The 72,089-nt window shown below is 44.9% G+C and overlaps 1 protein-coding gene and 1 long non-coding RNA gene across 3 annotated transcripts; one reads left to right on the top strand and one right to left on the bottom strand.

Annotated features, from left to right (window-relative positions):
• Positions 1 to 31,709: 31,709 nt before the first annotated feature.
• Positions 31,710 to 37,695, bottom strand: LOC141073925 (uncharacterized). 2 transcript variants are annotated; one of them, XM_073561457.1, is made up of 4 exons: positions 37,572 to 37,695; positions 37,391 to 37,488; positions 37,102 to 37,192; positions 31,710 to 32,703 (listed from the first exon to the last, which is right to left on the bottom strand). In XM_073561457.1, exon 4 carries the CDS (start codon positions 32,549 to 32,551, stop codon positions 31,763 to 31,765), a length of 789 nt encoding a protein of 262 aa, XP_073417558.1. In that variant the 5' UTR covers positions 32,552 to 32,703; positions 37,102 to 37,192; positions 37,391 to 37,488; positions 37,572 to 37,695; the 3' UTR covers positions 31,710 to 31,762. The 2 variants fall into 2 exon arrangements, with proteins under 2 accessions (XP_073417558.1, XP_073417559.1); XM_073561458.1 differs by having other exon boundaries at positions 31,710 to 32,700.
• An 11,291-nt stretch (positions 37,696 to 48,986) lies between these two features.
• On the top strand, positions 48,987 to 54,468 carry LOC141073946 (uncharacterized). The gene is made up of 2 exons (XR_012227099.1): positions 48,987 to 52,415; positions 53,007 to 54,468. It is a non-coding gene; the product is annotated as an uncharacterized lncRNA (long non-coding RNA).
• The last annotated feature ends 17,621 nt before the right edge of the window (positions 54,469 to 72,089 follow it).

Below are 72,089 nucleotides of genomic sequence, written 5' to 3'. Positions count from 1 at the left end.
GCTGTTTTCTGGCCGCTCGTTTATCAGCTAGAAATAAAATAAAACTATTACACGGTCTAGAAATGATTTTCTTCACGATACTGATTATTGTTTTCAAGCTCACAGTACCTTTTTGAATCAGCTGCACCATATTTTTTGGTTTCCCGCTAGGCCTGATAGAAACCCTGGGATCCCTAATCTTGAGTGATGTGTTTCGTGGTTTCCGCGGCTTTTTAGGATTGTTAGAAACCATGGGCCCATCAACATTATAGAATTCTTTCATGTGTTGGTTACCTGTATAAGAAATTAGGGGAAATGTCATCCCTGCATACATATGGACTCTTTTTTCAAAGAGATGCTACTTTTTTCCACATGTTCTTACCTTTTTCATATGTTTATCGCCTCCGCAGTGGATTCGCCAGATTTACAGGTTCAGTAACATGGACGTTTTCTTGTTTATCGGCCGCTTGCAGCATCTCAGCATCTGTATGAGAAATTGTATTTAGTTTCACGTCTACATATGATTAAAGCAGTTATTATACAAATATACAACTCACCAGTGAGAGGATAATGTGAAATTGCAGCTCTGGTTTCTCCGCCAGCATTAAAAGGCGCTAAAGGGCCTTCATTTATGGAAGCCAAATCCAAAGTCTGAGACACCTCAGAATAGTCGGGCCCTATAGACTCTTCTTAAAAAGAACGAAATATTATATAATTAATATACAAAACAAAACTTTAATCAGATTGTCTAACACTCCGTTCATTATATTCAATATAAGACCTACCTAGTTGTTGGCATTGTGTGCTCGTAAGAAGAGGCTCAGGATGTTCAAAATCGTCGGCTTCCATCTTAACTAAAATGATTAAAAGTGTGAATACTATTATACTTTTAAAATTATTAACTATAACTATGCGGCGGAAAGTACTATCATATAAAATTATAATCTAAGTCTATGCCGAAGAAATACATTTTATATACTATATGATAAATGATGCAAAAGGCAAATAAAATTATAGGCGAACATCAATTAAATAATTATACATCAAATAAATATTGTATTAAATATCTAAATTTCTTCTAAATGAGTAAATCTATTCTTAGGAAAATACATTTTTTTTAAATTATTAACTATAACTAGAGTTGAGGGACTTTTGGTTTTTTAGGGTCGCGTTTCGTTTCGTGAAACCCGACTTTTGCAAAAGTCGGGTCGAGCAAGATCGTCCGATTATAGGGAAAAGTCGGGGTCGTCCCGAAACACGAAACCCAATGTAAGTCAATGGGGAATAAAAGTCGGCAGTGAGAGGAGGACAGGAAACACACCTACAATGCCCATTTGAATGCCAAAAGCATCAATTCTTCTTACTTAAGCTTGTCAACCTTAATTAACTTCATAATACAAGTTACGCACTGAAAAATGGGGGTTATTTGGCTACAGTTGTGGGGGGAGGGCTGGCTCCAGGTTTTCATGTGCCCTGGGCGAAAGATCGCCCCTTTAACACATACCACAACTCATCATGCTCCGATACGGCAGAGAAATAGCGGTATAGTACAATGAAAAATACTTCACTTTTTACATCTCATGACGAGGCCCATCTATTTCTCCATACAGAATCATTGGTCCCATATAATGTTTGAAACAGTATATGATGAGCTCCACATAATGCTACAGTATATGTTGGTCCCCATGCATGAAGCTCCACTGTCTTATGGGCCCAAATAATGCTCCAAACATAATGGGCCCCATTTCTAATGCTCTAGTGTATAATGGGCCCTGTAAATGCTGCTCCAGTGTCTGATGTCCACCTTTGGAATGTTCCAGTGTATGGTGGGCCCCATCTATCATTCTCCAGAGTATAGTGCTCCCCAAAAATTGCTGTCCCAACATTGAAAACAATCAAATAAGTCTCCTCGCTAGGGAATCCCTGTACTTGTCTGGACTCCTCGTCGTCCCCATCTTCCATCTCACTGCACAGTATTTCAACTTTGCAAGTGCTGTGATCCTGAGCAAGCAGGGGGGGCCCACTCATTGGCGATGGCACTGGCACAGGGCCCCTGATAGTACGGTGGTGTGTCTGATGGCGGGTGGGCCGAACCTGCACTTTCATCTGCAGCTTCCTCTTTGTCACCGTGTATGATGGAACTGTATATGGGAAGGGTAACCTGAGTTTCATCAGGGTCAGATTCAGGCCGTGTAGCGTGCGAGGGGAATGTAGTGGTCTGGGTCAATGTACCAGCAGATTCATCGAGCAGTGGCTGGGCATCAGTGCACTTGTGTCGTCCCCAGGAGTACGGTCGCCACAGTGGCATTACCTTCTTCCTAGGGAGTGTGATGTCATGCTTGGGAGCAACGAACGATCTCTCTAGCAGGTTAACTGATTGGGCGGCGTTATTCCCACGAGTCATGACCCTCCAAACAGCGTTCATGAAGGCAAAGTGTTTGTTTTACGTGGGCAGTATGGTTGCAAAGCTGAACCTTAAAGGAATGTCCAGAAGGGCACCACCAGGAGTGGAGCCTACGGTTAAATTCGACTCCACCTGGGAAACCTCAACCATGCCAGCTACAGAACAGATGCACACATTGCAAGCTTAATTCCGTTAACGAACGAGACTCCGTCATGCCCCGCGGTCCGAGTCCGGCTTACTAGAGGGACACGTGAGGCTCTGACACATGAGATTGGCCAATAACTGGTGTGTCATGCCCTTACATGTCCGTGGCTGCATGTGCGCTACACTGAAAAGGCCAGTGTTTGTCGCTTACAGGTGCAGATAACCCGCTGAACAACGTTAGTGATGGGGATCACTGATTACAATTATTACCCGCGAACAATGATTTCCCAGTAAGTGCAGGTCAACTGCAGTTCCGGAATTAGGCCTAACCGTCATTCCTGAAAAAATGAAAAACTTACGTGTGCAAACCACAGGTGCTGTAGCTTGCTTAACAGCTCGCCAGCCGTTCTCACGCCCAGTATGGATTACACGTGATTGCACAAAGGTGAGAAAGGGTACCGTATCCCCAGATAACATGTATGGATAGCGTACACATTCAAAATATATGTCTATACATCAGGAGGCAGGCTCAAACGGTGTCAGGCCCAGTATGGATTGCACGTGATTGCACAAAGGTTAGAAAGGGTACCGTATCCCCAGATAACATGTATGGATAGCGTACACATTCAAAATATATGTCTATACATCAGGAGGCAGGCTCAGACGGTGTTAGGCCCAGTATGGATTGCACGTGATTGCACAAAGGTTAGAAAGGGTACCGTATCCCCGGATAACATGTATGGATAGCGTACACATTCAAAATATATGTCTGTACATCAGGAGGCAGGCTCAGACGGTGTTAGGCCCAGTATGGATTGCACGTGATTGCACAAAGGTTAGAAAGGGTACCGTATCCCCGGATAACATGTATGGATAGCGTACACATTCAAAATATATGTCTATACATCAGGAGGCAGGCTCAGATGGTGTTAGGCCCAGTATGGATTGCACGTGATTGCACAAAGGTTAGAAAGGGTACCGTATCCCCGGATAACATGTATGGATAGCGTACACATTCAAAATATATGTCTATACATCAGGAGGCAGGCTCAGACGGTGTTAGGCCCAGTATGGATTGCAAGTGATTGCACAAAGGTTAGAAAGGGTACCGTATCCCCGGAAAACATGTATGGATAGCGTACACATTCAAAATATATGTCTGTACATCAGGAGGCAGGCTCAGACAGTGTCAGGCACAGTATGGATTTGACGGCCCAGATTACACAGCGGAGGAGCAGGGAGAGGTAAAGATTGCAAATGCTGGGGCCCTGCCCGAGCAAGGGGGGCCCACTCATGGGCGTCGGTACTGGCACTGGGCCCCTCATAGTACAGCGGTGTGTCTGACGGCGGGTGTGCACCACCACCATCAGAGACAATTGATTGCACTATGAGGGACCCTGTGCCAGTGCCCGCGCCCAAGAGTCGGCCTACCCACCTGTCCAGGGCAACGGCACTTGCACGGTGTCGTGCGCTAGGTGGTGACCCCGGCCATGGGGGGGGAGGCAGCACAGTTAGGGAGTTTTAGAAAGTGGCATATGTTGATGTTGGACATTCAGCTGATGCAAAAGGCGAAATAGGTGAAGTCCCAGGAAGAGGTGGACCAAAGCAAGCCATTTTTCTGTCACCCTATGTGTCATCAGGGGAAGGTGGGACAAAATCCTTGGAAACCCATGCATGGTTCATTTCAATGAAGGTTAGATCATCCACATTTTGGGTTGACAGACGGGTCCTTTTTTCTGTCAGGATTGATCCAGCTGCACTGAAGACTCTTTCCGATAGCACACTTGCAGCTGGGCAAGCGAGCTCCTGTAAGGCATATTGGGCCAATTCAGGCCAGGTGTCCAGTTTAGCGGCCCAATAGTCAAAGGGGAATGACCTGTGTGGGAGAACATCGATATGGGAGGAAAAGTAGTTTGTAACCATAGTTGACAACTGCTGTCTCCTGTCACTTTCCATCGATGCAGTATTACCAGTTGTGTGAGCGGTATTTGAAAAATCAGTCCACAACATTGTCATGAAACCCCTGTTTCCAACGCCACTTCTGCTGTGTGCACCACGAACACCTCTGCCAAGCTGCCCCCGGCCCGTACGGCTCGTGTGAGAACCATCACCGCTGCTGTGTGCTGGGAATGCCTCAAGCAACTGATTTACCAGAGTTGCTTGTTTATTAGCCAATATTAGGTCAAGGTTCTCCTGTGGCATGATGTTTTGTAATTTGCCTTTATAGCATGGATCCAGGATGCTGGCAAACCAGTAGTCGTCATCGCTCATCATTTTGGCAATGCGGGGGTCCCTTTTTAGGATCTGCAAGGCATAATCTGACATGTGGGCCAATGTTCCCGGTGTCAATGATGCACTGTGAGTGCTGGTTGGAGGAGCACTTTCTGGCAAATCCACATCCCTTCAGTCACGCACAAACCCTGTACCAGACCTTGCCACGCCAACATTTTCACTTGCCCCACGAGATGCATCCTCCTCCCCTAAGTAATCATCCCCATCATCCTCCTCCTCTTCTTCCTCCACCTCGTCCAGGAGAGGTCCCTGAGCAGACAATGGCTGAATGTCTTCAAGGATTCCCTCCTCCTCTTCCTCCTCATCAACATTGGCTGCAGACGCCTGCTCCTTAAGGTGCGTCAAAGTTTGCATGAGCAGACGCATAAGTGGGATGCTCATGCTTAGGATGGCGTCGTCTGCGCTTACCAGCCGTGTGCATTCCTCAAAACACTGAAGGACTTTACAGAGGTCTTTCAGCTTCGACCACTGCACACCTGTCAACTCCATGTCTGCTCTCAAAGTGCCTGGCCGTGTATCCTCCCACAAATGCATTATGGCCTGCCTCTGCTCGCACAGCCGCTCCACCATGTGCAGGGTGGAGTTCCACCTTGTTGCAATGTCGATAATGAGGCGGTGGTTGGGAAGGTGGAGCAATCGCTGCAGCTTCTGCATACGAACGGAGTGTACAGGCGACCGACGGATGTGCGCGCACAGTCTTCGCACCTTCTGGAGCAGGGCTGTTAACTCCGGATAATTTTTGAGGAAGCACTGCACCACCAGGTTCAAGGTGTGAGCCAAGCAAGGTATATGGCTGAGTTTTGAAAGGGCTATGGCTGCCACAAAATTACGGCCGTTATCACTAACTACCTTGCCTGCCTCAAGATGTACACTGCCCAGCCATGACTCAGTTTGTCGCTTCAAGTACTCGGCCAGCACCTCGGCGGTGTGTCTGTTGCCCAAACACATCATCTGCAACACAGCCTGCTGACGCTTTCCACTAGCTGCTCGATAGGGGGACACATCGTGTGCAACAGTGGCAGCTGCAGATGGAGTGCTCGTACGACTGCGCTCTGTGGACGAGTTTTCGCTTCTGGAGGAGGAGGAGGAGGAGGGTCGAACGCCTACAGCCAACTGTTTCCTATACCGTGGGCTAGGCAGCACTGTCCCACCACCGCTGTCCCCTGTGGACCCTGCATCCACCACATTAACCCAGTGCGCAGTGATGGAAACGTAACGGCCCTGGCCATGCCGACTGGACCATGCATCAGTTGTGAGGTGCACCTTTCCGCTCACTGACTGCTTGAGTGCATGGACAATGCGGTCTTTCACATGATGGCGGAGGGCTGGGATGGCTTTGCGAGAGAAGAAGTGGCGACTGGGTAGGTCATAGCGTGGTACTGCATAGGCCATGAGTTCGCGGAAAGCTGTGCTTTCCACCAACCGAAAGGGCATCATCTCAAACGAGATTAGTTTGGCAATGTGGGCGTTCAAACCCAGTGTACACGGATGAGAGACTGAGTACTTTCTTGACCTACTCATAGTGTCTGGGAGGGTGAGCTGGACTTGAGAGCTGCATATGGTGGAAGTAGCGGTGGACAGGGCGGACTGAGAGAGGGTTGATGATGGTGATGGAGTTGGTGTTCTTTCTGATGGCCTAGAATCAGTCTTTCGTTGATATAACAGTGGGATTCCCTGACTGCTGTGGCCTTGCAACGACACCTCAACATTTGCTGCTGTGCTAACCGGTGGGCTTACAGTGGGGGAAACAATGTAGCGTTGCTGACTACCTTCGTTGTGATCAGTTGCACATGTGGCACTTGAGGTTTGGTGTTGTGTCCACGCTTGCAAGTGCATGCTGGTTAAATGTCTAAGCATGCAACTGGTATTCAAATTTTTCAGATTTTTCCCTCGGCTAAAGGTCTTTGCGCACTTCTTACAGATAACCTTGGCCTGATCATGAGGATTTTGTTCAAAAAAGTGCCACACTGCACTCTTCCTACTTTGGCAGACATTTTGCGGCCTAGCACGCTGTGATCTTTTGACCCTCTGGACAAGCTGTCCAGCAACTCTTTTGATGTTTGGAACCTGTCTTTGGAGTGCTCCGGGCCTGCCAGATAACAGCTGTTGCGATGTCGATGTCTGCTGTGGATGCTCCTCATCTGAGCTATTGGAAGCAGCACCCTCTTCCCCCAATGGATGCCAACCTGGGTCAACAACTGGGTCATCCATCACCTCCTCTTCTATGTCATGTGCACCTTCCTCTGTGTCACCGTGTATGGTGGTATAGTGTGCGGGAAGGGGCACCTGAGTCTCATCAGGGTCAGAATCTGGCTCTGTACACTGCGAGGACAATGTAGTGCTCTGAGTGAATGTACCAGCAGAATCATCCATCAGCGGCTGTGCATCAGTGCACTCCATGTCAGATTCATCTTGGCCTGGGTAATTCACCATTTCACTTGATAATCCAGGCATGGTATGTGAAAACAGCTCCATGGAGTAATCAGTAGTATGGCCTGCGTCATCCTTCAATCTTGGTTGGGGTGAAGGACACAAGGAAAGGTGTGGTTCATGAACATGAGCCTCCAATGACGACTCAGTGCTTTTACTTTTTACAACTGAAGAAGAGGAGGCGATAGAGCTGGAGGCTGAGTCAGCAATGTAAGACAAAACTTTTTCCTGATGCTCTGGCTTTAAAAGCGGTTTGCCAACTCCTAGAAAACTAAGCGTTCGAGGCCTTATGTAGCCAGACGATGACGCAGGCTCAACACCTCCTGCATTCGGTCCTATTTTGCTCTTGCCACTACCATCAGATCCACCACCAACACCATCATTACCAGCTGCCAACCCCCGCCCAATTCCACGGCCTCTTCCACCAGCCTTCCTCATTTTTGGTAGAAATGTAGACAAAATCCAACAAACTATATAGTAATGTAAAACAAGGTACAAGGTGTCTATAGGACAGGGGAGATTTTGAATTTCTGCACACACTTGTGGACACTGGACACTTTTGGATTGTGTGAGGCCCAATGAATATCTGAGCGCTATGTGACAGGCTCGATGGCACAGCTGTGACCAAATTGACTAGAGGATAAGGGAGATTTTGAATTTCTGCACACACTTGTGGACACTGGCACTTATGGATTGTGTGAGGCCCAATGAATATCTGAGCGCTATGTGACAGGCTCGATGGCACAGCTGTGACCAAAGTGACTAGAGGATAAGGGAGATTTTGAATTTCTGCACACACTTGTGGACACTGGACACTTTTGGATTGTGTGAGGCCCACTGATATCTGAGCGCTATGTGACAGGCTCGATGGCACAGCTGTGACAAAAGTGACGAGAGGATAAGGGAGATTTTGAATTTCTGCACACACTTGTGGACACTGGACACTTTTGGATTGTGTGAGGCCCACTGATATCCGAGCGCTATGTCACAGGCTCGATGGCACAGCTGTGACAAAAGTGACGAGAGGATAAGGGAGATTTTGAATTTCTGCAGACACTTGTGGACACTGGACACTTTTGGATTGTGTGAGGCCCAATGAATATCTGAGCGCTATGTGACAGGCTCGATGGCACAGCTGTGACTAAAGTGACTAGAGGATAAGGGAGATTTTGAATTTCTGCACACACTTGTGGACACTGGACACTTTTGGATTGTGTGAGGCCCAATGAATATCTGAGCGCTATGTGACAGGCTCGATGGCACAGCTGTGACCAAAGTGACTAGAGGATAAGGGAGATTTTGAATTTCTGCACACACTTGTGGACACTGGACACTTTTGGATTGTGTGAGGCCCAATGAATATCTGAGCGCTATGTGACAGGCTCGAAGGCACAGCTGTGACCAAAGTGACTAGAGGATAGGGAGATTTTGAATTTCTGCACACACTTGTGGACACTGGACATTTTTGGATTGTGTGAGGCCCAATGATATCTGAGCGCTATGTGACAGGCTCGATGGCACAGCTGTGACAAAAGTGACGAGAGGATAAGGGAGATTTTGAATTTCTGCAGACACTTGTGGACACTGGACACTTTTGGATTGTGTGAGGCCCACTGATATCTGAGCGCTATGTCACAGGCTCGATGGCACAGCTGTGACAAAAGTGACGAGAAGATAAGGGAGATTTTGAATTTCTGCAGACACTTGTGGACACTGGACACTTTTGGATTGTGTGAGGCCCACTGAATATCACAGCGCTATGTCACAGGCTCGATGGCACAGCTGTGACAAAAGTGACTAGAGGATAAGGGAGATTTTGAATTTCTGCACACACTTGTGGACACTGGACACTTTTGGATTGTGTGAGGCCCACTGATATCTGAGCGCTATGTCACAGGTTCGATGGCACAGCTGTGACAAAAGTGACGAGAGGATAAGGGAGATTTTGAATTTCTGCAGACACTTGTGGACACTGGACACTTTTGGATTGTGTGAGGCCCACTGATATCTGAGCGCTATGTCACAGGCTCGATGGCACAGCTGTGACAAAAGTGACGAGAGGATAAGGGAGATTTTGAATTTCTGCAGACACTTGTGGACACTGGACACTTTTGGATTGTGTGAGGCCCACTGATATCTGAGCGCTATGTCACAGGCTCGATGGCACAGCTGTGACAAAAGTGACTAGAGGATAAGGGAGATTGGATTGCTTTTAAAAAAGCATTTTGCAGAGCAGTGGGTAAACAGCAATGCCAGCCTGTCAGGAAGCCTTAAAAGGCAGCCCAACAGCCAACACCACTGATACACCACAATATAGCCTCCCCTTGCACTGCACACACAGTGACTGGTGTGTTGTGCAGGCCAAATCGCTAGCAGCAGAAGCAGTTTTTTTGTGTGCTTCCCTGCCTAACGCTCTCCCTACAGAATCAGCAGCAACCTCTCCCTATACTGAGATCGGCAGAAGTAAGATGGCGGTCGGCGTGCACGCCCTTTTATACCCCCTGTGACGCCCACCAAATCAAGCCAATCACTTGCATGCCCTTCTGAAAGATGGTGGTGACCCGTGCCTATGTCATCACGTTGCCCACAGTGTCCGTGGATCCTGATTGGCTGAAAAAGAGCGCAAAACAAACTTTTGAAACGCGACTTTGGCGCGTAAGTCGCCGACCTCGTGGCCGACCTCATCCAAGGGTCGGGTTTCGTTTCATGAAACCCGACTTTGCCAAAAGTCGGCGACTTTTGAAATTTTTCGACCCGTTTCGCTCAACTCTAACTATAACTATGCAGTGGAAAGCAATTGACAATAATATTAATTAAATAATGTGTTAATACTTACTATTTTAAAGAGTAGAAGTTGCTGCCCAGTATAAAAGGAAAGCTGTCTCTATTGCTGAATGTGTAAGGACATCACCTAAAGGCCTGTTTTAAAGCCAGACAGCAGGATCGCTCCACCTAGATTCACAGCCCAGTTACGCCTCACCAAAAGGTCTCAAGCAATCAGCAGAAAGTCCACACCTCCAGTTAACACCCACAAGAGCCTCCCAGTTACATCCCACCATGCTGACCCAAGCAATCATGGTATACTCATATTATACTGATATCAAGCATGATATATTTGTATTACATTCCACATTTTATTTCATTTTATATATTTTGATTTTCTGATGAAGACGGCATTGGTTCATGAGACGATGTCTTCTAGACACGATGAAAAAATATTAGAGAACCATTATTTTACTCCTAAAGCATCAGGTTAATACTGCGGCATTGATAAATTATATAGAGAAACTAGAGCTTACAATTGTGCGTGATTGGTTAAATAACCAGGATAGCTATTTGTTGCACAAACCCGTGAGAAAGATTTCTGACAAATAAGATCATGGTCTCAAACATGGATGCATTGTGGCAAGGAGATTTAGTGAGTTTAATTGACTATTCGAATGAAAATGATAATGTTAAATATATCCTTACTGTGATTGATTGCCTATCAAAATTTTCGTGGTGCGTAGCCTTATCAAACAAGACTGGAGCCGCTGTAGCCTGTTCATTTGAGCTGATATTTCAAAATGATAAGCGCATACCGAAGAAATTACAGACGGATCGGGGCAAAGAATTTATTAATTTGTCGATGAAGCGTCTTTGTAAAACGTATGATATTCTGCATTATCTTACGAATAATGCAGTTAAGGCCTCTATTGTGGAGCGGTTTAATCGTACATTAAAAACTCGAATGTGGCGGTATTTTACAAAAAATAACACTAATAGGTATATTGATATTTTACCAGATTTGGTTGATGGCTACAATCGAACCTATCATTCTACCATTCGATGTAGACCAATTGATGTTACAAGCAAAAATGTGATTTTACAGATGTTACAAGCAAAAACAAGATTGCTTCGGAAGGCATTAAACTCCGCTATGACGAAGTGAAGAGAAGTGTTACTCTATCGGATTCCCCCACGATACATTTTGCTCCAGGCCCAAAATTGGCGCATATTTTAGGGCTACCGCCTTATATTGAGGCCTATGATAATAGTGTGATTAGCCCCAAGAAGAAGAGCTATGCAGATATCATGAACGGATTTTATACCTTATTTGTTTACTCGGACATTATTAACCATTAACTAGTCGGAGATTCTTACGTCCAGCTTCTGAGAACTGCGCAGGTGACTGGTAAAAGTGGGGAGATCATCACACTTCAATACACAAGACCTGATTATGTTCCTCTATGCAAACAGCACTTTGGTTCTGTAAGCATCTCTATCTTGACTGATCAGGGTACACCTGTTAAATTCAAGTAGGGAAAAACTATTTTGCGATTACATTTCAGACCGCGTCGTGATTGACACGTCAAAATGGTGTCGCAACGTGTTTACGGAGATCCGACCATTTATGCCCGCTACTATATTGCTCAGACGGGCCATGGTTTAGAGGGATTTCGCAGTGATGAGTACATGTATGGGGCTGGGCTTGCAGGAATATTTAGAGGCTTATTTAGAAAAGCGGTTCCTCTATTGAGAAAAGGACTCGAATTAGTAAAGCCCCATGTAAAGACCGCTGTTTCAAATATTGCTAAGGACGCCATTGCCTCTTTCTCAGCAGCTGCTATGAATTGGCTAAACACACCTCCTCAGGAAGGCTCCGGTATTGTTTATGTTGCTAAAAAACAGAAAAAAAGAAAAAGGCGTGTTCGCTATTCGCCCCCACCAATGCTCATGAATAAAATCACACCCGCAAGACGCAAACGCCAGAAAAGAGTAAGACGCAGTGTTGAAGACATCTTTTAGGAAAATATATTAAATAAATATATTATATATAACATGGCCTTCATACATGATGCTTCGGTGGAGTGCATGAAATCAGAACTGGATATTTTTCAAATACCTCCTACGCAGGTTTCTGTCGAGAAATCAATATTCATAGACGTTCAGCCTATTGCGGCTCTGGCGGACAATGCACCACTTGAATTTTTCATATCGGGAAGTGGTGAATATTATTATGATTTAAATAATACCCTACTTTACATAAGTTGCCGGGTCGTAAAACAAGATAATTCTGCCATCACGGATGGAGCCCGTGTAGCTCTCATTAACTATCCATTAGCGACTCTTTTTAATCAAGTTGATGTCACCCTGGGTGATCGCCTCATCTCACAGTCAGACAATCTATATAGCTATAGGGCCTGCATTGAAACTCTGCTAAATTACAGCGCACAGACTTTAGCCTCCCAATTCACATCAGGATTATTCTATAAAGATACCGCTGGACATCATGATGTACGAATCATGGATGGTGCGAATGTGGGTTTCAACAAGCGGGCCCATGCAGTCGCCCACTCCAAGCCCGTCGATTTGCTCGGACAAATTTTTAGCGATATTTTTAATCAGCCGAAGCTTATATTGAATGGACTTGACCTTAAAATCAAGCAGACGCAAAATAAAGACACTTTCTGTTTATCCCCTTCACGACCCATGACGCCTACGTAGGCGTCATGAAAAGTCATGCCCAAATGACCTTTGACGCCTAAGTAGGCGTCATGCTATAAATAGCCCCCCTGCGGGTCGGGTGACCGGGGTCACTGAAAGGTCACCCAACCCGCACACAAAGGACCCTTCAGAGTTAACACCTGGGGGTGTGGCTTAGCCCCACGTGCCTACGATCGCTCTGATTCACTTTTAACAGCCAATCAGAGCGATTGTAATATTTCACCAATGAAAATTGGTGAAATACTACAATCCAGCCATGGCAGATGCTGAAATAGCATCGGACATGGCTGGACACCGAGACCCGACCCCCCCACACCGACTGACGGCACCGATCGGCTGCCACCACCGTCTGACAGCACCGATCGGCAGCTGCCGTCATAATCTGCCCCCCCGCCTTCCCTCCCCCCAGCCCTCCGATCACCCCCTCTCACCCTCCTTTGTGCCTCCGACCTCCCGCTATCCGTCCTGGTGTCCCGCCATCCAACGTCATGGGCGCCGCCATCTTGGAAGATGGCGGGCGCATGCGCAGTGTGCCGAATCGAATCTGCAACGCTGCAGATTCATTCATTTATTTTGATCACTATGATAAACTTTCATAGTGATCAAAATAAAAAAAAAAGTAAATCACCGCCCCCCTTATCACCCCCATAGGTAGGGACAAATAATAAAATAAAAAATGTATATTTTTTTTATTTTTCCATTAGGGCTAGGGCTATGGCTAGGGTTAGAAATAGGGTTAGGGTTAGAAATAGGGTTAGGGTTGGACTAAGGGTTAGGGTTGGAATTAGGGTTAGGGTTGGAATTAGGGTTAGGGTTGGAATTAGGGTTAGGGTTGGAATTAGGGTTAGGGTTAGAGTTGGGATTTCATTAGGGGTGTGTTGGAATTAGGGTTGTGGTTAGGGTTATGATTAGGGTTGGGATTAGGGGTGTGTTGGGGTTAGGTTGGAGATAGAATTGAGGGGTTTCCACTGTTTAGGCACATCACGGGGTCTCCAAACGCGACATGGAGCCACCATTTATTCCAGCCAATTTTGCGTTCAAAGTGTCAAACGGTGCTCCCTCCATTTCGAGCCCCAACGTGTGCCCAAACAGTGGTGTACCGCCACTTATGGGGTATCAGGGTACTCAGGAAAAATTGCACAACAACTTTGGGGGTCTAATTTCTCCTGTTACCCTTGGGAAAATAAAAAAATGGGGGCTAAAATAATTATTTTTGTGGAAAAAAAAGATTTTTTATTTTCACGGTTCTGCGTTATAAACTTCTGTGAAGCACTTGGGGGTTCAACGTGCTCACCACACATCTAGATAAGTTCCTTGGGGGGTCTAGTTTCAAAAATGGGGTCACTTGTGAGGGGTTTCTACTGTTTAGGTACATCAGGGGCTCTGCAAACGTAACATGACGCCCACAGACCATTCCATCAAGTTGGCATTTCAAAACGTCACTACTTCCCTTCCGAGCCCCAACGTGTGCCCAAACAGTGGTCCCCCCCACATAAGGGGTACCAGTGTACTCAGGACAAGCTGGACAACAACTTTTGGGGTCCAATTTATCCTGTTACCCTTGGGAAAATAAAAAATAGCAGGCTAAAAATTTATTTTTTGAGGAAAAAAAATTTTTTTATTTTAACAGCTCTGCGTTATAAACTTCTGTGTAGCACCTGGGGGTTCAAAGTGCTCACTATGCATCTAGATAAGTTCCTTAGGGGGTCTAGTTTCCAAAATGGGGTCATTTGTGGGGGAGCTCCAAAGTTTATGCACACAGGGGCTCTGCAAACATGACATGGTGTCCGCTAACGATTGGAGCTAATTTTCCATTCAAAAAGTCAAATGACGCTCCTTCCCTTCTGAGCCATGCCGTGTGCTCAAACAGTGGTTTCCCCCCACATATGGGGTACCAGTGTACTCAGGACAAACTGGACAACAACTTTGGGGGTCTAATTTCTCCTGTTACCCTTGGGAAAATAAAAAAATGGGGGCTAAAATAATTATTTTTGTGGAAAAAAAAGATTTTTTATTTTCACGGTTCTGCGTTATAAACTTCTGTGAAGCACTTGGGGGTTCAACGTGCTCACCACACATCTAGATAAGTTCCTTGGGGGGTCTAGTTTCAAAAATGGGGTCACTTGTGGGGGGTTTCTACTGTTTAGGTACATCAGGGGCTCTGCAAACGTAACATGACGCCCACAGACCATTCCATCAAGTTGGCATTTCAAAACGTCACTACTTCCCTTCCGAGCCCCAACGTGTGCCCAAACAGTGGTCCCCCCCACATATGGGGTACCAGTGTACTCAGGACAAGCTGGACAACAACTTTTGGGGTCCAATTTATCCTGTTACCCTTGGGAAAATAAAAAATAGCAGGCTAAAAATTTATTTTTTGAGGAAAAAAAAAATTTTTTATTTTAACAGCTCTGCGTTATAAACTTCTGTGTAGCACCTGGGGGTTCAAAGTGCTCACTATGCATCTAGATAAGTTCCTTAGGGGGTCTAGTTTCCAAAATGGGGTCATTTGTGGGGGAGCTCCAAAGTTTATGCACACAGGGGCTCTGCAAACATGACATGGTGTCCGCTAACGATTGGAGCTAATTTTCCATTCAAAAAGTCAAATGACGCTCCTTCCCTTCTGAGCCATGCCGTGCGCTCAAACAGTGGTTTCCCCCCACATATGGGGTACCAGTGTACTCAGGACAAACTGGACAACAACTTTTGGGGTCCAATTTATCCTGTTACCCTTGGGAAAATAAAAAATAGCGGGCTAAAAAATTATTTTTGAGGAAAAAAAAAATATTTTTTTATTTTCATGGCTCTGCATTTATAAACTTCTGTGAAGCACTTGGGGATTCAGAGTGCTCACTACACATCTAGATAAGCTCCTTGGGGGTTCTAGTTTCCAAAATGGGGTCACTTGTGGGGGTTTCTACTGTTTAGACACACAGGGGCTCTGCAAACGCAACATGACGCCCGCAGAACATTCCATCAAAGTCTGCATTCCAAAATGGCGCTCCTTCCCTTCTGAGCTCTCCCGTGCTCCCAAACAGTGGTTCCCCCCCACATATGGGGTATCAGTGTACTCAGGACAAATTGCACTACAACTTTTGTGGTTCAATTTCTCCTGTTAGCCTTGTGAAAATAAAAAATAGCGGGCTAAAAAATCATTTTGGAGCAAAAAAAATTTTTTGATTTTCACTGCTCTGTGTTATAAACTTCTGTGAAGCACTTGGGGGTTCAAAGTGCTCACCACACATCTAGATAAGTTCCTTCGGGGGTCTAGTTTCCAATATGTGGTCATTTGTGGGGGAGCTCCAATGTTTAGACACACAGGGGCTCTCCAAATGCGACATGGTGTCCGCTAACAATTGGAGCTAATTTTCCAATCAAAAAGTCACATGGTGCTCCTTCCCTGCCGGGCCCTGCTGTGCGCCCAAACAGTGGTTTATGACCACATATGAGATATTGATATACTCAGGAGAAATTGCCCAACAAATTTTAGGATCCATTTTATCCTGTTGCCCATGTGAAAATGAAAAAAACTGAGGCTAAATTAAATTTTTGTGAAAAAAAAGTACTTTTTTTACGGATCAATTTGTGAAGCACCTGGGGGTACAAAGTGCTCACTATGCATCTAGATAAGTTCCTTGGAGGGTCTAGTTTCCAAAATGGGGTCACTTGTGGGGGAGCTCCAATGTTTAGGCACACAGGTGCTCTACAAACGAGACATGGCAACCGCTAAATATTCAAGCATATTTTCCATTCAAAAAGTAAAATGGCACTCCTTGCCTTCTGAGCCCTGCCGTGCGCCCAAACAGTGGTTTATGACCACATATGAGGTATCGGTGTACTCAGGAGAAATTGCCCAACAAATTTTAGGATACATTTTATCCTGTTACCCATGTGAAAATGAAAAAACTGATGCTAAAAGAAAATTTTGGTTGGAAAAATTAAAATGTCCATTTTTTCATTCCATGTTGCTTTAGTTCCTGTGAAGCACCTGAAGGGTTAATAATCTTCTTGAATGTGGTTTTGAGTAGCTTGAGGGGTGCAGTTTTTAGAATGGTGTCACATTTGGGTATTTTCTGCCATATAGACCCCTCAAAGTGACTTCAAATGTGAGGTGGTCCCTAAAAAAGATGGTTTTGTAAATTTTGTTGTAAAAATGAGAAATTGCTGGTCAACTTTTAACCCTTATAACTTCCTAACGAAAAAAAAAATGTTGTTTCCAAAATTCTGCTGACGTAAAGTAGACATGTGGGAAATGTTATTTATTAACTATTTTGTGTCACATAACTCTCTGGTTTAACAGAATAAAAATTCAAAAATTGCAACATTTTCACCAAATTTCCATTTTTTTCACAAATAAGCGCAAAAATTATCGACCTAAATTTACCACTAACATGAAGCCCAATATGTCACGAAAAAACAATCTCAGAATTGCTAGGATGCGTTCCTGAGTTATTACCTCATAAAGGGACATTGGTCAGAATTGCAAAAAATGGCCAGGTCATTAAGGTCAAAATAGGCTGGGTCATGAAGGGGTTAATGTCCGCTGAGGCTGACCCACTCAAAGTAGATTCTATATGCGTGTCTCTATGTAAAAAGAGTCCAGGTGGCTCCCGCTGTGAGGATTGGTCACTCTCAGGCCTTACTATCTGCTACAGCAAAATATGCTATTGATAGGGCCTGTATGAAAGTGGACAGCATCCCTGGGGGCACCCGAATTTCTAATATAGAGAACCTATTTTTAGGAGCTATTCCGCGAGTAATTATATTGGGTTTTGTAGATAATGAGGCCTTTAGCGGTACGTATAATAAAAACCCACTGTACTTTCATCATTATAATGTAAACCATGCGGCTTTATATTTGGATGGTCAGCAGATCCCCTCCCAGCCATTCCAACCTAATTTCAATACTGAATTAGCTGTAAGAGAGTATATGGCTCTCGCCCATATTTCTGGAAAGCAGAAGGCCGATTGTGCACTGGCAATTGACCGAGAAGAATTTATGGAGGGCTATACATTTTTTGCATTTGATTTATCAGCCGACCAAGAACCTGGAGGTCACTTCTCTCTCATAAAAACTGGGAACCTGCGTTCTGAAGTCCGATTTGCGCTAGCCACCCCTCATACGATAAATATGGTGGTATACGGCGTGAATTCGTCTATTCTAGAAATTAATAACCGCCGTGAAGTATTGTATGATTTCTACTGATGATGGATTCCCTGCAGCTCACTACGTTATTGAAAGCCGATCACTATACAGAGGCCATATTTTATGGGGTGTATCCGTGTGACTTGCTACCGTCACATAGAGTAACTGAGAGGCCAGCGGCGTACATCGTGAATACAGACCGCTCCAATCAGAGCGGCAAACATTGGATATTAACTTTACTTTGCAATGAAAAGAATGTGATATTCTTTGACAGTTATGGACTCTCTCCAGACAGCGAACTTTCTCCGGATGAATTTATAATCTTCCTAAAGAGAAATAGCGAATTATTCGTCTATCAAGACAGGCAAATTCAGAATAATTATAGCACGGTGTGCGGCCATTATTGCGTGTATATCCTAAAGGAACTGGCAAGTGGTCTTTTATTCCGTGAGATTTTGCAACATTTTACTGATGACTTAAATCATAAAGATAATTTAGTTTATAAATCTGTAAAGAAAGATTTACTTGAATCAAACTATTCCCCCTGCAAACATTCTTTTATATTTAAGCAGCGTTGCTTATCACTGTGTAATATGTAGGATATTACACATATTACAATGAGTGTATGATTCCTTTATTATTATAAAAGCCAAAGAATCAATACTAATTGAAGTTACCACGGGAAAGTGTCTAGGATGCAGCGACATCTGCTTATCAGTGGTTTTTGTTGAGTTAGGTGTAAATAGTGACCTCTGTTTTGCTCAAGTGAAATGATAGTATCTATTGTATTGTAATGATATACTCTGACATCTTTTTCCTTTCTACTATATCCTATTTCCTAGAATCTATTGTATTGTAATGATATACTCTGACATCTTTTTCCTCTCTGCTATTTCCTAGAATCTATTGTATTGTAATGATATACTCTGACATCTTTTTCCTCTCTGCTATTTCCTAGTATCTATTGTATTGTAATGATATACTCTGACATCTTTTTCCTTTCTACTATTTCCTAGAATCTATTGTATTGTAATGATATACTCTGACATCTTTTTCCTTTCTACTATTTCCTAGAATCTATTGTATTGTAATGATATACTCTGACATCTTTTTCCTCTCTGCTATTTCCTAGAATCTATTGTATTGTAATGATATACTCTGACATCTTTTTCCTTTCTACTATTTCCTAGAATCTATTGTATTGTAATGATATACTCTGACATCTTTTTCCTATCTGCTATTTCCTAGAATCTATTGTATTGTAATGATATACTCTGACATCTTTTTCCTCTCTGCTATTTCCTAGAATCTATTGTATTGTAATGATATACTCTGACATCTTTTTCCTTTCTGCTATTTCCTAGAATCTATTGTATTGTAATGATATACTCTGACATCTTTTTCCTCTCTGCTATTTCCTAGAATCTATTGTATTGTAATGATATACTCTGACATCTTTTTCCTTTCTACTATTTCCTAGAATCTATTGTATTGTAATGTTATACTCTGACATCTTTTTCCTATCTGCTATTTCCTAGAATCTATTGTATTGTAATGATATACTCTGACATCTTTTTCCTCTCTGCTATTTCCTAGAATCTATTGTATTGTAATGATATACTCTGACATCTTTTTCCTTTCTACTATTTCCTAGAATCTATTGTATTGTAATGATATACTCTGACATCTTTTTCCTTTCTACTATATCCTATTTCCTAGAATCTATTGTATTGTAATGATATACTCTGACATCTTTTTCCTCTCTGCTATTTCCTAGTATCTATTGTATTGTAATGATATACTCTGACATCTTTTTCCTTTCTACTATTTCCTAGAATCTATTGTATTGTAATGATATACTCTGACATCTTTTTCCTCTCTGCTATTTCCTAGAATCTATTGTATTGTAATGATATACTCTGACATCTTTTTCCTTTCTACTATATCCTATTTCCTAGAATCTATTGTATTGTAATGATATACTCTGACATCTTTTTCCTCTCTGCTATTTCCTAGTATCTATTGTATTGTAATGATATACTCTGACATCTTTTTCCTTTCTACTATTTCCTAGAATCTATTGTATTGTAATGTTATACTCTGACATCTTTTTCCTCTCTGCTATTTCCTAGAATCTATTGTATTGTAATGATATACTCTGACATCTTTTTCCTCTCTGCTATTTCCTAGAATCTATTGTATTGTAATGTTATACTCTGACATCTTTTTCCTATCTGCTATTTCCTAGAATCTATTGTATTGTAATGATATACTCTGACATCTTTTTCCTCTCTGCTATTTCCTAGAATCTATTGTATTGTAATGTTATACTCTGACATCTTTTTCCTCTCTGCTATTTCCTAGAATCTATTGTATTGTAATGTTATACTCTGACATCTTTTTCCTTTCTACTATATCCTATTTCCTAGAATCTATTGTATTGTAATGATATATTCTATCCTCTGTATTCGATTTTTTGCATTCTTGAAATCCTACGGGAAAGCTCCCAGGATGCAGTAACATCTGCCCTAGTCCCTTCTGCATTCCTGAAGTGCAAGCAATCCAGAAAATACACACAGGCTTTATATTGCCCTGTACTATATATATATATATATATATATATATATATATATATATATGTATATATTGATTTGATTAACTGCAGCGCTGTGTGATAAATACAATGTAATTGAATGTACTTCTAACATGACAGTATAAATGCCAAATGTAATGCTTTATAAAATGTATTTGATTGTTGTTCAATAAACACTATTATCTTTTTTATAAAAATGGCGTCTCTCATTTTTATTTACAATTCAAATAAAATGTTTCCTTTATTAAAATAATGGTCAAATAAATAAAATACCCAATGGCTATAAAAGTGCCCCTTTATTGGTCATATAAAAGCGTATCAAACACATCCTTTTATATCAAACAATAGCGATTGATATAAAAGTGATTCAATCACGACCCTTTTATTCTACTTTTATTCTACTTTATTAAAAGGCCTATAAAAGAGAAAATAATTGGACATATAAATATTTTGGCCTATGATACATCTTTTATATCAAAATTATATCAAATTGATATAAAAGTGTATCAAACACGACCCTTTTATAACAATTTGATATCAAATTGTATAAAAGGGGCGTGTTTGATACACTTTGATAGGGGCGTGGTACCTGTCAGATTTCTTTTTGACGAGTAATACAGCCCCCTTACTACTGTTGATTTTTGCTCTTGTACTGCCAGACCCATAGAGCAACCTATGATATGTTATACATTTTACAAGGGCCTATCCTTTTCATTTCTTTCCTTCACTATATTGTTTTCCCACCTATATTGATAGGGTTACATCAGGGGAGAGAGGGACAGTCCACGTTGAGTGGGGGCGCCAAACTATTGTTTCTTGGGGTGCCTACCTCCACAGCAAGGAAGGAGAAAGACTAGGCTTATTGTAGGGTTTTGGCAGGCAGGTGTTTCGGTCATTTATGGCTTTTGCATCTTTTGGTGTATGTGCCTTTCTACACTGCGTTAGGTGTTTTTTAAAGGAAAAACTAAAATATTTGTTTTTAAAGGAGAGTACTGGTGTGAGGTTGATACTGGTTGGAGGGGAGGCGAGATAGGCCGCTGGGTTGGCTGAGTGAGGCGGCTTGGGGGAGGTTCCCCCCTTTCCTTCCCGATCCCTTTCTGTTTTTGTTGTTTATTTATGATACTGTTGTTAGTGCTGTTAACACTGTTACACGGGAAGCAAAGTATTACAAGGTCATCTCTTCTACTTCTAGAGAGAGACATTCTTAATCTAGGCCTTCAGCCTATAAATACTGTGACAGTAGTAAATGTAATACATGGTCGTCATGAATAATGCTTTCTATGTTACCACCCATTGTTGTTACCGAAAAGGTTTCAATAAAAATTAATATTAAAAAAACGCTCATCTGCTCGGCTTTGTTTTATTGTTTTATTTGCTGTGTGAAACAATGTTTAAATTTTGGAATATTGGGTATATTTTGATATTCCAATTTATTGATCCACTACATGTGTTTGCATATAATTAATTCTAGTGATGTCACTGCGGGGGGAGTGCGTTAATGTTTGTAACATGCGAGGAACAGGTTACTATTGGGATTTGAGCTTCCTGGGTCGTCTTGCATGCACTGATATTTTGAGGTCTAACCACAGATTTACAATGATGTTCACATCAGGGGACTGTGAGGCTGAGTTCACACGTAGCGTTTTTTTCACGTATTCGCGGCGGTTTTAAATGCGCGATTTTGCCGCAAAAACGTGAAAAATAAGCATCCCATGCATTCCTATGGGATTCCGCAATGCTGTGCTAATGCTGCGGTTTTTACCGCGGCGGAATCGCTTTGCGGTAAAAGACGCAGCATGCTCATTAATTTAGCGGATTCGCGGCGATCCCGCACCCATAGGAATGCATTGTTCTGCTTACTTTCCGCATGTGGCCGTGCACACCATGCGAAAAGTAAGCAGAACATTTGCGGATGGTACCCACGGTCCAGAGAAGAGGAGACTGTCCTCCAGGCTCTGGGTACCATATCCCTGTAAAAAATAGAATTAAAATAAAAAATATTGTTATTCTCACCTTCCGGCGTCCCGCGCAGCCTTCCCTCCTCTCTCCACACTCCTGGTCCCAGTAATCCTTTGCGAGAATTACCGCGATGGCGTCCGTTCTCGCGGGATCGTGACAGGTCGCTTGGAAAATGCTAGCATTCTGCAAGCTAATTACACTTGCAAAATTCCCGCGGAATGGAATCCGGAATTCTCGTGGTAATATCCGCGAGAGTTCCGCTACGTGAACATAGCCTGAGGGCCATTGTAAAACCTTCAGAGGCGTCCGACCGCTGTCTCCTATACCCAGGACTGCCATATTTGAGGACAGAAAGTGGTAAACTAGCAGCGCCCAGTGGCTGCACTAAAACAGTAAAAAAAATAAATGAACATAACAGAGTCAAGTTTAGGTGAAAACATCTTTTTACATATTTTCATTTTTACAATAAATTATCAAAAATCACAGCACCTTCCATTTAATCTCATCTCTGCCTTGATAGTGACGCTCTCTTAGGATACATGTTACTCTATGATGGCACTTCTGCACATGGCCACTAGGTGGAGCTACATTTGACATTTGCCTGAATTTTTATCTCTACACATGGTTTACACAAATTATATTTTCTTGTTGTAACTCTATACTATTTACCATTAGAAGCTGTGTATTTCTGTAATTATCTGTATGTATACATGATTGATTACCACTTCTGTCTCTATAAAAACAATCCCCATTAACCCCTTTCTGACATCGAGTGTAAATGTATGCCGATGTCGGACTCCCTCCCTTTGATGTGAGCCCCGGCGCTGAGCCTACATTTATTCTGGCGGATGTCAGCAACTGCGCCGTAAATCCCGCCCATCAGTGACCCTGTCACATGATTATGGGTCACTGATGGGTTGGCATGACAACCAGAGGTCTCCAGCAGAAGTCTGTGGTTGTCACTGCCGGAATGCTATAAGCGCCGCCCACTAGCCGAAAATCCATGGACCAGGGATCGTACCACTGAACTTCCGCTCTCCTTTTAACATGGGCAAAACGCTACTCAGTTAACACAGGGTGAGGGTAACACAGTGTGGGCAATGCTTTACTGTACCACAGAACAGGCAGATAACACATAGAACAGTCCCAGCACAGTACCCAAGATGGGGCACATTACAGAGTCTCACCCTCCACTGACCCACCGGGATAATAGCAGCTGTGACTACAGATCTTCCAGGGGCGCTACCTCACCGATTGCACGTACACAGAGAGGAGGAAACGACAAGTGTAGGAAGGTGACAGTCCATACAAGGCCGGTTGATCTGAGGATGACAACCTGGCTTCTCCAAACGTTTCGATGGTTCAGTGATGAGCAGATGTGTGCTCTTCCAACCGAGGCTGCAAACCCCTAGGTTGTTTCCTATAGAATGATAGATCCGTGTCCCTTGTGATGATGTTGTGGCTGCTGTCCTGTCGCTTGTCCTTTGGATGTGTAGATGTCTTGGCAGAATCTCTCTGGCTGTTTCTCTCTCAGTCTCTTTATACAGAGGCATGTAAAATATTTTTAGACAAGTGTCCCTCACTCAGTATTTACATGAAGGGTAAGAATGGAGATGAAATCAAGTAGTTTTACTTGATTATTTAACCTGTTTGCATAGTTTTTCCCTCTCTGCTTTAGAAGTCAACAAACTGGCTCCATAACACAATGCATAATTAGCATATCAGCAAACATCACCAGTGATCAAGGATAAGCGCACAACAAAAGTCAATATTACCGGCTTACACAAAGAAAAGTCTGTTTTCTTGACCAACCAGAAATCTACACTTAAAATTTGAAAGCCAACATACAGATAACATTCTATTATTCTTCGTTTGCTAAAAATAGTTGTCTGGTTAATTAAGATACAGTGCTGTATGTCTTCACAATGCCAAGCAGAAAAAAATGTTTGTAAAAATATTAAAAAAAATATAAAAGTTCAAATCACCCGCCTTTTCTCCCATTCAAAATAAAACAATAAAAAGAAAACAAAACATACACATATCTGGTATCGCCGCTTTCAGAATCACTTGATTTATGAATATTTAACAGAATTAAATCGATCGCTAAACGACGTAATGAGAAAAAACCAAAATGACAGAATTATGTTTTTTGGTCGCTGCAACATTGCATTAAAATGTAATAACGGGCGATCAAAAGATCGTATCAGCATCCAAAATGGTATCATTAAAATCATCAGCTCGGCACACAAAAAATAATCCCTCACCCAACCCGAGATCACAAAAAATGGAGATGTGACAGGTATCGGAAAATCGAGCATTCTTTTAAACTTTACCTAAAAAAGAGGAGTTATTTTTACTGATAAATGTTTGTTTAGAGTCGTTTATTTTCTGCTGGTATTTGGTTTATCCTATAAAACTCCCATATAATATTCTCACCTTGAATTTATCCTATAAAACTCCCATATAATATTCCATCTTGAATTTATCCTATAAAACTCCCATATAATATTCTCACCTTGAATTTATCCTATAAAGCTCCCGTATAATATTCTCACCTTGAATTTATCCTATAAAACTCCCATATAATATTCTCACCTTGAATTTATCCTATAAAACTGCCGTATAATATTCTCACCCTGAATTTATCCTATAAAACTCCCATATAATATTCTCACCTTGAATTTATCCTATAAAACTCCCATATAATATTCTCACCTTGAATTTATTCTATAAAACTCCCATATAATATTCTCACCTTGAATTTATCCTATAAAACTACCATATAATATTCTCACCTTGAATTTATCCTATAAAACTCCCATATAATATTCTCACCTTGAATTTATTCTATAAAACTCCCATATAATATTCTCACCTTGAATTTATCCTATAAAACTCCCATATAATATTCTCACCTTGAATTTATCCTATAAAACTCCCATATAATATTATCACCTAGAATTTATCCTATAAAACTCCCGTATAATAATTCTCACCTTGAATTTATCCTATAAAACTCCCATATAATATTCTCACCTTTAATTTATCCTATAAAACTCCCATATAATATTCTCACCTTGAATTTATCCTATAAAGCTCCCATATAATATTCTCACCTTGAATTTATCCTATAAAACTCCCATATAATATTCTCACCTTGAATTTATCCTATAAAACTCCCGTATAATATTCTCACCTTGAATTTATCCTATAAAACTCCCATATAATATTCTCACCTTGAATTTATCCTATAAAACTCCCATATAATATTCTCACCTTGAATTTATCCTATAAAACTCCCATATAATATTCTCACCTTGAATTTATCCTATAAATCTCCCATATAATATTCTCACCTTGAATTTATTCTATAAAACTCCCGTATAATATTCTCACCTTGAATTTATCCTATAAAACTCCCGTATAATATTCTCACCTTGAATTTATCCAATAAAACTCCCATATAATATTCTCACCTTGAATTTATTCTATAAAACTCCCATATAATATTCTCACCTTGAATTTATCCTATAAAACTCCCATATAATATTCTCACCTTGAATTTATCCTATAAAACTCCCATATAATATTCTCACCTTGAATTTATCCTATAAAACTCCCATATAATATTCCATCCTTGAATTTATCCTATAAAGCTCCCATATAATATTCTCACCTTGAATTTATCCTATAAAACTCCCATATAATATTCTCACCTTGAATTTATCCTATAAAGCTCCCATATAATATTCTCACCTTGAATTTATCCTATACAACTCCCATATAATATTCTCACCTTGAATTTATCCTATAAAACTCCCATATAATATTCTCACCTTGAATTTATCCTATAAAACTCCCATATAATATTATCACCTAGAATTTATCCTATAAAACTCCCATATAATATTCCATCCTTGAATTTATCCTATAAAGCTCCCATATAATATTCTCACCTTGAATTTATCCTATAAAACTCCCATATAATATTCTCACCTTGAATTTATCCTATAAAACTCCCATATAATATTCTCACCTTGAATTTATCCTATAAAACTCCCATATAATATTCTCACCTTGAATTTATCCTATAAAACTCCCATATAATATTCTCACCTTGAATTTATCCTATAAAACTCCCATATAATATTCTCACCTTGAATTTATCCTATAAAACTCCCGTATATTATTCTAACCTTGAATTTATCCTATAAAACTCCCGTATAATATTCTAACCTTGAATTTATCCTATAAAACTCCCGTATAATATTCTCACCTTGTATTTATTCTATAAAACTCCCATATAATATTCTCACCTTGAATTTATCATATAAAACTCCCATATAATATTCTCACCTTGAATTTATCCTATAAAACTCCCATATAATATTCTCACCTTGAATTTATCCTATAAAACTCCCGTATAATATTCTCACCTTGAATTTATCCTATAAAACTCCCGTATAATATTCTCACCTTGAATTTATCCTATAAAACTCCCGTATAATATTCTCACCTTGAATTTATCCTATAAAGCTCCCATATAATATTCTCACCTTGAATTTATCCTATAAAACTCCCATATAATATTCTCACCTTTAATTTATCCTATAAAACTCCCATATAATATTCTCACCTTTAATTTATCCTATAAAACTCCCGTATAATATTCTCACCTTGAATTTATCCTATAAAACTCCCATATAATATTCTCACCTTGAATTTATCCTATAAAGCTCCCGTATAATATTCTCACCTTGTATTTATTCTATAAAACTCCCATATAATATTCTCACCTTGAATTTATCCTATAAAACTCCCATATATTCCCACCTTGAATTTATCCTATAAAGCTCCCATATAATATTCTCACCTTGAATTTATCCTATAAAACTGCCATATAATATTCTCACCTTGAATTTATCCTATAAAACTCCCATATAATATTCTCACCTAGAATTTATCCTATAAAACTCCCATATAATATTCTCACCTTGAATTTATCCTATAAAACTCCCGTATAATATTCCATCCTTGAATTTATCCTATAAAGCTCCCATATAATATTCTCACCTTGAATTTATCCTATAAAACTCCCATATAATATTCTCACCTTGAATTTATCCTATAAAACTCCCATATAATATTCTCACCTTGAATTTATCCTATAAAGCTCCCATATAATATTCTCACCTTGAATTTATCCTATAAAACTCCCATATAATATTCTCACCTTGAATTTATCCTATAAAACTCCCATATAATATTCTCACCTTGAATTTATCCTATAAAACTCCCATATAATATTCTCCCTTGAATTTATCCTATAAAACTCCCATATAATATTCTCACCTAGAATTTATCCTATAAAACTCCCGTATAATATTCTCACCTTTAATTTATCCTATAAAACTCCCGTATAATATTCTCACCTTGAATTTATCCTATAAAACTCCCATATAATATTCTCACCTTTAATTTATTCTATAAAACTCCCATATAATATTCTCACCTTGAATTTATCCTATAAAACTCCCATATAATATTCTCACCTAGAATTTATCCTATAAAACTCCCATATAATATTCTCACCTTTAATTTATCATATAAAACTCCCGTATAATATTCTCACCTTGAATTTATCCTATACAACTCCCATATAATATTCTCACCTAGAATTTATCCTATAAAACTCCCGTATAATATTCTCACCTTTAATTTATCCTAGAAAACTCCCATATAATATTCTCACCTTGAATTTATCCTATAAAACTCCCATATAATATTCTCACCTTTAATTTATTCTATAAAACTCCCATATAATATTCTCACCTTGAATTTATCCTATAAAACTCCCATATAATATTCTCACCTAGAATTTATCCTATAAAACTCCCATATATTCTCACCTTTAATTTATCCTATAAAACTCCCGTATAATATTCTCACCTTGAACTTATCCTATAAAACTCCCATATAATATTCCATCCTTGAATTTATCCTATAAAGCTCCCATATAATATTCTCACCTTGAATTTATCCTATAAAACTCCCATATAATATTCTCACCTTGAATTTATTCTATAAAACTCCCATATAATATTCTCACCTTGAATTTATCCTATAAAACTCCCATATAATATTCTCACCTTGAATTTATCCTATAAAACTCCCATATAATATTCTCACATTGAATTTATCCTATAAAACTCCCATATAATATTCTCACCTTGAATTTATCCTATAAAGCTCCCATATAATATTCTCACCTTGAATTTATCCTATAAAACTCCCATATAATATTCCATCCTTGAATTTATCCTATAAAGCTCCCATATAATATTCTCACCTTGTATTTATCCTATAAAACTCCCGTATAATATTCTCACCTTGTATTTATTCTATAAAACTCCCATATAATATTCTCACCTTGAATTTATCCTATAAAACTCCCATATAATATTCGCACCTTGAATTTATCCTATAAAGCTCCCATATAATATTCTCACCTTGAATTTATCCTATAAAACTCCCATATAATATTCTCACCTTGAATTTATCCTATAAAACTCCCATATAATATTCTCACCTTGAATTTATCCTATAAAACTCCCATATAATATTCTCACCTTTAATTTATCCTATAAAACTCCCGTATAATATTCTCACCTTGAATTTATCCTATAAAACTCCCATATAATATTCCATCCTTGAATTTATCCTATAAAGCTCCCGTATAATATTCTCACCTTGAATTTATCCTATAAAACTCCCATATAATATTCTCACTTTGAATTTATCCTATAAAACTCCCATATAATATTCTCACCTTGAATTTATCCTATAAAACTCCCGTATAATATTCTCACCTTGAATTTATCCTATAAAACTCCCATATAATATTCTCACCTTGAATTTATCCTATAAAACTCCCATATAATATTCTCACCTAGAATTTATCCTATAAAACTCCCGTATAATATTCTCACCTTGAATTTATCCTATAAAACTCCCATATAATATTCTCACCTTGAATTTATCCTATAAAGCTCCCGTATAATATTCTCACCTTGAATTTATCCTATAAAACTCCCATATAATATTCTGACCTTGAATTTATCCTATAAAACTCCCATATAATATTCTCACCTTGAATTTATCCTATAAAGCTCCCATATAATATTCTCACCTTGAATTTATCCTATAAAACTCCCATATAATATTCTCACCTTGTATTTATTCTATAAAACTCCCATATAATATTCTCACCTTGAATTTATCCTATAAAACTCCCATATAATATTCTCACCTTGAATTTATCCTATAAAGCTCCCATATAATATTCTCACCTTGTATTTATTCTATAAAACTCCCATATAATATTCTCACCTTGTATTTATCCTATAAAACTCCCATATAATATTCTCACCTTGAATTTATCCTATAAAACTCCCATATAATATTCTCACCTTGAATTTATCCTATAAAACGCCCATATAATATTCTCACCTTGAATTTATTCTATAAAACTCCCATATAATATTCTCACCTTGAATTTATCCTATAAAACTCCCATATAATATTCTCACCTTGAATTTATCCTTTAAAACTCCCATATAATATTCTCACCTTGAATTTATTCTATAAAACTCCCATATAATATTCCATCCTTGAACGCACGCCGCGTGCATCATGTTTTTGTGCAATTTGTGAATAATATATATAGGTTCTCCTCGTCTGAGTTATTTTTGATGATCAACAAAATACGATTTTCCTGTAATTCATTTCTCGCACTCTCGGTATAATAATGACTTTTCCCTGTGTAGGATTTTTGATAAAAAGGTTGACAACTAGTTGGACAACCCCTTCTCATTCCTCATGTTTGGTCCTGTTAAAATAAAAACACACAAACCTCCCATGCTGGCTCCGTTTCAGTGGTGTCGGCACTTGTGTTCTTGGGGCTCTTATGAGGTTTTTACGTCATGTGAGCCCTGTGCCCAATCAGCGCTGACGTCACTGTCCCCACCTTCAGACAAATCAAGCATCATGAAGCCGTCAGAGAGCAGCCGCAGCCCTGGCTTCCTATTGATGTTCAATACGTCCAAAGAAAGGAGCAGTGAAGCTGCCGCTGATTGGGTGCAGGGCTCGTGTGATGTGAGAACCTCACATAAGCCCCGAGACAGTGAGTCTCAACACCACTGAAGTGGAGCCGGCACGCCAGCGGAGTATGAGTGGTTTTATTTTAATGAGGCCAAAAATGAGGAATGAGTTCACTGAGAAAAAAAAAAAAAATATATATATATACATATATATACACACCGTATTTTTTGGACAATAAGACGCACTTAGGTTTAGAGCAGGAAATTAGGAAAAAAAATGAAAGCAAAACATGTGGTCATTCTGTACTTAATATCACCTTTCCTGGTATATATGGCCCCCTCATCCCCATCCTGATACACATGGCCCCCTCATCCCTTTCCTGGTATGCAGGGACCCCATCCCTTTCCTGGTATGCAGGGCTCTCATCTCGTTCTGGTATGATTGGCCCCATCAGAAAACATAAGAAAAAAACATTACACTTACCTACTCGGCGCTTCCTCGCAGCGTCCTGCTCTGATGCCAGCAACTTCTATATGCTTGTAAGCAGCACATTTCAGGGACGTCATGCGTTGCTCAGAAGCAGAGCACAGCTGCCGGAGTACTCACCGGGACTGTGCGAGCAGTGAGTATTCATTCCTCTTCGGTAGTGCAGTGTCAGCCACCGGCTTTCTGCTGCTGCCGGGAGGTCACGTGCGCCACTACTTAAGAGAAATGAATATTCATTGAACTAATTCATTCATTCATCCGGAGACTATTTAATATTGAACTATATTGTGGCTAGTTTTCTGACTGTTTCGGATAACATGATACATGATTTTAGTTTTTTTTGTCTAGTCTCGCTTGAATATAGGTTAATATTAAATAGTCTCCTGATGAGTCATCTTTGGTGAGGACGATGAAACCCATAGAAATGAGAGGCTTGGAGAGTGAGTGTGTATACGTCACCTCACCCTATATACTGAACTGTGGGGTACATGTTTTTTTTATTAGTCATCTTCTGACTAATCTTTAGGGGGTGAATTATGGGTATAGATTATATTTGCAATTAATAAAGTTTAGCTTTATCCTTTTGTCAGCAAACATGAGGAATGACAAGAGACAACCCATTTATGAAGATTCAATTTTGATTAAAACTATTCCAATATTATGAACATAAAAAAGGCTTCTCCCCTATGTGACGTCTCTGATGTTTATTAACAGTTGATTTCCAAGTAAAATATTTCCCACATTAAGAAAATGAAAATGGCTTCTCCTCTGTGTGACTGCTCTGATGTCTAACAAGAAGCGCTTTCTGGTTAAAACATTTCCCACATTCTGAACAGGAAAAAGGCTTCTCCCCTGTGTGAGTTCTCTGGTGCCTAACCAATTCTGATTTATTGATAAAACATTTCCCACATTCTGAACAGGAAAAAGGCTTCTCCCCTGTGTGACTGCTCTGATGTCTAACAAGAAGTGCTTTCCGGTTAAAACATTTCTCACATTCTGAACAGGAAAAAGGCTTCTCCCCTGTGTGGGTTCTATAGTGTTTATCAAGATTACCTTTATGGTTAAAATATTTCCCACATTCTGAACAGGAAAAAGGCTTCTCTCCGGTGTGGGTTCTTTGGTGCCTAACCAAATTTGAGTTAAGATTAAAACATTTCCCACATTCTGAACATGAAAAAGGCTTCTCCCCTGTGTGAGTTGTATAGTGATTAACCAAATGTTGCTTCCAGTTAAAACATTTCCCACATTCTGAACAGGAAAAAGGCTTCTCCCCTGTGTGAACTCTATAGTGATTAACCAAATGTAATTTCCAATTAAAACATTTCCCACATTCTGAACAAGAAAAAGGTTTCTCCCCTGTGTGCGTTCTGCAGTGTGCAACAAAATGAGATTTCTTGTTAAAACATTTCCCACATTCTAAACAGGAAAATGACTTCTTTGCTTTAGGAGCAGTGTGTTTTTTATTGCCTCTTTTGCGACTTTGATTTTCCTTAGTAGTCAGTAATGAATCAGAAGATGGGACCTGCTTCATAGGATCAGATGACAGATCTTTGCTGTGAATAGATGATGATATATCTGGAGTAACAGCAATCACTTCAGTTGTATCTTGTAGGATCTCAAGATCATCAGATTTAAAAATTGTAGATGTCAGCTGTCCGTCTGATTTCCTGGTACAGTCATCTGCTAAGATAAAAAAACAATTCTTTTTTAATAAAATATCCTTGAGTTTTATATTTTTGAACATTTCTACTTAAACTCTCCATAAAAATGGCAAGCTATGTAAAAACTTTAATTATTTACCAAGACAATGACAGTTCACAGTCTAATAGAAAACCTTGTTGGATAAACCATTAGTGTGCGGTGTTCAACTGTTTGTTCATTCTGCCTCCCAAATATCAAATATAAAGAATCCAATCAATGTTATGTAGGTGAAAATAATACCAATTCTCATCTCACAAAACACAAATCCCCACTCAGGTCCATCATCTGTAAACGGAAAAACAGATAAGGCAGGTTACAGTTAATGCTATAGTAAGGGTTAGTGTTGGGGCTAAAGTTAGGGTTAGGCTCAAGAATTAGGCTTTTCTCAATTGTCTCCCCAATAATTGGGTCACATCAGCGTCACGTCAGTCATGTCAGAGTTTTCTATTTCTATTTGTTCTACACACAAATTTATATGTGTCCCAATTCATCAGCCAGAATCCACGATCCTATTATGCTAGGTCAAATTTAGGACTTACATTCGCTATGGGGCTTGTTATAAAAAGAGTATTCTGTCCTATTGGTCCAACCGCCCTGTTCAAGCCACCCCTATGTTTTCTGCCGTTCTTCCTAGGACCCGTTATGAGATGCTCATGAGATTTTGACATTTTAACGACAATAGTCAATGCCTGCCCAGAAATGCCCCAGAACATGACAGACTATTCAAAATCAGACCCATCATCGAAGGCTTGACAGAAAAGTTCTTAAAGCTCTACACCCCAACAGAAAACATTTCCACTGATGAGTCCCTTGTAAAATTCAAAGGAAGACTGCACCTCAAGCCATTTATTCCTTCTAAGAGGGCAAGGTTCGGAATAAAGCTTTATAAAATGTGCGAGAGTTCAACCGGATACACATCAGCTTTTCACATTTATGAGGGGAAAGAGAGACAACTAAACCCACCAGGAGGCCCTACTTATCTGGGGACATCTGGAAAAATGCTTTGGGAGCTGATAACTCCATTTTTACAATAAGGCTACAATCTGTATGTTGACAACTACTGCACCAGCATACCTCTATTTAAAAGTCTGGTTGAACATAACATAGGGGCTTGTGGGACCATTCACAAAAACCGTCAGGGGTTTCCACAATCACTGGTCAAAGAACATTTCCGAATGGGGCAGTCAGGGGCTTTACACAATGGAGAGCTGCTTGTCCTTAATATTGATAATAAATAAAATATTTTTATCCTGAGCTCGATCCACACAGATGCCACAAGGGCCACTGCAGACCAACAGGGATCCACTACTCCAAAACCTGTGTCTGTCACTGACTACAACAAATATATGGAGTGTGGACCTTGCAGGTCAGGTTCTACAGCCATACCAGGTATCAAGAAAATCATATATCTGGTATAAAAAGTTAGTCATGTATTTGTTGCAGGTGGCCACATATAATTCTTTTGTGTTATACAAAAAAGCCGGAAATGCAGATACTTTCCTTGATTATCAGGAAAAGGTCACTGAAAATCTTGTTTTTGAAAATGTTGTCCCCGCCAATCCTTTAGAATGTGAAGATGTCAGAAGACTCACTGAGCGACATTTTATTGCACTCATCCCAGTAACTGAACCAAGAAAGAACCCCCAGAGAAGATGTCGTGTGTGTTCCTAGAGAGGAATGAGGCATGATACCCGCTATTATTACCCACAATGCCCATCACTGCCAGCCTTATGCCTCCATGACGGCTTTACAATCTTCCACACAGAACCACGTTTTTGAACTGTTTTGACATTCAAGCATTTGGTTTATTTAGTGACAGACACATTTGAGTAGAGCTGACTTAACAATTTCCGGGGGTAGGTGGGGGGAAGTCTCCAGAGACACAAGCTGGGCACAATATATTGGGCACTACAATCACATTTTTGCAATTTTTGCTCTGAAACTTCCACTACGTGTTTCTGGAAATCATCCATGTAGTGAAAATGGTCACTATATCCATAGATGAAATCCCAGAGGGGTGTCATTTCCAAAATGGGGTCACTTCAGGGGGGATTCTGTTGTTCTGGCACTTAGCAGCTCTCCAAAGTGCCATAACAGCAGAATCCCCCCCTGAAGTGACCCCATTTTGGAAATGACACCCCTCTGGGAATTGGAAACGACACCCTTCTGAGAATTAATAATAATAATCTTTATTTTTATATAGCGCTAACATATTCCTCAGTGCTTTACAGTTTTCACACATTTTCAAATAAACGCAAGTCATATCAAAGAAATGTTACCACTACCATAAAGTACAATATGTCACAAGAAAACAATCTCAGAATCACCAGGATATGTTGAAGCATTTTAGAGTTATGACCTCATAAAGTGACACTGGTCAAAGTTGAAAAAAATTGGTCACAAAGGAAAAACAGTCTCTGGCGCGAAAGGGTTAATATTTTGTTGCACAACCTTTTGAGGCAATCACTGCGATCAAACGATTCCTGTAAATGTCAATGAGACTTATGTGGTGCTCTGATTCTATATTCCTCTGTATTGGCTTATGACAGGTCGCTGACCCCTCACTGACCTGCCCCCATTATTACATAATGCATATAATAGCATTGATATTATTGGTGATAATGCCTATAATATTGTGGTTATTGTGAGGCTTAGAAAAAAATTACATCCAGCAAAATATCATCAGTGATGGCGACGCCTGCGTAGTAGCATTTATAAGTAAGAGACAGAGGCTACTGGACAGGGGCCACTGGTGTTCTTTTGCTGGGTGGGGAGCCAACACATCTCCTGCAGGCGGGAATAAATGTATATTACAGCCCTCAGCCACGCACAGCTTAGAGATCTATCAGGGCACAGGTGGAATGTTTGTCCTGGAGATTATCACAATCCTCCTGGAAGTTAGTTGGTTTTAATACAAATTGAAAAGTCAGGATAAAGGGAAACTCTGCTGTTATTGGACAGAAATTCACACTTGGCCTCACTGCACATTTACTGTTGTCGCTCATAAAAGGGAAGATTGGCCAGAAAGACTGGACCTGGTCTTGTAGGGACCATGAGACATTCAGCAGCACAGAAGGGAGAGAAGATTCATCCGATAAGATCTCAGGGATCTAGGAAGCCAACAGCATCATTACCCTCCGCTTTCTCTTACAGGCCCAGCATAAGATTTTTCTTCAAGGGATTTTCTATCTTGTCAGCACATTCTACGTACGCTGTCATTTGGCTTTATAGTTACAGATCTGGGCAGGTAACGGTCAGCATCTCCTAATGTGAAGGACAGAATGGCTAATGAAATCAATTATTAAACCTTATATAAGTCAGTTCAGATATGGTGTACCAAGATGGCGTCTGTGTCTTTCAGACAACACCCTGGAAGGAATCCTTGGAATGCAGAAGCTGAGATACTGGATACCATATATGGAAGTGAAGATGAAATGGACCTATCATAGACTGACACTGGCTCCTCAGAAGATTGTGCGACACCCATTTCCTGTCTCTTTGTCTTGAGAATAAACTTCAGTTCTGTGCAAGCCTTTGCTGAGAAAGGGGTAGACATCTAAAGCTGGAGTCTCACATAGCGACTCACCAGCGATCCCGACAACGATATCAACGTGTCAGGATCGCTGGTGAGTCGCTATGTGATCGCTGGTGAGCTGTCACACAGACAGCTTCACCAGCGATCAGCACAGTCACGCCGAGCTCGAGGCGTCGCTGTGTTCATTAATTACCAGCGCGCTGATGCAGGGAGCTGGTAACTAACATACACATCGGGTATCCAAGGGACGCTCGTCCCTTGGATACCCGATGTGTATGTCAGTTACCAGCAGATCGCTGGTCTCCCGCCTGTCACACGCAGCGATGCATGCTGGCCAGCGGGAGACCAGCAACAAAAGAAATGTCCAGCAGTTTCCTACAGCGATCAGCGATACCGGCAGGGGGGCTGGTCGCTGATCGCTGTCACACACAGCGATCTCACTGGTGAGGTCACTGTTGTGTCACAAAACTTGTGACTCAGCAGCAATCTCGCAAGCGAGATCGCTATGTCTGATGGGGCCTTAACTCTGTGTTCGGTGTGACTCTTTAAGTGCACACTCGGCCTATATTGGGTCAGGTACAAGCAATCATATAGATCTCGCTTTAAGGGATCTACCCTAACACTAATCCCAGGGGGTAGGTGGATCCTCCAGGTTGTAAGTTCTATAGAAAAGGGATTTCACTGCCCAAAGTCATTGGAACAGTTTTAGGTGGAGGAGAATGTTGTGATCTAGAGACAAAATGGTGATCATGGTAATACGGCCGGACTACACCACCGATAAAGCAGCCACAGCCGGTGACTGAGAGGAATCTGTGACTTCTCTGCATTCAGTGGTTACTACTCACCTGGGTAGTCATATGTGGGAATCTCCTCTTTACACCACTCATCACCCCTCACATATGTCTCTGTAGTATTAATATGGGTCAGATCTTCACCCTGAAACAAATATTGTAAAAGTCACAGACAGATGGAGAAGTCCCATCTATGATCAGCTCTAATCCTGCCATCTCCACCGCTCTCATTACACAAGTATAAAACATATAATACTGGTGGATAAAACAAGACTGAGCACAAGACCTTCACAGCCGTCTACACATCATAGGGGAGATCTCCTGACACCTTCTCTCCATCTACCTGATGATCCTGGGGAGCACTGGGATCTTCTTGGTTACAGTCCTGTGGAAGAAGAGGACGGGGACATCTCTCTGGTGTTGTCCTCTTACTGGATAGATCTGGAGGAAACACATACAGGGACTGAATTCATTCTCTACATACAGATAATTATAGGCCGTGTGTATTTAGTCCTGTCTATTACCTGGAGATGTGAGGGGCTGGGGAACCTCCACTATGACGTTCTTGTACAGATCTGTGTCCTTCTAAATACTCCCACTCCTCCATGGAGAAATAGACAGCGACATCCTGACACCTTATAGGAACCTGACACATACAATGATACCGTCATCCCCCGATCCCTTCATAGTGTTACTGTATAATGTCCCAGCATTCCCAGCAGTGTCACCTCTCCAGTCAGCAGCTCAATCATCTTGTAGATGAGTTCTAGGATCTTCTGGTCATTGATGTCCTCATGGATCAGGGGGTGAGGTGGAGGCCCCGTGATTGGGCTCAGGGGTCTTCCCCATCCCTCAGACACAGGGTCCTGACAGCGATCACTAGAGGTCTTCTTCACCACTGTGTAATCCTGGTTATGGAGAGACACATTAATAAATCTCACTACAGACATTTCCAGAGTCCTCACCTCTCCAGTTCTGTCCATCTGTTATTCCCATAGATAAGAATGATGTAATGTGACGTCATCAGAATCTCTCACCTCTCCAGTGAGACGGAAGAGGATCTCTAGGGTGAGGTGTAATATCCTCTCCGCCATCTTGTCTCTGTCCATATCCATCCTTGATGGGTAAATCAGGAAAATTCTCTTCTGTAGAAGATCTTCACTGAGAGGATCCGATATTGTAGAGACCTGAATGAGAAGAAGATGATCCGATGTAACATCATAAGAATCCTGTGTAATAATACAATTACTGGAGATAATAAGGGAAACATATGAGGAGATTTATTATCTTACAGGGTTTAGTTTTCTCCCCTGACATCTACTAATAAAACCTATATATTTAGGCCACAGACAACAAGCAGTTTCCTCCTCGGAGTCGGCAGCTGAACACGTTCCTCATAGACTCATCTTCCATAACGCTAATTCTCGTCTCATTACCGACACTGGAATCGGCATTAGCAATACTGCAGGAGATATTCATTACACGCGACATGAGAAATAACTCCTTCATGATGAGGACGACATCTTCATCTCCTACTGCGGCTCTAGAGACAGATGTGGCCAGAGTCGGTCACTGCCTCCATCCCCACCGGCCGTCTATATGAAGGTTTCCCGTCTTCCCCGCACTGGAATCTTCTCTCACGTTAGATCTCAGCTCTGAGTCACACACAGAAGTTTGAGGCTTTTCTGGAAGAACAGGACAGGAGAGATCTGAGGCCGATGTCTCCATGTACAGGGTTTCCCCTCGGGATAAGAGGCTTTTCTATCCCTTTCCCCCAATTAGAGGGGACACCTGTGGATATCGGGGTCTTTACCGGCTGCAGTCCTGGGGGGATTTACTCGGTAACGTGGACGTTGGACAAACGTCACCATCAATTCCCATCAGAGAGAAGGAACATCGCTCCTCTATTCAGCTCTATGGATCCAGGATGAAATCCACTGCGGCCCCTGCAAGAAAAGAGCAAAGTCTGGTGAGACCCCCGAGGCCGGAGATTTCTACAGCTGCTCTGTGCGCACAGGACCTGTGATGAGGTCACAGGAGGGGAGGAGTCAGGGGTCACATGATCAGGGGCCTCAGTGTGTGCAGGACTCTGCTGTGCTGGTTGTCATGGTGCTGGATGAGGGGAAGTTTCTGTGTGGGGTCAGGAGGGGTTTACAGGGTGGATGTAGCAGAGCCGCGTGTCTACGAGGTGTACGTAGCAGAGCCGCGTGTCTACGAGGTGTACGGAGCGGAGCCGCGTGTCTACGAGGTGTACGGAGCGGAGCCGTGTGTGTACGAGGTGTACGGAGCGGAGCCGCGTGTGTACGAGGTGTACGGAGTGGAGCCGTGTGTGTACGAGGTGTACGGAGTGGAGCCGTGTGTGTACGAGGTGTACGGAGCAGAGCCGCGTGTGTACGAGGTGTACGGAGTGGAGCCGTGTGTGTACGAGGTGTACGGAGTGGAGCCGTGTGTGTACGAGGTGTACGGAGCGGAGCCGCGTGTCTACGAGGTGTACGGAGCGGAGCCGCCTGTGTACGAGGTGTACGGAGTGGAGCCGTGTGTGTACGAGGTGTACGGAGCGGAGCCCTGTGTGTACGAGGTGTACGGAGCGGAGCCGTGTGTGTACGAGGTGTACGGAGCGGAGCCGTGTGTGTACAAGGTGTACGGAGCGGAGCCGCGTGTGTACGAGGTGTACGGAGCTGAGTTGCGTGTGTACGAGGTGTACGGAGCCGCATGTGTACGAGGTGTACGGAGCGGAGCCGTGTGTGTACTAGGTGTACGGAGCGGAGCCCTGTGTGTACGAGGTGTACGGAGCGGAGCCGTGTGTGTACAAGGTGTACGGAGCGGAGCCGCGTGTGTACGAGGTGTACGGAGCTGAGTTGCGTGTGTACGAGGTGTACGGAGCCGCATGTGTACGAGGTGTACGGAGCGGAGCCGCGTGTGTACGAGGTGTACGGAGCGGAGCCGCGTGTGTACGAGGTGTACGGAGCGAAGCCATGTGTGTAAGAGGTGTACAGAGCGGAGCCGTGTGTGTAGGAGGTGTACGGAGCGGAGCCGTGTGTGTAGGAGGTGTACGGAGCGGAGCCGTGTGTGTACGAGGTGTACGGAGCAGAGCCCTGTGTGTACGAGGTGTACGGAGCGGAGCCGCGTGTGTACGAGGTGTACGGAGCTGAGTTGCGTGTGTACGAGGTGTACGGAGCCGCATGTGTACGAGGTGTACGGAGCGGAGCCCTGTGTGTACGAGGTGTACGGAGCGGAGCCGCGTGTGTACGAGGTGTACGGAGCTGAGTTGCGTGTGTACGAGGTGTACGGAGCCGCATGTGTACGAGGTGTACGGAGCGGAGCCGTGTGTGTACGAGGTGTACGGAGCGGAGCCCTGTGTGTACGAGGTGTACGGAGCGGAGTCGTGTGTGTACAAGGTGTACGGAGCGGAGCCGCGTGTGTACGAGGTGTACGGAGCTGAGTTGCGTGTGTACGAGGTGTACGGAGCCGCATGTGTACGAGGTGTACGGAGCGGAGCCGCGTGTGTACGAGGTGTACGGAGCGGAGCCGCGTGTGTACGAGGTGTACGGAGCGAAGCCATGTGTGTAAGAGGTGTACAGAGCGGAGCCGTGTGTGTAGGAGGTGTACGGAGCGGAGCCGTGTGTGTAGGAGGTGTACGGAGCGGAGCCGTGTGTGTACGAGGTGTACGGAGCGGAGCCCTGTGTGTACGAGGTGTACGGAGCGGAGCCGTGTGTGTACGAGGTGTACGGAGCGGAGCCGCGTGTGTACGAGGTGTACGGAGCTGAGTCGCGTGTGTACGAGGTGTACGGAGCCGCGTGTGTACGAGGTGTACGGAGCGGAGCCGCGTGTGTACGAGGTGTACGGAGCGGAGCCGTGTGTGTAGGAGGTGTACGGAACGGAGCCGTGTGTGTAGGAGGTGTACGGAGCGGAGCCGTGTGTGTACGAGGTGTACGGAGCGGAGCCGTGTGTGTACGAGGTGTACGGAGCGGAGCCGCGTGTGTACGAGGTGTACGGAGCTGAGTCGCGTGTGTACGAGGTGTACGGAGCCGCGTGTGTAGGAGGTGTACGGAGCGGAGCCCTGTGTGTACGAGGTGTACGGAGCGGAGCCGTGTGTGTACGAGGTGTACGGAGCGGAGCCGCGTGTGTACGAGGTGTACGGAGCTGAGTCGCGTGTGTACGAGGTGTACGGAGCCGCGTGTGTACGAGGTGTACGGAGCGGAGCCGTGTGTGTACGAGGTGTACGGAGCGGAGCCGCGTGTGTACGAGGTGTACGGAGCTGAGTCGCGTGTGTACGAGGTGTACGGAGCCGTGTGTGTAGGAGGTGTACGGAGCGGAGCCCTGTGTGTACGAGGTGTACGGAGCGGAGCCGTGTGTGTACGAGGTGTACGGAGCGGAGCCGCGTGTGTACGAGGTGTACGGAGCTGAGTCGCGTGTGTACGAGGTGTACGGAGCCGCGCGTGTACGAGGTGTACGGAGCGGAGCCGCGTGTGTACGAGGTGTACGGAGCGGAGTCGCGTGTGTACGAGGTGTACGGAGCGAAGCCGTGTGTACGAGGTGTACAGAGCGGAGCCCTGTGTGTACGAGGTGTACGGAGTGGAGCCGTGTGTGTACGGGGTGTACGGAGCGGAGCCCTGTGTGTACGAGGTGCATGGAGCGGAGCCCTGTCTGTACGAGGTGTACGGAACGGAGCCGTGTGTGTACGAGGTGTACGGAGCGGAGCCGTGTGTGTAGGAGGTGTACGGAGCTGAGCCGCGTGTGTACGAGGTGTACGGAGCAGAGCCGTGTGTGTACGAGGTGTACGGAGCGGAGCCGCATGTATACGAGGTGTACGGAGCGGAGCCGTGTGTGTACGAGGTGTACGGAGCGGAGCCGTGTGTGTACGAGGTGTACGGAGCGGAGCCGTGTGTGTACGAGGTGTACGGAGCGGAGCCCTGTGTGTACGAGGTGTACGGAGCGGAGCAGCGTGTGTACGAGGTGTACGGAGCGGAGCCGCGTGTGTACGAGGTGTACGGAGCTGAGTCGCGTGTGTACGAGGTGTACGGAGCCGCGCGTGTACGAGGTGTACGGAGCGGAGCCGCGTGTGTACGAGGTGTACGGAGCGGAGCCGCGTGTGTACGAGGTGTACGGAGCGAAGCCGTGTGTACGAGGTGTACGGAGCGGAGCCCTGTGTGTACGAGGTGTACGGAGTGGAGCCGTGTGTGTACGGGGTGTACGGAGCGGAGCCCTGTGTGTACGAGGTGCATGGAGCGGAGCCCTGTCTGTACGAGGTGTACGGAACGGAGCCGTGTGTGTACGAGGTGTACGGAGCGGAGCCGTGTGTGTAGGAGGTGTACGGAGCTGAGCCGCGTGTGTACGAGGTGTACGGAGCAGAGCCGTGTGTGTACGAGGTGTACGGAGCGGAGCCGCATGTATACGAGGTGTACGGAGCGGAGCCGTGTGTGTACGAGGTGTACGGAGCGGAGCCGTGTGTGTACGAGGTGTACGGAGCGGAGCCCTGTGTGTACGAGGTGTACGGAGCGGAGCAGCGTGTGTACGAGGTGTACGGAGCGGAGCCGCGTGTGTACGAGGTGTACGGAGCGGAGCCGCGTGTGTACGAGGTGTACGGAGCGGAGCCGCGTGTGTACGAGGTGTACGGAGCGGAGCCGCGTGTGTACGAGGTGTACGGAGCGGAGCCGCGTGTGTACGAGGTGTACGGAGCGGAGCCGTGTGTGTACGAGGTGTACGGAGCGGAGTCGTGTGTGTACGAGGTGTTCGGAGCGGAGCCGCGTGTGTACGAGGTGTACGGAGCGGAGCCGCGTGTGTACGAGTTGTACGGAGCGGAGCCTCGTGTGTACGAGGTGTACGGAGCGGAGCCGTGTGTGTACGAGGTGTACGGAGCGGAGCCCTGTGTGTAAGAGGTGTACGGAGCGGAGCCCTGTGTGTACGAGGTGTACGGAGCGGAGCCGCGTGTGAACGAGGTGTGCGGAGCGGAGCCGCATGTGTACGAGGTGTACGGAGCAGAGCCGCGTGTGTACGAGGTGTGCGGAGCAGAGCCGCGTGTGTACGAGGTGTACGGAGCGGAGCCGCGTGTGTACGAGGTGTACGGAGCGGAGCCCTGTGTGTACGAGGTGTACGAAGCGGAGCCGTGTGTGTACGAGGTGTACGGAGAGGAGCCGTGTGTGTACGAGGTGTACGGAGCGGAGCCGTGTGTGTACGAGGTGTACGGAGCGGAGCCGTGTGTGTACGAGGTGTACGGAGCGGAGCCGTGTGTGTACGAGGTGTACGGAGCGGAGCCGTGTGTGTACGAGGTGTACAGAGCGGAGCCGTGTGTGTAGGAGGTGTACGGAGCGGAGCCGTGTGTGTAGGAGGTGTACGGAGCGGAGCCGTGTGTGTACGAGGTGTACGGAGCGGAGCCCTGTGTGTACGAGGTGTACGGAGCGGAGCCGTGTGTGTACGAGGTGTACAGAGCGGAGCCGCGTGTGTACGAGGTGTACGGAGCTGAGTCGCGTGTGTACGAGGTGTACGGAGCCGCGTGTGTACGAGGTGTACGGAGCTGAGCCGCGTGTGTACGAGGTGTACGGAGCGGAGCCGCGTGTGTGCGAGGTGTACGGAGCGGAGCCGCGTGTGTGCGAGGTGTACGGAGCGGAGCCCTGTGTGTACGAGGTGTACGGAGCGGAGCCGTGTGTGTACGAGGTGTACGGAGCGGAGCCGCGTGTGTACGAGGTGTACGGAGCTGAGTCGCGTGTGTACGAGGTGTACGGAGCCGCGCGTGTACGAGGTGTACGGAGCGGAGCCGCGTGTGTACGAGGTGTACGGAGCGGAGCCGCGTGTGTACGAGGTGTACGGAGCGAAGCCGTGTGTACGAGGTGTACGGAGCGGAGCCCTGTGTGTACGAGGTGTACGGAGTGGAGCCGTGTGTGTACGGGGTGTACGGAGCGGAGCCCTGTGTGTACGAGGTGCATGGAGCGGAGCCCTGTCTGTACGAGGTGTACGGAACGGAGCCGTGTGTGTACGAGGTGTACGGAGCGGAGCCGTGTGTGTAGGAGGTGTACGGAGCTGAGCCGCGTGTGTACGAGGTGTACGGAGCAGAGCCGTGTGTGTACGAGGTGTACGGAGCGGAGCCGCATGTATACGAGGTGTACGGAGCGGAGCCGTGTGTGTACGAGGTGTACGGAGCGGAGCCGTGTGTGTACGAGGTGTACGGAGCGGAGCCGTGTGTGTACGAGGTGTACGGAGCGGAGCCCTGTGTGTACGAGGTGTACGGAGCGGAGCAGCGTGTGTACGAGGTGTACGGAGCGGAGCCGCGTGTGTACGAGGTGTACGGAGCTGAGTCGCGTGTGTACGAGGTGTACGGAGCCGCGCGTGTACGAGGTGTACGGAGCGGAGCCGCGTGTGTACGAGGTGTACGGAGCGGAGCCGCGTGTGTACGAGGTGTACGGAGCGAAGCCGTGTGTACGAGGTGTACGGAGCGGAGCCCTGTGTGTACGAGGTGTACGGAGTGGAGCCGTGTGTGTACGGGGTGTACGGAGCGGAGCCCTGTGTGTACGAGGTGCATGGAGCGGAGCCCTGTCTGTACGAGGTGTACGGAACGGAGCCGTGTGTGTACGAGGTGTACGGAGCGGAGCCGTGTGTGTAGGAGGTGTACGGAGCTGAGCCGCGTGTGTACGAGGTGTACGGAGCAGAGCCGTGTGTGTACGAGGTGTACGGAGCGGAGCCGCATGTATACGAGGTGTACGGAGCGGAGCCGTGTGTGTACGAGGTGTACGGAGCGGAGCCGTGTGTGTACGAGGTGTACGGAGCGGAGCCCTGTGTGTACGAGGTGTACGGAGCGGAGCAGCGTGTGTACGAGGTGTACGGAGCGGAGCCGCGTGTGTACGAGGTGTACGGAGCGGAGCCGCGTGTGTACGAGGTGTACGGAGCGGAGCCGCGTGTGTACGAGGTGTACGGAGCGGAGCCGCGTGTGTACGAGGTGTACGGAGCGGAGCCGCGTGTGTACGAGGTGTACGGAGCGGAGCCGTGTGTGTACGAGGTGTACGGAGCGGAGTCGTGTGTGTACGAGGTGTTCGGAGCGGAGCCGCGTGTGTACGAGGTGTACGGAGCGGAGCCGCGTGTGTACGAGTTGTACGGAGCGGAGCCTCGTGTGTACGAGGTGTACGGAGCGGAGCCGTGTGTGTACGAGGTGTACGGAGCGGAGCCCTGTGTGTAAGAGGTGTACGGAGCGGAGCCCTGTGTGTACGAGGTGTACGGAGCGGAGCCGCGTGTGAACGAGGTGTGCGGAGCGGAGCCGCATGTGTACGAGGTGTACGGAGCAGAGCCGCGTGTGTACGAGGTGTGCGGAGCAGAGCCGCGTGTGTACGAGGTGTACGGAGCGGAGCCGCGTGTGTACGAGGTGTACGGAGCGGAGCCCTGTGTGTACGAGGTGTACGAAGCGGAGCCGTGTGTGTACGAGGTGTACGGAGAGGAGCCGTGTGTGTACGAGGTGTACGGAGCGGAGCCGTGTGTGTACGAGGTGTACGGAGCGGAGCCGTGTGTGTACGAGGTGTACGGAGCGGAGCCGTGTGTGTACGAGGTGTACGGAGCGGAGCCGTGTGTGTACGAGGTGTACAGAGCGGAGCCGTGTGTGTAGGAGGTGTACGGAGCGGAGCCGTGTGTGTAGGAGGTGTACGGAGCGGAGCCGTGTGTGTACGAGGTGTACGGAGCGGAGCCCTGTGTGTACGAGGTGTACGGAGCGGAGCCGTGTGTGTACGAGGTGTACAGAGCGGAGCCGCGTGTGTACGAGGTGTACGGAGCTGAGTCGCGTGTGTACGAGGTGTACGGAGCCGCGTGTGTACGAGGTGTACGGAGCTGAGCCGCGTGTGTACGAGGTGTACGGAGCGGAGCCGCGTGTGTGCGAGGTGTACGGAGCGGAGCCGCGTGTGTGCGAGGTGTACGGAGCGGAGCCGCGTGTGTACGAGGTGTACGGAGCGGAGCCGCGTGTGTACGAGGTGTGCGGAGCGGAGCCGCGTGTGTACGAGGTGTACGGAGCAGAGCCGCGTGTGTACGAGGTGTACGGAGCGGAGCCGCGTGTGTACGAGGTGTACGGAGCGGAGCCGCGTGTGTACGAGGTGTACGGAGCGGAGCCGCGTGTGTACAGAGCGGAGCCGCGTGTGTTCGAGGTGTACGGAGCGGAGCCCTGTGTGTACGAGGTGTACGAAGCCGAGCTGTACGGAGCGGAGCCCTGTGTGTACGAGGTGTATGGAGCGGAGCTGTGTGTGTACGAGGTGTACGGAGCGGAGCCGCGTGTGTACGAGGTGTACGGAGCTGAGTCGCGTGTGTACGAGGTGTACGGAGCGGAGCCGCGTGTGTACGAGGTGTACGGAGTGGAGCCGCGTGTGTATGAGGTGTACGGAGCGGAGCCGCGTGTGTGCGAGGTGTACGGAGCGGAGCCGCGTGTGTGCGAGGTGTACGGAGCGGAGCCGCGTGTGTACGAGGTGTACGGAGCTGAGTCGCGTGTGTACGAGGTGTACGGAGCGGAACCGCGTGTGTACGAGGTGTACGGAGCGGAGCCGCGTGTGTACGAGGTGTACGGAGCGGAGCCGCGTGTGTACGAGGTGTACGGAGTTGAGCTGCATGTGTACGAGGTGTACAGAGCGGAGCCGTGTTTGTGTGGACCCCTCTGTGTACGCTGTATACCCCCAGCTTCGGTCACAGACCCCACAGTGTACGCTGTATACATCCGTTTACCCCCATCTTCGGGCGCAGACCCCTGTGTACGCTGTATACACCCATATACCCCCAGCTTCGGTCGCAGACCCCTGTGCACGCTGTATACACCCATATACCTCCAGCTTCAGTCGCAGACCCCTCTATACTGTATACACCTGTATACCCCAAGCTTCAGTCACAGACCCCGCGTCTCTCACACTGTATACCCTCAGCTTATGTCTCGGAACCCTGTGTGTATGCTGCATACACCCGTATACCCCCAGCTTCGGTCGCAGACCCCTCTGTGTATGCTGTGTACACCCGTATACCCCCAGCTTCGGTCGCAGACCCCTCTGTGTATGCTGTGTACACCCGTATACACCCAGCTTTGGTCACAGACCCCTGTGTACGCTATATACACCCATGTATGCCCAGCTTCAGTCGCAGACCCCTGTGTATACTGTATTCTTGTGTTTTGAAACTGTTAAACTGTAAAGCGCTGTGGAATATGTTGGCGCTATATAAATAAAGATTATTACTCACCTGTATACCCCCAGCTTCAGTCACAGACCCCGCGTCTCTCACACTGTATACACCAGTATACCCCCAGCTTTAGTCTCAGAACCCTGTGTATGCTGTATACACACGTATACCACCAGGTTCGGTCACGGACCCCTCTGTGTACGCTGTATACACCCGTATACCCCCAGGTTCGGTCACGGACCCATCTGTGTACTCTGTATACACCCGTATACCCCTGATAGGAACTGAAGGAGTTAAATTGAGTTCTGTCTATGTTGCATTCTCTTGTTTAAAACCTTATCTGTTCTTCGAGGAGATGTCTCAGACATCTCCCTTGTGAACCAAGGTCAAATACCTCTGCTTTTTCGCCTAAATGACTTTCTTTGTCGAAAACAAGTTGTAAAATCATTTGTACTGCGCATGTCTGTAAATGTCTAAATTCTTTACTATAAAAGACGGAAGCCTAACTGATAAGCCAGAGGCGTCTTGGAGGCATCCTGAGTTGTACCATACAGCTGGTGTTTGTATAGTTCTTCTCGATGGAGCTGATTTAATTAGAGACATATGATGCTTCACACCTAAGAACATCGGTCCTTCAGATGAAAGAGTAATCTGAGGGATCCCGACAGTTTCCTGGCGCCCGAACAGGGACCTGATATAGGCACCTCTCCAAGACTACCCGATCTACAGACCACTCCAGTTACTGATGAAATTGTGAACAGCAGACCTAAACACCTGGCCAGGTAAGAGATCAATTTTTCTCTTCTCTGCTCTTCATAATCTATCATTATAACTAAGGTCCGTATAAAGGGGAATCTAGTAGAGGAGGGGGCCGTAAAATCAGGTCCATATAAGAACTCTGAGGAAATCGGGTGTGACACGCATATGTAATTTCTGCTCGAATGAGAGGTTACTGTAGGTTCTGTGTGTGCACAGCTATTTTTAGAAAAAGAGCTGATGCAAATCAAAATGGGAGAGGTCTGACATTATGGAATATAAGGCTGGGTGAACAGTTCATACTGCGCAGCCCGGACGGACAAGTTTTTCACAATAGACGATTCCGCACTAGGAATAGAGGAGGTTGTTGAGTGACTGCCTTGATTTGAAGGACTGTGGAAAGTAGAAAAATAAGCTGCACAGTAGGTATTCGTTCAAAGAGTGGTGATATTGCCTAACTGGGTCATGTGACAGCGTCCTTTCGGGGAGGTCACCGCCTAAGCTTAAATCAACACCCTTTACGAATAAACCTTGTGACAGATAAGAGTGTGACCGAATGAGCACAGGACCGTGAAATGAGCCTGTGACAGGATATGACTGAAGAACCCCAGTAGATGGACACTTTATTTACAATCCTGTGTGTTGTGGGAGTATTTCTGTTCGGATGCTACATAGCATATAAGTACACGAAACACGTAGTACACCGAGGAACAGACACTCCATTTAGCCTGTTAGCACCTTAGGAAGAAGGTAACGAGGTATAGTAGAGCCTAGTCTTGAGCTTACCCAATACACCACCTAAGGCAGGGGACTAACAGGAAGACAACAAGAGAGACAGGATAAGAATAAAAGATAAGATGGGGAACAGTCAGGGAAAGATACCTGAAGAAGGAAATCGGTTATGTGATATAATTGAGGATAGATATGGAAGTAGTGCAGCAAAGAACCTGGAAAAAGTATTAATCAAATCAAAAGTGCAAGATAGGCAGGCTGTGTGAATCCTTGTATATATGTCTATGAGAACCTCTGAATAAGATGAGATGAGTAATTGAAAAAAAAAAAAAAAAAATCAGTGAATGAGCACGTATGAATGAATCATCACACATCATTTTTGTGTCAAGAGATTTGTGACCTTTCTAGTTGTGGTGGAATCCCGGACAGATGCGTTATAGATATTTCAAATCTACATCTGAGACTGAATGAATTGAGTAATGATATAGTTCGTGTTATATGTGGCATTACATTGTAAAGTTTCCTGAATGCATTTGGCCAGAAAAAGGGCAAGGCATGGTTAATCTCATTATACAGTTATCTGCTCTTACAGTGAAATCCCGTGATTTTGAGTTTCTTTGTAGAAATTGATTTTGATAAGTCTAAAGAACTACAGAATTCTGTGAAGGACGACGCTGCATTCTGATGGGAGGGGGGAATGATACCGCTGCGTAGTTTTTCTTCTCCCTTCGCTCTTATCTCTGCTTAGTGTGAGCTGTGCTCAAAATTCTCTGTAATTCTATCCGTAAGGTACACGCTGAAAGATTTGTGCATTTTAAAGCAACAGTACTTAATTGAAGATTGGAAGTTAAAAGTAAGATATGGTGCCTAATTTAGAAGGGAATTGTAAGTGATTGCTTGGTCATTAATGTGTTTGAACCTGCTTCTAGTTGTGTGATTGATTTGTATAGCAAATTGTGTCAAATTACAAGAGACAGAGAAGGAAGGAAGCAGTAAAACAAGTGGGACAAATATTGAAAAAGGCAAAAATACCAGAGTGTGAATGTTTGGATGTACAAAAAGGCACAGACAAGGGAAGAAAATAGCACGTGAATAAATGATGCTTGAGAATGTGCAGCAGTGTGGAAGGTGTATTATGAATGTTTGATTGACAAAGTGTAACCAGAGACCCAGACAAAACAGATGGACTTGTAAACACTGTGGTCAGACTCAGATAAACCCAGACTGAATAGCTACTTGTGTGACCTGTGCTACTGACCTAAGAGAATTGCACTAAATCCTATCCAGACAAGATCATAAGAAGCTGACATAATAGTGTGGATAGTGGGTAGTGGGACATTGGCCCTTGAGGAGTAAGCTGACAGTAGACATCAGACGGCCAACCCCATCAGGACCTAGAAGTGTGAATAGAATAAGAAAGATACAGGTGTATTATCCCTGGAGCCCCTCTGACCAGCTAGCTTTGCTGAAGCAGCTGCCTGCCCCTGAAGACCAACCATTCCCGTTTTACAGACACATAAAGGAAGTACAGCAGACATATAAGTGTACCTGGGCAGACTTAGAGAGGTTGGTGAGTTTAAAGGCAGGTGACGCACTAGGACATATAATTAAGACACACAGATGTGACAAAGAATCAGGCTTGGGGCATGGATGATAAATCTGCACGATCTGGGGAGACGTACTGTGAGTCACTAAGACAATGGGCTGCAGTGGAACAATCAGAGCAGTCTGTACTCCTGACTAATGTGACACAGCAAAGAGGAGAGAGAGTAGAGATATACCTTGGACGGTTACAGCTGAAATGGGCAGACATGGGGTACATTTGCATAAACCCACTTGATGTTAGAATACTGGTGGATGCATTCATTGACGGTATGAACAAAGACTTACGAGACGCAGTACAGACAGCCAGACCTGAATGGAGACATGTAGATCCGAAAGACCTCCTTAAGGTAGCTAAAGAAATTGAGCAAACAAATAAAACGACCTGTCATGTATGCTGGAGCACAAGGAAAAAAGTGGAGACGTAATAGGGAAGGCATGTGAGATGACACTGACGTTTCTTTTGACAATCTATTTTGGTGACCGTATTGGCAAGTGAGGAAGGATACTTTGACATGACGCATGAACATGTCTGCATAGAACTGATGAGTCAGGAGACAGTTGGGTTTGCACACATTCATGAAAAACCTGTTCCTAATGCAGACTTTGAGTTTCTTTTTTGTAGATGGCCCCAGATACCACCAGGATGGACGATTCTACACTGGATATGCAGTAGTATCCTCACATGAGGTAATCCGAGCGGAACCACTCTCTCCTCACATGTCGGCGCAGGAGGCAGAGTTGAAGGCACTCACTGAGGCGTGTAGAGCCGCTGCAGGTAAAGTCGCTAATATTTTCACAGATTCGAAGCCCATTAAAAATGCAGAGCTGGTGAAACAATTGATGGAGGCATTGATGTTACCAGTCCAGGTTGGCATTGTCAAGGTAAAAGCACACACAAAGGTGACTCCGTGGAGGTAGAGGGCAATAGAAGGGCGAACGAGGCTGCTAAAGTAGCACAAGGCGGCCTAGAGAGAGCAGTGGACGGTGGCGGGGGAGTCAGCGTATTCCAGCCACATTGGGTCTAGATGTCCTGAAATCCCTCCAGCAAAAGGCTGCCCAAACAGAGAAGGTACACCGGGGGAGACTGGGAGCTGAGCTGAACTCAAATGGAGTATGGGAGAATAAGGATAAAATGTGCCCACCAAAGTCCCTGTTCCCAATCATGGCGCAAGCAGCACATGGCCCCAATCACACCTCAAAAAGTCACATGTGTGCCATGGTAGATGCCTTCTGGATCGCTCCTGGCTTCAGTTGCGCAGCCGCGAAACTTGTACAATCATGCCTCATCTGTGCACAGCACAACCCAGGTAAAACAGTAAAAGTCCCTAAGAAAGCGACACCTAGGCCTCTCTACCCGTTTCAGAGACGGCAGATTGACGACATACAGCTACCAAGGTAGGAGTGTATGCAAATATCCTAGTATGTGTAGATCTCTTCTCTGGATGGCCAGAGGCCTACCCGGTGAAAACGGCTACAGCTCGAGCCACTGCAAAGACACTGGTGATGGAACTAGTACCACGATTCGGTGTCCCTGAAACAATTGAATCAGACAGAGGTACACACTTTACTGCTGAGGTAATGCAAAATGTAATGCAAATGATAGGTGTAGAACAGGCATTTCATACACCCTACCACCCACAGAGTTCAGGGAAGGTAGAGAGAATGAACGGGACACTGAAATTGAAAATACAGAAAACCATGGAACAAACCCATAAACCATGGCCAGAGTGTCTCCCATTAGCATTATTCTCAGTAAGGTACACACCCACGGGGAAAGCTAAACTGTCACCCTTCGAGATACTGTTTGGAAGACCACCGAACACAGGGTTGTACTACCCACAGGTCTTAACACTTAATGTGGATAATTTGACAAGTTATGTAATCCAGTTGCAAAAGCATTTAACTCAAATGCATTCTCTAGTTTTCTCTTCCACTCCAGATCCAGATAGTGTGGAAGGAACTCACTGTCTACAACCTGGTGATTACGTATATGTCAAGAAACACTCCAGAAAGACCCTTGAACCCCGATATCAAGGACCTTACCAAGTACTCCTAACAACGCCTACTTCTGTTAAGTTGGAAGGACGACCAACCTGGATCCACGCATCGCATTGCAAACTAGCCACAGGAGTTAACAAAGCATAAGAGTGCATAATGTTTTGGTTTGGTTTTGTTGCATTATCTGTAATAATGGTAGCTGCGTGGGATAGTCTAAATTCTCCAATGTCCTTGAATAATAAGTTTATACAACATCATGAAAAATTACTGAATGATTGGTCAAATCATTTGCTGGATCTGCACACATTCACCAGTATCAGCCACTAGTATTCCGTTCCTTGTTATTCCTGTGCCACCCGAGGAATTATTTGCCTGGACCAGTTGTTCTGATACACTTGCTAATAATGCCACAAATAATGTGAAGTTATGGAACACAACTGTTGGTATACCTATTGTGGGATGGGTAGGATACCCTTGGTGGCAGGGTAATCTTTCAGGAAGTAATACATACCTTCAATATCTGGCATATAAAGGGGGGGCTTGGGTACCCAGGAATAGAACTCGATTAACCTACCTGGGGCAAATTCCAATGTATGGCCTACAAGTTAGTTTTAATGTAACTTCCCACTCTACTGATGCCTTCAAACCAATACTGCTAGAAAGAAGGTTGCATAATACGTCCTGGGAGTATTCCAATTTATTTCCCCAGGGCAATAATGAAACTTGTTTTAATATTTCAGGTAATATACCTTGCAACGAGTCATCTGGATATGAGAAAGGAACTCCCACCTGTGGAAATCCCGATGTAGGGTATTGTAGCCCTTTAGGACAACTTCCAAATTGGTGTATGCTTCAGAATGTATCTGCGTTCATAGATTTAGTTCATAGACTGGTATTACAACATTCAGCCCTATGGGACCTACCTAGTGACATGTTCTGGGTATGTGGAGACAATGCATATAAATGGTTGCCAGTAGGGGTAAAAGGTGCTTGTACTCTGGGTCGTTTGACTCCAGCTACCTTTGTTATTCCGAATGACCAGTTGAGTACTCAGAGCATACCTAAACACACGTTGTACAAAAGAGCTGCTGACAATACACCTCGCCTCTCTGGGAGACCACATATAGTGCAGATGAGTGTGGCTAATAAAATTGTCAGTTCTATTTTTATTTATCCTATGATTACTCAAATGTGGGATAAATTAGTCAGGGCTACAGATTACTTAGATGACCAAATATGGGATATATTGGATATATTGAACACCACCGTTGCTGTCCAAAATCAGCTCATCATAGCCACTAATCAGCATACCATAGTATTAGATTATTTAACTGCAGCGCAAGGAGGTATGTGTCAAGTCATCGGACCAGCTTGCTGTCATTATATAGATCCCAACAGTAGTTTAAAGTTAAGATCAAAAATAGAGGATGTTCAAAAACTTAGAGATCAGTACAATAAAGACAATGATCGTACTAAGGATAGTTGGTGGTCAGATACATTCTCCTTTCTTAATCCAGCTAATTGGTTTAAGGGTATTGGAGGCTGGATAACTGGGATTATACTAAGTCTATTACGTATTGTTGTTTGTATCTTCGTAATATATGTGCTATTGAAACTTGTTTTTTGGTGTATCTCTGTATGCAAGAAAAGATGTAGAAATAGATAAGGAAGTTTGACTGTAAACAACAAGAATTTAACTATTATTCCTTTGAGTCCTAGATTGACATCTCATTTCTGGCATGAAGGAGCGTACTCTTGCAATGATGCACGTGGCTTCAGTATCTGGGGGATGGAGAAGGTAGAAGACCTGTCTCCCTTGGGCAACCCGTCGGCCTGGGATAGTACCTGGTGAACGAGCCACTATCCGCTGTTGTTGCAGGATCCAGTGTTCCAGATTGTGGAAAATGAAGATGTCAAAGGGGGGAATGATAGGAACTGAAGGAGTTAAATTGAGTTCTGTCTATGTTGCATTCTCTTGTTTAAAACCTTATCTGTTCTTCGAGGAGATGTCTCAGACATCTCCCTTGTGAACCAAGGTCAAATACCTCTGCTTTTTCGCCTAAATGACTTTCTTTGTCGAAAACAAGTTGTAAAATCATTTGTACTGCGCATGTCTGTAAATGTCTAAATTCTTTACTATAAAAGACGGAAGCCTAACTGATAAGCCAGAGGCGTCTTGGAGGCATCCCGAGTTGTACCATACAGCTGGTGTTTGTATAGTTCTTCTCGATGGAGCTGATTTAATTAGAGACATATGATGCTTCACACCTAAGAACATCGGTCCTTCAGATGAAAGAGTAATCTGAGGGATCCCGACACCCCCAGCTTCGGTCACAGACCCCTCTGTGTATGCTGTATACACCCGCATACCCCCAGCTTCGGTCACAGACCCCGCATCTCTCACACTGTAGAACTGACGCCGGACACACACGGTAAAACTGCGGTCGTCGGTCTCTCATCTCTCACACTTATACTGATAAAATAAGATGGAGTCAGACGAACCCTCCTACAAAACGTGAGAACAAAGTCATTACTACAGGACTGTGGGAGAAAGGGATTTATTCTACAAGAAACGCTGGGGCCACAAATGAGAATAACATAATGTCGTTCATCTTCTCTTTCACCATAGATCTTGACAGTGAGGGCGACTTCCACTTTGCCGTAATGTGGATTTAGTGGCCATACATAAGTAGTTTACTAGCTTCTGAAAGCTTTCTGGAAGCCGGGAAGGCCTGGTTCCCAGTAAAAGGGTAAAAGGTTCCAGAACAACCGGTCCACCATACATCTGTGCTATCAGACACTTCACCTTCTCCCAAAGCCCAGAAACCACCATACAAGACCACCAAATATGTCTCATGTCACCAGATATTCCACAGCCCCTAAAACAGTCTCCTGAGATTTTAGGAAAAATGCTGTGAATTTTTTCTGGTACATAATAGACTCTGTGCAATAATTTAAGGAGGTCTCCACAAGGGAAGTCTGGTGACTACCTCATGATATGGTGTCACAGCTACGATACCATTCATCAATTGACTGTTCAAACCCCAAATCCTCCTCCCACTGTAACATATACTTCAATTTTTTTTATCATTTTGTGGAGAATTTATAGCATAGTAGATCAGTGAGATCGTTCCCCTGCCCAAAGGGTCATTTAGACATTTATTTTCAAAACTCGTTGCCCTGAGAGTAGTACCGCTCGGGAGGATCTGCTTTGCAAAGTGGAAGATCTGGTTCAATCGCATTACCTCCCTAACTGGAGGTTCAAATGTTTGAACAAATTCCTGTCTGTCAAGTAAGATATTAAATGGGGAACACAAATGTTTAAGTATATGAATACCTTTCAGCTTCCACCAAGGAAACATTTGCGGCTCAAGGCCTGGAAGGGAACATGGGGTTTTGTAATATAGCTGTCAGGGGAGAAGGGCTTGATTGTAAGTTATATTTAAACCGGACTTTCCTCCAAAGAAGCAACGAGAGGACTGTAAAAGGAGCCACATTCATTAACCCCCGTGGAAGTCGGTCTGTGGTCCACATTAGGCCTGATAAAGAGAATGGTTTGGAGAGAAATGATTCCAGAATAACCCATCTCGGACTATTGGGATATGAACACGCACTTATTAATGGAGAAATCTGTGCCGACTTGTAATAAAGTGTTAAATTAGGGAGCGATAAACCCCCTTCTTTTCTGTGATGGAACATAAGTTTTTGCACAATTCTGGGTTCTTTTCCGAACCAAAGAAACTTAGACATCATAGAGTGTAACTGAGTGAACGTTCTGGCTGGTAACATAATTGGGAGGGACCTAAATAGATATAAGAAGCGAGGCAGTGACACCATTTTTAATGCATGTATTCTGCCGAGCCAGGATAACTTTGAGGAAGCCCATCTATCCAGGTCCCTCTGGAAGTTTCGGATCAGTGGAGAGTAATTCCTCCTAAACAGAGGTGACCTGTTGGCTGTTAAGTTGATACCCAGATATGTTAGATAATGTTCTTTGTGTATAAACCCAAAATGGGAGGCTATATTAGTTTGCTCTGTCTTAGGAAAATTTACAAAAAATGCTTTGGATTTATCAATGTTAATCTTTAACCCTGAGATCATCTCAAATTCGTGAAGGAGGGAAAACAAGTGAGGGAGTGTAGTGTGGGGACTTATTAATGTTAGCAGGAGATCATCCGCAAAGAGGCTGACTTTATATTGGTCTCCCATATTCTCAGGGCCCAGGATATTCTGATCTCTCCTTATTGCTTCCACAATGGGTTCCATTGCAAGTGCAAAAAGATCCGGAGATAGAGGACAGCCCTGCCTGGTACCCTCTGAATATTAATTGGAGGGGGATGTGGTGACGGGAGTTTTACATAAGCGATAGGGCTATCATATAACAATTGGAGGCACTTTATAAGTTTAGGGGAGAATCCGACTTCCGATAGAACCGTAAAGAGATATGTCCAGGACACCGAATCGAAAGCCCTCTCAATATCTAATGCAAGCAGGAGAAGTCGCTTTCGCTGTAGGTTAGTTGTATGAATAATATTTAACGCTCTCCTAATATTATCTGGGGCCTGTCGCGCTGGTATAAAACCAACCTGACCCTGATGGATGAGGTGAGGGAGGATTTTATTGGTCCTGTTAGTCACAATGGATGTAAAGATTTTGAAGTCAATGTATAAGAGGGATATAGGTCTATAATTTGTTGTGAGATGATCTTTCTTAGGATTAGGGATTACGGTTACATGCGCCACGTAGAGCTCAGGGGGCAGCTGTGAGCCATTTAGTAGTGAATTACAGAGGTTTTTATATGTGGTGTCAGCACATCGCTGCATTTTTTATAATATATTGCTGTAAGACCATCCGGCCCCGGGGCCTTTCCTCTTTTTAGTTTTTTGAGTGATGAAACTATTTCCTCCTCAGAGATGTGTAGATGGAGTTGTTGTGCCGCGGACTCAGTCAGGTTAGGTAGATGTAGTGTGTGAAGGAATGACTCCAGTAGTGAGGGGGGTGATTGTGGGGCGAATACAAACTCTGGGGGTATTCATTATAAGTGCTACACATGACATCGGGGTGGGCTGAGGTCTGACCCTTAGGGTCTTTTATAGAGGAGATTATATGCAGTGACTCTCTCATTCTGAGCTTACGAGCGGCATCTTATTAGGCTTATTGGCATGGTGATAAAACGCGGCTTTACTCCAAGTTAGCGCCTCTCCGTTCTGGTGGTGAGAATGGCGTCTAATTGTCATTTCATATCTTGTATTTGTGTAGATAAGTATAGGGGTGAAGAGCGCTGATTGGCCAATTCTCACTCCTGCAGTTTCTCCTCCAGTCTGGGCTGTAATTCAGACCTTTCTTCTTCCTGTCGGCCGATAACTTAATCACAGAACCGGGAATAGATTTTCTGTGAGCAAGTCACATTGCTCCAAGTGAGGCCTCCTCCGCTGTGTGAGTTTAGGGGAAATTTGTTATATCTTCTCTTATAGCGGTTACATTAGAGATTTGGGCATTTTAGCTCCTGGTGTGGAGTCGATAGCACAATCATATGCCGCCATATAGTAGACGGCCGGTAACTGGTGATAATTCCCTCATGTGTGGGGTCATAGAATCATAGAATCATAGAATCATAGAATCGTAGAGTTGGAAGGGACCTCCTGGGCCATCTGGTCCAACCCCCTGCTCAAAGCAGGATTCGCTAAATCATCCCAGTCAGATGTCTGTCCAGCCTCTGTTTGAAGACTTCCATTGAAGGAGAACTCACCACTTCTCGTGGCAGCCTGTTCCACTCATTGATCACTCTAACTGTCAAAAAGTTTTTTCTAATATCTAATCTGTGTCTCCTCCCATTCAGTTTCATCCCATTGCTTCTAGTCTTTCCTTGTGCAAATGAGAATAAAGTTGATCCTTCTACAATGTGACAGCCCTTTAGATATTTGTAGACAGCTATTAAGTCTCCTCTCAGTCTTCTCTTTTGCAAACTAAACATTCCCAAATCCTGCAACCTTTCCTCATAAGACAGGGTTTGCAGACCGGTCACCATTCTGGTCGCTCTTTTCTGAACTTGCTCCAGTTTGTTGATGTCTTTTTTAAAATGTGGTGCCCAAAACTGGACACAATATTCCAGATGAGGTCTGACCAAAGAGGAGTAGAGGGAAATAATGACTTCACGTGATCTAGACTGTATGCTTCTGTTAATACATCCTAGAATTGCATTTGCCTTTTTTGCTGCTGCATCACACTGTTGACTCATATTCAGTCTGTGATCTATTAGTATACCCAAGTCTTTTTCACATGTGCTGTCACTTAGCCCTATTCCTCCCATTCTATATATGCTTTTTCCATTTTTATTGCCCAGATGTAGTACTTTGCATTTCTCCCTGTTAAAAACCATTCTGTTAGTTGCTGCCCACTTCTCCAGTTTATTTAAATCTTTTTGAATCCTCTCTCTCTCTTTTCTAGTATTAGCTATCCCTCCTAGCTTTGTGTCATCAGCAAATTTAATCAGTTTACCCTCAATTCCTTCATCTAAATCGTTGATAAAGATGTTGAACAATACAGGGCCCAGGACAGAGCCCTGTGGTACCCCACTTGAGACATTCTTCCAACTGGATGTGCAGCCATTTACGACCACTCTTTGGGTCCGATCACTAAGCCAGTTATGAATCCACCTAACAGTTGCCTTGTCCATTCCATACTTAATCATTTTTTCAATAAGGATTGTATGAGAGACTTTGTCAAATGCTTTGCTGAAGTCAAGATATACTATATCTACAGCATTTCCTTGATCCACCCAATCAGTGATACCGTCATAGAAGGAAATTAAGTTAGTCTGACATGACTTATTAGTTACAAACCCATGCTGACTCTGTTTAATCACTTCATTCTTATCCAGGTATTGACATACATGTTGTTTAATAATTTGTTCAAAGATCTTTCCTGGTATAGAAGTCAGACTCACCGGCCTATAGTTACCTGGGTCCACCTTCTTCCCCTTTTTGAAGATAGGAACAACATTTGCTCTTCTCCAGTCTTCTGGCACTTCTCCTGTTCTCCAAGAATTTTCAAAGATTATAGAGAGGGGTTCAAAAATTTCTTCTGCTATCTCCTTCAGTACTCTGGGGTGTAATTCATCTGGACCTGGAGACTTGAATTCATTTAGGCTAGCTAAGTGTTTCCTCACTATCTTTCTGTTTATAGATATCCTGGATTCTTCTATTCCCTTAATAGGACAGTGAATAACAGTTGATGTTACATTTCCTTTCTGAGAGAAAACAGATGCAAAATAGGAATTTAAAAGTTCAGCCTTCTCAACATCCTGTCTTACCATTTCATCATTTTCATCCTGTAAAAATCCTATAGCATCTTTGACTTTTCTTTTACTTTTGACATATCCCCAAAATCCTTTATTATTGCTTTTGACATCTCTTGCAAGCCTCAATTCATTTTCAGCTTTAGCTAATCTGATTTGTGCCCTGCAGGTTCTGCAGACAGCATTATATTCTTCTTTAGATATGCCTCCCTCTTTCCATTTTATAAACATTTTTTTCTTCCTTTTTAGCATGTGCTTAAGTTCTGTGTTCATCCATCCTGGTTTCCTTAACTGCTTCCTATTCTTCCCTCTTTTCGGAATTGTTAACAACTGTGCTTTGAGAATTTCATTTTTCAAGATTTCCCATCCTTCCTGGACATTTTTGTCTTTAAGGATATCCAGCCATTGGATCCCTCCAATTCTCTTTCTGAATCCCTTAAAATCTGCCTTTCTGAAATCTAACCTTGACGTCTGAGTCTTCACAGGTCTTCCGCCTCTAGTTATCCAAAATTCTAAAATAGCATGGTCGCTACCTCCTAGGGTCCCAGCCACTTTTACCTCCTCAACCATTTCCTCCCTGTTTATAAGGATTAGATCCAAGGTAGCAGTTCCCCTTGTTTTCTCCCTTACCTTTTGGAAGATAAAGTTGTCAGCAAGAGAGGATAAGAATTTCCTTGACCTGTTAGTTTTGCCTGAGAGAGATTCCCAACAAATGTCTGGATAGTTGAAATCTCCCATGACAACTATGTCATATTTTTGGGAGAACTTGGCCATTTGATGCATAAAGAGTTCATCCATAGCTTCAGCTTGCACAGGCGGCCTGTAGTAAATGCCTACAATGGTGTCCTTTCCATTGTTCTGTCCTTGTATTCTTACCCAAACAGTTTCCACAGAACTCCCAGTCTCTGAAGCTTCAATCTCTGTGCAGATATACGCGTTTCTAACATACAATGCGACACCCCCTCCTCGTTTATCAAGTCTGTTTCTTGCAAATAAGTTGTATCCTTCTAGTCTTGTATTCCAATCATGTGTATTGTCCCACCAAGTTTCAGTGATTCCAATGACATCATATTTCTTTTCCTGTGTTAGTAGTTCCAATTCTCCTTGTTTGTTGCCCATGCTTTGTGCATTAGTATAGAAACATTTTAGTTTGTGATTGGTTTCTCTTTCTCCAATATTTTTATTAATTAGATTCTTTCGTCTTTGTTCTTCCTTTCCACTTCTAATAGCAGAGTTCTCAATAGCATTTGTCAGGTGTATGGCTTTTTCTGGTCTTTTGCTTCCCTTCCCATGTTGTTCTAGTTTAAAGCTCTCCTTACAAGTGTAGCAAGGCGACTTCCAAATACATGCTTACCAGTCTTCGTAAGGTGCACCCCATCTCTAGCAAGTAGTCCATCGTATAAGTAGTTCACTCCGTGATCCAGAAATCCAAATCGTTGCTGACGGCACCATCGACGTAGCCAGTTGTTCAACTGCAGAATCTTATTCCACCTCCTTGTTCCATGGCCATCCACTGGGAGGATGGAAGAGAAGACCACCTGCGCTCCCAGTTCTTTCACTTTCTTGCCTAAGTCTTCAAAGTCTCTGCAGATGGTTTCCAGGTCGTTTCTTGCAGTGTCATTTGTCCCCACATGTAGTAGCAGGAATGGGTAGTCATCTGTAGGTCTGAAGAGTCCTGATATCCTGTCAGACACATCTTTAATTTTTGCACCTGGAAGACAACACATTTCTCTTGAAGTTATATCCGGTCTGCAGATAGCGGCCTCAGTTCCTCTCAACAGGGAATCCCCCATGACCACCACTCTCCGTTTCTTCTTCACAACATTTTTCTTTCTCCATCCAGGAGGACTCTGAAGGCGTACAAGGTTGCTGCTTGTTGGCAAAGTCTTATCCTGATGTATTTCTTCATTGTTTTCCTGCGTGAGAGCCTGGTACTGGTTTCTGAGCAGTATGGGTGCTGACTGCCTCCTGATCCTCCTGCTTCTCTGGGTCACATGTCTCCATTCCTCTGTTTCTTCAGGTGCACTTCGAATTTCTTCTCTTTCTGTAACATGAAGAGATAATTCTGCTCTGTCCAAGAACTCTTCACCTTCCTTAATGATCTTCAACGTAGCTAACCTCTCTTCGAGATTTTGCAACTTTTCCTCCAACAGGGACACAAGCTTGCATTTGTGGCATGTGAAGTTTGGCTTTTCCACTGGTAAGTCTGTGAACATGTAGCAAGAAATGCAGCTCACCAAATGGCTCCTGGCCTCTTCCATCTTGAGATTTCTTAAAAACGATGAAAGATGAGCCCAAATTCCGATTTCCTCTTTTCAGCTGCAACGGCCAAAACCCAGTGATCGTTGAGCTCGCGGAGACTCTTCACTTATCCCAGAAGGCACTGGGAATATGCAAATGATCTCCTCAAGACTCTTCCCCTGGTTTTCCGATTTCCTCTTTTCAGCTGCAACGGCCAAAACCCAGTGATCGTTGAGCTCGCGGAGACTCTTCACTTATCCCAGAAGGCACTGGGAATATGCAAATGATCTCCTCAAGACTCTTCCCCTGGTTTTCCGATTTCCTCTTTTCAGCTGCAACGGCCAAAACCCAGTGATCGTTGAGCTCGCGGAGACTCTTCACTTATCCCAGAAGGCACTGGGAATATGCAAATGATCTCCTCAAGACTCTTCCCCGGGTTTTTGAGGGTCTATTTCCCTCCAGAGAAACCACACGTTACATTCCACACATAACACTGTGTAGAGAAGGCGGCGCGGGATAATTGTGCCAGTAGTGAGGGGCGAATAATGGCGGGAATGTCACTGACTGAGGAGAAGCCGCCATGGAGGTCTGCACTCCGGAGATCATGTGACCCCTGACTCCTCCCCTCCTGTGACCTCATCACAGGTCCTGTGCACAGAGCAGCCATATATGTGGAGCGCGGCTCTGCAGGTTAGTGATGGGCAGTCCGGCTCTTATGGCTCCTTTCCCCACTTGTCTCCCTCCTGTCCCTTCACTATAAAGCCTGGGCCTCATTATACAGCTGTACAGGGGTCTAGTGAAGGCTTTTTAGCCCTTTCCTCAGACTGTAGCTCCTGGGAACAGGCCCTCACTCCTGTCCCTTCACTATAAAGCCTGGGCCTCATTATACAGCTGTACAGGGGTCTAGTGAAGGCTTTTTAGCCCTTTCCTCAGACTGTAGCTCCTGGGCACAGGCCCTCACTCCTGTCCCTTCACTATAAAGCCTGGGCCTCATTATACAGCTGTACAGGGGTCTAGTGAAGGCTTTTTAGCCCTTTCCTCAGACTGTAGCTCCTGGGATCAGGCCCTCACTCCTGTCCCTTCACTATAAAGCCTGGGCTTCATTATACAGCTCTACAGGGGTCTAGTGAAGGCTTTTTAGCTCTTTCCTCAGACTGTAGCTCCTGGGAACAGGCCCTCACTCCTGTCCCTTCACTATAAAGCCTGGGCCTCATTATACAGCTGTACAGGGGTCTAGTGAAGGCTTTTTAGCCCTTTCCTCAGACTGTAGCTCCTGGGCACAGGCCCTCACTCCTGTCCCTGCACTATAAAGCCTGGGCCTCATTATACAGCTGTACAGGGGTCTAGTGAAGGCTTTTTAGCCCTTTCCTCAGACTGTAGCTCCTGGGATCATGCCCTCACTCCTGTCCCTTCACTATAAAGCCTGGGCTTCATTATACAGCTCTACAGGGGACTAGTGAAGGCTTTTTAGCTCTTTCCTCAGACTGTAGCTCCTGGGAACAGGCCCTCACTCCTGTCCCTTCACTATAAAGCCTGGGCCTCATTATACAGCTGTACAGGGGTCTAGTGAAGGCTTTTTAGCCCTTTCCTCAGACTGTAGCTCCTGGGATCAGGCCCTCACTCCTGTCCCTTCACTATAAAGCCTGGACCTCTATACAGCTGTACAGGGGTCTAGTGAAGGCTTTTTAGCCCTTTCCTCAGACTGTAGCTGCTGGGAACAGGCCCTCACTCCTGTCCCTTCACTATAAAGCCTGGGCCTCATTATACAGCTGTACAGGGGTCTAGTGAAGGCTTTTTAGCCCTTTCCTCAGACTGTAGCTCCTGGGCACAGGCCCTCACTCCTGTCCCTTCACTATAAAGCCTGTGCCTCATTATACAGCTGTACAGGGGTCTAGTGAAGGCTTTTTAGCCCTTTCCTCAGACTGTAGCTTCTGGGCACAGGCCCTCACTCCTGTCCCTGCACTATAAAGCCTGGGCCTCATTATACAGCTGTACAGGGGTCTAGTGAAGGCCTTTTTAGCCCTTTCCTCAGACTGTAGCTCCTGGGATCAGGCCCTCACTCCTGTCCCTTCACTATAAAGCCTGGGCTTCATTATACAGCTGTACAGGGGTCTAGTGAAGGCTTTTTAGCCCTTTCCTCAGACTGTAGCTTCTGGGCACAGGCCCTCACTCCTGTCCCTTCACTATAAAGCCTGGGCCTCATTATACAGCTGTACAGGGGTCTAGTGAAGGCTTTTTAGCTCTTTCCTCAGACTGTAGCTCCTGGGATCAGGCCCTCACTCCTGTCCCTTCACTATAAAGCCTGGGCTTCATTATACAGCTGTACAGGGGTCTAGTGAAGGCTTTTTAGCCCTTTCCTCAGACTGTAGCTCCTGGGCACAGGCCCTCACTCCTGTCCCTTCACTATAAAGCCTGGGCCTCATTATACAGCTGTACAGGGGTCTAGTGAAGGCTTTTTAGCTCTTTCCTCAGACTGTAGCTCCTGGGCACAGGCCCTCACTCCTGTCCCTTCACTATAAAGCCTGGGCCTCATTATACAGCTGTATAGGGGTCTAGTGAAGGCTTTTTAGCCTTTTCCTCAGACTGTAGCTCCTGGGCACAGGCCCTCACTCCTGTCCCTTCACTATAAAGCCTGGGCCTCATTATACAGCTGTACAGGGGTCTAGTGAGGGCTTTTTAGCCCTTTCCTCAGACTGTAGCTCCTGGGCACAGGCCCTCACTCCTGTCCCTTCACTATAAAGCCTGGGCCTCATTATACAGCTGTACAGGTGTCTAGTGAAGGCTTTTTAGCCCTTTCCTCAGACTGTAGCTCCTGGGCACAGGCCCTCACTCCTGTCCCTTCAATATAAAGCCTGGGTCTCATTATACAGCTGTACAGGGGTCTAGTGAAGGCTTTTTAACCCTTTCCTCAGACTGTAGCTCCTGGGTACAGGCCCTCACTCCTGTCCCTTCACTACAAAGCCTGGGCCTCATTATACAGCTGTACAGGGGTCTAGTGAAGGCTTTTTAGCCCTTTCCTCAGACTGTAGCTCCTGGGCACAAACCCTCACTCCTGTCCCTTCACTATAAAGCCTGGGCCTCTTTATACAGCTGTACAGGGGTCTAGTGAAGGCTTTTTAGCCCTTTCCTCAGACTGTAGCTCCTGGTCACCATGTGATCTCACCATAACCCTAACAAGCTAATTAAGGTGTGAAATCTTGGTCAAAATTATCTCAGTACACAAATCTCCAAGGGTGCCCAAAATTTGGCATCACCCCTCTTTCCTTTTTGCAATTATGAAATTGTAAAAAAGTCTATATACAGTATATATATATATATATATATATATATATATATATTTATTATTATTTTTGCCTAAAATACAAAGGACATGTGTCATCTTTGAGGTTCGTCCCGCTGGTGCCCAATATTTAATAGGGTCTTGCTATTAAACTTAATGAAAAGTTCGGTGAATTTCTTTGAGCTGTTATAACTAGAGATGAGCGAATATCGTCAGAGAAGTTGTTATTGGCTAATATCGGGACCCCGGATCCCTGGAGCGCTCCCGATAATCAGCTGCATGTGTCGCTCTCCATGCAGGTGCTGTGACTATCACACAGCGCTACACACTCAGCTGATTATCGGGAGCGCTCCAGCACACTGAGTCCTGAACACTCTGAGGCCCCTGATCATGTGACCTCTGACTCCTCCCCTCCTGTAACCTCATCACAGGTCCTGTGTGCACAGAGCAGTCATAGGCAACGGCGGCGCAGTCATGACAGTACCCCCCCTTTACGTCTCCTCCTTCTGAGATTGGCCAAGAATCTGTCCATGATGCGAGGAGCATCAACATTCTCTCGCGATTCCCAAGAGGCCCGAACCCTCTCCAATCGATGAGAAAAAAGGTCTTTCCCCTAACCTTTTTCATGGCCAAAATATCCCTCACTTCGAAGACGTCATCGTCCCCTACTGGCTGAGGAACAACGGGAGGCGCAGGACAGAACTGATTGAGGATGACCGATTTCAGGAGCAAGATATGGAAGACGTTATGGACCCGGAGTGAAGCAGGCAGCCTCAATCTGTAGGCCGTGTTGTTGATGCGTCCAAGAACCTCGAAGGGACTGATGTACCGGAGGCCCAATTTATACGAAGGGATTTTCAAGCGGATGTGCTTGGTCGACAGCCAGACCTTGTCTCCTGGATGGTATGGTGGGAGATCCCTCCGCCTCTTGTCGGCATGTTTTTTCATCCCGGCCACGGCTTGTATAAGAGCCTCTTTGGTCTTCCTCCAGACCTGGGAAAACTCTTGGGAGAGGGCATCGGCGCCGGGTATGCCGGAGGATGAAGATAATGGAAGATGCACGCCTGGATTCTGACCGGAGACCACAAAAACGGATACCTGGTGGTGGATTCATTGGAGTGATTGTTATGGGCAAACTCTGCCCATGGAAGAAGATCGACCCAATTGTCATGATGAGCGTTAGAGAAGTTCCGCAGGTAGGAGGTCCAGACTTGGTTGACCCGTTCGACTTGCCCGTTGGTCTGTGGATGATAAGCGGAAGTGAAATCCAGAGATATGCCCAAGAGTTTACAGAGTGCTCTCCAGAAGCGGGAGGTAAACTGTACCCCGCGGTCAGACACGATTCGCTGAGGAAGTCCGTGTTATCTGAAAATCTGATGAATGAAGATTTTAGCCAATTCAGAAGCTGTGGGCAAGCCGGGTAACGGGACAAAATGGGCCATCTTGGAAAACCGATCGACTACCACCAGAACAGTCGTGCATCCAGAAGAGCGGGGTAAGTCGGTAACAAAATCCATGGTGATGTGTTGCCAAGGAGCTTCGGGAACAGGCAACGGCAGAAGAAGGCTGGAGGACAAGCTTCTAGGTACCTTGTTCCTGGCGCAAATTGAGCAGGAGGCCACGAAGTCTGACACATCTTGGCGTAGAGAAGGCCACCAGTAATAACGGGAAACCAGCACAAGGGTCCTCTTGATGCCGACATGTCCAGCGATCTTGGAGGAGTGGCCCCAGCGTAGTACTTCTACCCTTTTGTCTTACGGGATGAGGGTCTTGCCAGGCGGCACGGAATCAAGATTCACAGGAGCTACCGTGATAACTCGGGCAGGATTGATAACATGCAACGGAGCCTCCTCCACTTCAGGTGACTGCAGGGACCGGGAGAGAGCATCTGCTTTGGTATTTTTGTCACCGGGTAGGAAGTGGAGCTCAAAGTCGAAGTGAGAGAAAAACAATGACCACCTGGCTTGTCTGGAGTTAAGTCTTTGAGCCGACTGGAGGTAGGCCAAGTTTTTGTGGTCAGTGAATATGGTGAAGGGATGGACCGCCCCCTTCAGGAGACAACGCCACTCCTCCAGCGCCATCTTTATGGCCAGCAACTCCCGATCCCCAATCATGTAGTTACACTCTGTGGGTGAAAATGACTTGGAGAAGAACCTGCACGTAGCCAAGCGCCCTTTTGGGAAAGAATCGCCCCAGCCCCAGTAGAAGATGCGTCTACCTCGAAGACGAAGGGCTTGCCGACCTCTGGCCGATGCAAAACCGGAGCCGTAGCAAAGGCCCGCTTCAGGGCGAAAAATGCATCTTCAGCTTCCGAGGGCCAGATGTTCGGTCTTGCAACCTTCCGGGTAAGGGCAACAATAGGCTTGGTTAAAGCAGAGAAGTGCGGGATGAATTGCCTGCAGTAATTTGCATTGAATGGCCTTCACTCCGGCAGGTGGTGGCCATTTGAGCACCGCGGACAATTTCTCTGGGTTCATTCACAACCCCAAGTCCGTGATGATATACCCCAAGAAGGGTAGGGAGGTCTGCTCGAACAGGCATTTCTCCAACTTGGCATAAAGTTGATTCTCCTGCAAGCGTTGCAAGACCAGGCGAACACTCCTCCTGTGAGAGGGCAGGTCTGATGAAAAGATGAGGATGTCATCTAAATACACCACGAGGCACGAGTAGTATAGAAGATCCCAGAAAACGTCATTAACAAATTCTTGGAAGACCGCTGGGGCGTTACAAAGTCCAGGGGTGAGCTGGCCAGGTGGTGCCGACCCCTATACAGGGACTGTCAGGAGCAGGCCCGAAGGAGCCGAATACCGTGACAGCTGATACCAAGAGGGGCGACTCAGGTGCGGGTGAGACAGACAAGGCAGAGCGACTGGAGTCAGGAGTGACCGGAGTCAGGAGTGACCGGAGCCAGGAGCAACAGGGGTCAGGAGCAACAGGAATCAGGAGTAACCAGAGTCAGGAGTGACAGGAGTCAGGAGTGACAGGAGCTGGAGCGACTGGAGTAAGGAGCGACAGGAGTCAGGAGCGACAGGAGTCAGGAGTAACCGGAGTCAGGAGTAACCGGAGTCAGGAGCGACAGGAGTCAGGAGCGACTGGAGACAGGAGTGACCAGACAGGGCCAGAATACCGTACGGAAGGCACACGATAATCAGGCGCCTCCATGAGGGAGGAGCCGCCTGACATACCCTTTGCTGGAGCTTGATTGGTGATCGCTCCACATGGGGTGGTGCAGAAGGGGTCAAGTGAGGAGAAGGGAGCGCGCCCGGGCCTAAGGTGCATACCTGGAGCAGAACAGGAAGAGGAACCCTCTTGCTGAATCCCCCGGGCTGCAGGATGGGAGGCTGAGGGTGTCGTGCGGCGGCCAGAGCGGTAAGCGGGGATCCGAGGGGGAACCCTGGGAGCAGCAGCAGCAGCAGGAAGAGCAGGACCTGGTGAGATAGGTGACGCCGGCCCCGACCTGACAGGAGGCGCCGTACTGGTGGCGCAGGCATGACAAGATCGCTCTCCACAGCGTCTCCAGACTCTGTCACGTCTGTCACATGTGCTCAGTGTGAACCTGCTTTCATCTGTGAAGAGCACAGGGCGCCAGTGTTGAATTTGCCAATCCTGGTGTTCTGTGGCAAATGCCAAGCGTCCTGTACGGTGTTGGGCTGTGAGCACAACCCCCATCTGTGGATGTCTGGCTCTCAGACCATCCTCATGGAGTCAGTTTCTAACCATTTGTGCAGACACATGAACATTTGTGGCCTGCTGAAGATCATTTTGCAGGGCTCTGGCAGTGCTCCTCCTGTTCCTCCTTGCACAAAGGTGGAGGTAGTGGTCATGCTGCTGGGTTGTTGCCTGCATACAGCCCCCTCCACGTCTCCTGGTGTACTGGCCTGTCTCCTGGTAGTGCCTCCAGCCTCTGGACACTATGCTGACAGACACAGCAAACGTTCTTGCCACAGCTCACATTGATGTGCCATCCTGGATGAGCTGCACTACCTGAGCCACTTGTGTTGGTTGTAGAGTCCGTCTCATGCTACCACGAGTGTGAAAGCACAACCGACATTCAAAAGTGACCAAAACATCAGCCAGAAAGCATTGATACTGAGATGTGGTCTGTGGTCCCCACCTGCAGAACTACTCCTTTATTGAGGGTGTCTTGATAATTGCCAATAATTTCCATCTGTTGTCTATTCCATTTGCACAACAGCATGTGAAACTGATTGTCAGTCAGTGTTGCTTCCTAAGTGGACAGTTTGATTTCACAGAAGTTTGATTTACTTGGAGTTATATTCTGTTGTTTAAGTGTTCCCTTTATTTTTTTGAACAGTGTATATAGATAGAGATATTTTTTTTTCTTTAGGTTGGAGGGTCCAATTCCAGCTATTGCTGTGGGATCTGTGATTTCTATCTACTCCACTGTGTACAGGATAATAGAGTGTAATAAAGTAGTTATGGACGTGACGTAACTAACACTGTGCAGTGACTCTGCTTTCCATATAGTGATGGATATTTCTTGTTGCTGAAAATGTGATCTTTTTTTCCACTTTAAACCCCTCTGATCAGTGCGATCATACAACATACAAGCCCCTGATGGCTCCGGTGATGCCCTGTACTACTGTAGTGCCGGGTATCATCACTGCCTGTCAGTGTAATACTAACGGCCCCATACACATGAGATCAGAGTTGGCTGAACGCTCATTTGGCAGACGGCTGTCTCTCCCGACTCCCCCATACACACAAATATTCCAGCTTTCCTGTGGTCTGTATGAGAGAGTCGCCTCCAGACTCCTCTAGAGGAGGATTATCTACAGGAAGAACAAACGGATTATCCTCTGAAATTCAGGATGTCAGATCCTTCTCTGCCCTGGCATCATCTGTCGGGAGGCCCCAAAATACATTACATGGTCGGCCAAACCGCCCAAAATCAGTGCTTTCGTAGAATTTTAGTCTAATGTGTATGGGGGCGTTATATGGTAACTTATTGGACGCTGCCTCTGGCCCGGCCTAATAGACCTTCATACATTGCAGCCCAGACACCATTATTAGGCATGTAAGTATCGGAGTAACTAGGCCGCCCCATACTATCGAGTACTTGGAGGCGGGGGGGCATTCAGCCAAACTCTGTCACACCTTCTTAGATGCCATGTTTGCTTTTCAGGGTTTTTGTTAAAGCCTCCTCTGTGCCGTCCCTGCGGTGTACATCTATGTCCTGGGGCACAAAAAGATTCATTTCTTTTTAATAAATGTTTAACATGTGATAAATTATAAAATGTGTCTTCTGATTTTTTCTTCTTACAAGAATTGTTGGAGCCAATTTTCTTTAGAAACATTTTAATATCACCTTTTTCTGGAGTTTTTCTTGTAATATAGGAAAGCCTAAGGCCAGAAAGAAACCCCATAAATCACTGTACATGGAGACTTTGGGATCAGATCATTTCTGTCCACGTTGATTGTGGAAGCAAAAGATCTTTTTTAAAGCCTCAAACTTCTGTGTGTGACTCAGAGCTGAGATCTAACGGGATAGAAGATTCCAGTGCGGGGAAGACGGGAAACCTTCATATAGACGGCCGGTGGGGATGGAGTCAGTGACCGACTCTGGCCAAATCTGTTTCTAGAGCCGTAATAGAAGATGAAGATGTTGTCCTCACCAAGAAGGAGTTATTTCTCATGTCGCCTGTAATGAATATCTGTTGTGAGTTCATTTTCCCCTTCAGCATTGATGTCTGATGAACTCCCTCTGCTGGTGAAGGGAGGTAGTGAAATTGATTTAGATGGGAAGAACCTGTCATCAGAGCAGGCGGAGGGTGATTGGACATCTGGAATCTCTGAGTGGATATAAGGCAGCCGACGCCCTGCAAGGTTGATGGTGATCCTCTCTGCTCTGAGCTCTGGCCTCCAGTCTAGTTCCTGTCTTCTAAAGCTAAGTTTTTGCCCTGCTATTATTCCATGAGATTTTGTCTGGTTTACTTAGTGTTTGTGTTCAGCCAGCTCTTGCTGGGACTGGCTGAATTCCATTTTTGTCTCTGATCAGTTGATCTCTTTGCTCTTTTTTCAGAATATACCTGAGTGCTGATATAGTGATTTTGAAGTCTAGCGACTTCAGGGCCTTTTTTCCTATCAGACGGTTGGGACATTTTGGGCAGGGTTTTTGCGGATTGCAGCCAGCATCTTTTCTGTCCTGTCCTATCTAGTTAGTTGGGCCCCATTGTTTGCTCAGCCTGTCTTTCTGTCTGTGTTTGTGCTTTCATCTGTTTTTCACCGTCAATACATGTTGGGGGCTGTCTATTGCTTTGGGGTCTGCTCTGGGGCAGTTTAGATTTCCCCATTCTTTCTTTAGGCTTATTTAGCTCTCCGGCTGTGACGAGGGGTCTAGGAACACCGTAGGAACCCCCCACGGCTACTGTTAGTTGTGGTGAATAGGATCAGGGGTCTGCAATCCGATAGCTACCAACCTCTCCGGTTTTTCTGGACTTAGCTTGTATTTTTGTTTTCTCCTCCTCCGGTGACTCATTCATAACAAATATCTCCTGCAGTATTGCTAATGCCGATTCCAGTGTCGGTAATGAGATGAGAATTAGCATTATGGAAGATGAGTCTATGAGGAACGTGTTCTGCTGCCAACTCCGAGGAGGAAACTGCTTGTTGTCTGTGGCCTAAATATATAGGTTTTATTAGTAGATGTCAGGGAAGAAAACTAAACCCTGTAAGATAATAAATCTCCTCATATGTTTCCCTTATTATCCCCAGTAATTGTATTATTACACAGGATTCTTATGATGTTACATCGGCTCATCATCTTCTCATTCAGGTCTCTACAATATCGGATCCTCTCAGTGAAGATCTTCTACAAAAGAGACATTTCCTGTTTTACCCATCAAGGATGGATATGGACAGAGACAAGATGGCGGAGAGGATATTACACCTCACCCTAGAGATCCTCTTGCGTCTCACTGGAAAGGTGAGAGATTCTGATGATGTCACATTACATCATTCTTATCTATGGGAATAACAGATGGA

This window comes from Dendrobates tinctorius, unplaced genomic scaffold (assembly GCF_039654945.1).
Source record: "Dendrobates tinctorius isolate UK_male_01 unplaced genomic scaffold, ASM3965494v1 ptg000320l, whole genome shotgun sequence".
Taxonomy (NCBI): Eukaryota; Metazoa; Chordata; class Amphibia; order Anura; family Dendrobatidae; genus Dendrobates; species Dendrobates tinctorius.
Note: the sequence above shows the minus strand (reverse complement) of the source record. Positions and strands in the feature narration are given on the sequence as shown.

Excerpts from the sequence above, each read along its gene's own strand:
- LOC141073925 (XM_073561457.1), bottom strand. The coding sequence starts at position 32,551 with ATGAAGCAGGTCCCATCTTCTGATTCATTACTGACTACTAAGGAAAAT.